Genomic DNA, 66301 nt, shown 5'->3' with positions numbered 1-66301 from the left:
TGGGGCGTACGTATAATCAACGCCTCCTCTTCTCTCAGGCGTACGTATAATCAACGCTTGGTTTGCAGGCGTACGTATAGTGTTGGACTTCCATTAACACACGTATCTAGCACGTGTGGCATTAAAGCCCGGCCAATCTCTAACCACCACGTATAGCCCACGTGTTCACTTTCCCTTTACCCTAATCTTCTCCGTCTTCTTCTTTTCTTTTCTACCTCCTCTTTGTTTCTTTGTTTCTACCGCCCACAAACACAGCTTCTTAACAAAAACATCACAGTGACGAGCAGTAAAAGAAAAGAAAAAACCAAGATACTTGATGAACCCTGGTTACAAAAGAGGTATGTTTTTTTTTTCTTAATCTCTTTTGTTTTATCCATATTGTTGTATAATTTATTTAGGGTTTTATTTGTTAAAATAGTTATCTAAAATTGGTTTTAACGAACAAATATGAATATGAAATTGGTTAAATTTAATTGGGTATGTGTGTTTTATGTTTTTATAGAGATTAATATGTATGTGAAAAAAACCATATTTGATGATTATGTAAATTTGGTTAATTTTTTTTTTAAAATAGTTAGAGCTTAAAAAATTTTGAGATTAATATTTGTAGGTATGTGTGTTTTATGTTTTTATAGAGATTAATATGTATGTGAAAAAATTGGGTATGTGTGTTTTATGTTTTTATAGAGATTATATTTATTAGAGCTTCCACAGTGGTTGTAAAAATTATTTGTGGTATTGTAAAAATTTGATTTGTGGGTATTGTAAATTTTTATTTGATTTATAATCTATTCACTAAAATTTATTAGAGCTTCCACAGTGGTATTGTAAAAATTTGATTTATTATTTTTGGGTATTGTAAAAATCCGTGGTTATGTAGATTATGTGGGAAATAGTTCTCACCCTTCAACTGTTTCAATCAACCTATTTCAATTGAGAGCTTCCTTTTATTGTTTTTCTTCATGTTGTCTGTTGGTAATTAATTTTAGTGAATATGGTTATCAATAATTGTAGTTATGTAAAATTGGATTAATTTTAAATTATTTTAAATTATTGTAGTTATGTAAATTATTGGATTAATTATTGGTTTTCTGCATGTTGTATGTGAATATGGTTACCAATAATTGAATTTCTATTGTTTTTATTGAATTTGAGGTGATTAATTTTAGTTATGTAAATTGTAGTTATGTGAATTTTGGGAGTTACATATGTAGAAGAGCTAATTGCGTGAGTATGGAATTGATTTTTTAGTGATTTTATGGAATCTTGAAGTGATTAAATTGGGTTGTGGAATCTTGTAATGATTTTGGAAATGCATCGGTGACGATTTAATTTGTGTTTCTGGAATTATAGAATTTGGAATTGATATGGTTTGTGTTAAGGATTTATAGTATTTGGAATATAAATGGTGATGGACTAATAAAAATATTCGTTAATGAGGGTTGGTCTTTTAATAATGTAACTGCATCTATATTGTGTGTGCACAGATGTTGAACAAATTCACAGCGCGTTTCAATGGTCGCATGAAGACAAGAAACAAAAATCTGTAGCCGAAAGAGGATTATAACTTAATCGCTACTGGTACAATTAAGGAGGTTGATATTCCCCGGTTAGGGAGGTTTCCTATACTGCAAGATGATAAACCGCACGCTACTACGGACATCACATTTACAGGGGAGCACAAATTGAAGTATCAACATCGTGGATCTTTGGCATCGGTAATTCATCACTATCAAACTATTTCACAACACTGTCCTAGAGCTAAATATATTATTGAAAAAGCGGGATGGCAAAATTTACTGGACATACAATGTAGTGAAACCAACCATTCAATGGTTGATTATATTGCTGAGCGGTTTTGGGATACAACAAACACTTTTCACTTCCCATTTGGTGAGATGGGATTCACCCCCTAGATTGGCTCATGTTGACTGGACTGAGTATCGGTGATGGGCCTGATGTTCCTTATGATTCGGGGAAGTACCAATTTGAACATGTTCGTGAGCATATCTTTCCGGATATCCAAGATGTCACGCTCTGTCCAAAAGCACCGTCGTGGGTTTCAAATTCAATTACAATTAAATATTTAAGGTCATATTTCATCGAAGACAAGTTGGTTGCGGCTGAAAATGATAGCACCCTTGCTCATAGAGTAGCAATTGCCTTTTTCATGTATGTTTTGGGACATTTTTTCTTTTCTAATGCAAAGACTTATATTGATGCTGGATGGTTAGCTGCTTTTGAAAATCTTGATGTAGTATCCACGTATGACTGGGGTGGTGCTGCGTTTTCGAAATTGTATGCGGCACTCCGTTTATCTGGGAGGAGACAGAAGGCACTATGTGGTCCATTCCAAGTATTAGAGGTATTCTTTCAATCTAGTTATTTTTCCTCTCATTGTTTATTTTGTTGCTAAGTTATTAAATTGGCTAATTATTTTGATGGAGTAGTTTTGGGGGTATGAATACCTGGGCATATGTCGACCAGAAATCCCAGAGGCGAGTACAGAACAAAAATGGCCCGTATCTTCTAAATGGAATGTACCGAAGAATACAAATGATATTTTCCGTTGTAGGGATTTACTAAGTAAGCTTACTGCTGAACAAGTGACATGGCGCCCATGGGAATCATACAGAGAAGTTCTTGCATCTGATATGGGATGCACGGCTACGCGGCTATCAGACTCGAGATATATATTTTCTTACATGGGCATTGTGAGTTAATTTGTAAATTTTATTATATAACATACTTTTTTTCTATAAACATACTATATAACATACTTTTTTCCTATATAACATACTTACTAAATTCTTATTCCCTTTCTAACTGTACAACAACATGTATCTTGGTGAAAGGTGTTGGCGGCAAAACCATTGTACTTTCGCTGTTCCTATAAGACTACACACAGTTATAGGGGATATTGGCAATATTCAAGCCGAACGCCTAAAAAAAGAAGGTTTGGTCGATGCAACAGAGATAGTGCAAGTTGTTAAAGATTATGATATATATTTACAATACTGGACAATGGTAACCAACTCCAAAGATTACGTGACTCATCCTATTTGGGAAGCCCAAACATATGGGTATGTCGGTGACTTGTATACGGTCCCAATTGAACAACCTGTTGAACATGTACATATCCCTCCTCCACATCTATTATCCCACGTAAGTGTACTTTCGACTTTTTATTGTACGTTCGATTTTTGTTGGTATATTTGTACTTATATATTTTATGTTTTCTTCACAGCATGAAGCTTACACATTATTTCAAGAAAATGTTGATTTTAATCAACAATTTCGCGAATTTACATTAAAACAAACGAAGGAGAGGATGGACGTTATCATGTCGAAAGAAGAAGAAATACAAAGGCTAAATAATGCGAACGTTGATTTGCAGCAACAACTATCTCTTTTCCGTATGCCGCACACTGTCCAACCTCAGCTTGGATACGGTTCCTTTTCCCAAACCCTGCCATCACAAGTTTGGAGTGGTATGAATCAGGGATCAGCTTCAACAATGTCCTCAGTCAATACCAATCCGAGAACGCACATGCCTTTTGTGGCACCAAGATCGTCCACTTCGGATAATGATAATATGAAGGGTTAATTTGTTATGACTATTTAGATGAACTGTCTTTGGAGTTATCTTTTCTTATCTTATATAGTATAGTCATATCGTATATAGTATAGTCTAATCATATATAGTATTGTCATATCAGGTCACTGACAAACACTTTATCTTTTTTGGAAAACACATTTGCGTGAACCCAAAAAAATATCTATTTTTTTGGTTTTTTTAATGCTCTTGAAAATGGGTTATAAATTAAAGACTGGTTTCACTCAATATATGAATAACAATACATCTCTTCTGTTTCATATAGCAATGGAACAATATGAGAAAACCGCTCATTATTGCTCTTCTGTTTCTTCTTCATCTTCTTCTTCTAATAATAGTTTTTATTCCTCGGATGATGATGCAATAGCAATTATGCAAAATAACATGGCCGTTAGTTTGGGAGTCCTTGTTACAAATTCAAAATGGCCTCAAACTCGTATCAGAATACCAAGAGATCGTGAGTCAGGGGCTGAACTTCTATGGAACGACTATTTCTCTCCGTACCCAAACCAACCACCCAATGTTTTTCGCAGAAGATTTAGAATGCGTCGACAATTGTTTAACCGGATAGTGGAAGGTGTTACCAATGAAAACAGATATTTTGTTCAAAAGCCCGATGCTTGTGGAGTTTTAGGATTAAACCCTCATCAAAAAGTAACAGCAGCAGTACGAATGTTATCTTACGGATGTGCGGCAGATGCAATAGACGAGTACTTACGCATAGGAGAAACAACTGTGTTGGAAGCTACTCGTAGGTTCTGTAAGACGATTGTGAATTTGTATGGGAAAGAATATTTGCGTGAACCAACGGCTGGTGATATTGAACTGTTGCTCAAGCAAAACAAATACCGGGGATTTCCTGGGATGCTGGGTAGTCTAGATTGCATGCATTGGAAATGGGATAAATGTCCGTCGGCAGAATCTGGGGCTTACACCGCGTATAAAGGGAGCGAAAGTATCGTGTTGGAGGCAGTGGTGTCGTATGACCTATGGTTTTGGCATGCTTTTTTTGGTATGCCCGGTTCTAACAACGATATTAATGTTATGAATCGTTCATATGTTTTTCGAAGTCTTGTAACAGGAAAAGCACCGCCGGTGAGCTATGAGGTGAACGGACATTCATATGATATGCCGTATTATCTAGGTGATGGAATATACCCAGAGATTCCTACTATTATTACGGCCATTAAACATCCGGTGGGTAGGAAAAAGGAAATATTTTCATCGATGCAAGAGGGTGCAAGAAAAGATGTTGAACGGGGATTTGGTGTACTTCAACAACAATTTGGAATCATCAAACAACCTGCAAGAATGTGGAATCCAGATGTGCTTGCCTATATCATGAAAACTTGTATTATCTTACATAATATGATAGTCGAGGATGAGCGTCTACCCGGTGACTGGCCACATGTTTATGAACAACGTAGCAACGCAACACCGGTTAATATATTAAGAGGCAATAGTGACGAGTTTTCCCAAATTAGAGCTCAGCAACGCCGATGTGCAATGCGTAACAAAGATGCACATATTCGCTTGCGTGATGACTTGATCGAATATATATGGGAAGAATATGGGAATTAAAAATTGTCGTTTGTCATTTCCTTTCTATTATCTCTTTGTATGTAAACATCCTCAAGTTTTAATTAAGGTCGTATGTTTCAAAAAAGTAGAAATTTAATTCAAATCAACGGAAGTAAATTTAAAATCCAAAAATTACATAATAATAATGCTAATTGTTCAGATACTAAGAAATTTAAAACATAATAATACTAATAATACTACTAATCACTAAATAGGAGAAATAATTAAGGTTTGAACTATTCCGCCTTTGTGTTAAGATTGGTTTCTTTTATTCCGAACTATGTCCGCCCTGCGAAGTCGGAAATACTCTTGTTGTACAGGTTCCATTTTTTCAAGATCCATCATAATGATGCGAAATTCTTCGTCTTCAGCTTGCTTGGCTATTTTTGCAGCATGTTCAGCTTGTTTTGCTGCAAACTCTGCTGCTCTTTGTTCCATCTTGAATCTTGATTGTGCTTGGTAATGAGTATTGAAATTTTGTTGTTCTTTAATAATTATTCCCATCAATTCCTCTTGGTGACTGGTTTTATCTCTCCCTGTTTTCTTCAATCTTTTTGCTGCTTTTTTCCCCATCTTACGAAGATATGTGTTCTCTATGTCTCCCCCATCTGTGTCGTTACCGGTCTCTCCTTGAGTTGTTGTTTGCGGTCCTTCATCATCTTACTCGTTATTCTCATAAGTGTCCAAATCATGCGTCGTATCGAATACAAAAGTCGATCGTCGATTATATTTTATATTTTCTAACACAACTTGGTAGCACTCTTCGTGCTTAAATTTTTTCCCATCGTTGCATTCCTTGAACCTCTTGTTAACTTCTTCAAGCTGTTAATGTTTTTAAAAACACTTAAGTACATGGGCGCTTATTAAATATTAGAAAACAATGGTTGGAAAAATCAAGAATGCTTACCTTCTTTTCAGGACCCCATCCAGTATGATATTCACCTTCAACTTCTGCCTCTTTTGCCGAAAATAACGCCACATCTTTACTTATTCCCTGATATCGTTTTTGCCAAGAACTCCAAGACCGCTCTGGATTATTAGGTAAATGAAGTTCAATATCATCCTTGATACGAGTCCACAACGTCGCCTCTGATTGATCAGCTCCAACACTAGAATCTTGAGATATAGATAAATGAATTTTACACATTGTTACATCTTCGATTGTCGTAAAATTTGGACCTCGTGCTACTCTTGGTACCATTGTAAGCGAATCCGTGAAAATTTTCCAACTGATTTGAAAGCAGAAACAATATTTCTTCTTATTGGTGTGGATAGTTTGAAGTATTGGTCGTGGGAAAATGTCACAGGATCTCATGTGTATATATAGGTGTTTCTTCCGAAAAAACCGAAATGTCTTCCAAACTTTCCAACGTTCCAAATTATCCAACGTTCCATTTTCTTCAACGTTCCATTTTCTTCAACGGTCGAATTACCAACGGTATAAAAAAATTTCAAAATCAATTTTGTCTAAGTATTTTATTTTTTTTTTAAACTCAAGCTTGGGGCGTTAACTATATAAACGCCTGGCGTGGGGCGTTAACTATATCAACGCCGGGATGGGGCGTTAAGTATATCACCGCCTGGCATGGGGCGTTAATTATATCACCGCCTGTCTGGGGCGTTAACTATATAAACGCCTGGCGTGAGGCGTTAACTATATCAACGCCTGAATGGGGCGTACACTTTATCAACGCCTGGCGTGGGGCGTTAAGAATATCAACGCCGGGCTGGGGCGTTTGTATAATCTACGTCTGAATGGGGCGTTCATTTTATTAACGCCTGACGTGGGGCGTAAACTTTATCAACGTCCCAACGGGCGAACATTTTATCAACGCCTGAACCGGGCGTAACTTATATACACGCCTCTTTATGGGACGGTGACTTTACGTACGTTTCACAACAGGAGTAGATTATATATACTCCCGATGCCAAACGGTGATTATACCTCCGCTCCACTATATATAGTTTTGGTCTTGGTCCCAGACCAAATATGGTCTGGAATTTGGTTTTGGTCCAGATTTTAGTCTTTACTCCGTCCCGTTGCTTCTCGTCCCTGGATCATAATTATAGGTTTACTCGTCCATTGCAGTTGCTCTAAGGGTAGTCAAGTAAAATAGTATGGTCTCCTTAATATTTTGAGAAAGTCAAAGCGAACTGTCTTCGTGAAACGGAGGGAGTATACAAATGAGTGAACCTAGTGTGAGTCGAACACACATCTTCTGATGTATAGTCAGTTGTGCTACCATTGCACCACAGATTCATGCATAACACAAGGTAACATGCATAAAAAGCTACCTGGTTTGGCAAAAACAAACACATATACCAGCTGAGCATCCATCAGTAAGCTCAACTTAACAACCGTATGCAAACCCAGCTCTATTGGCCAAGCTTCAGCTGCAACATCAAACTGTTCTGCACTTCACTTCAACTCCCATTCCAGTCCACTCTTTTGCTGCAATTCTATAGCTTTGTAACCAACCCATTGAATCACCAACAAAACTAGCTCTCAGCACCCTTCATCATTTACTACAGCTTCACAGACAGTAACAATCAGACCCTGTAATCATTCATACCACCAATACCCATCACCAGCATGAATAAATCACAACAAAACCATCTTAATTCTTACCCTGATTTCTTCATATTCATACTCAGTTTCTTCCATTCCTCATTGACATATTCAGTTGTCTTCAAAAGTGAAGGCAACTAGCCCAAGCTGTCTCCAAATGAAGTAGTAATAAGTGTTGCGACATCACTGGCTAGAACCTGTAAAAAAAAATAAGGTACCTGAACTGAATTGCAACTACTCAATGTCTTGGATATCTCTTTGCTGCAAAAAATCATATCAAAATCACATTCAATGGACAGATAAATGGTAACACTGACCAAACATGTCGATAAATTGCTAACTATTTTCTTAAAAAAATGGAGCCAACTAGCTAAAGTTGCTTTCGAATCTGGAATCAACTAGCTCAAGTTGCTTCCAAATCAGGAAGCAACTAGCTCAAGTTGCTTCCAAATCCGGAACCAACTATCTCAAGTTGCCTCCAAAATGGGAAAGCAACTTTCCCAAGTTGTTCCCAAAATCTAGAGACCAAATGCAGTCATCGCATCTGGCATATTGCAGACAATTTTTTTCAAGCTATATGAATTCACGTGAAGTTATTTGGTTGTTAGATGCACCACATACCTGATTTATAATAGTTTGTGACGTTAGCTTCAAAATTCATGGCAAAAGAATCATTAATCCTCCAAAAAGCATATAAGCTGCAGATGAAACATCATGTCACCACTCAGGAGTATCCTTAGCTCCCATAATGGTTTGCATACCTACCGTACCTAAACAAGATTGCAATATGAGCATCAGAAAAATATTCACAGTAACACTAGGAACTAAATATGTTATAAAAAAACTTGAATAAACTAAAAGAATGTTCCATGATATAGGGACCCTAGAAATTTGTTGGCCACATTACTGAATCAAAATGTAAAAAATCCGACAGAACTCTCATAAGCAAGAGCTGGTTAAGTAATATATAAATGGAAAAAAGGACAACAGGGTTTGGGCTTATTAGTCAAAATCTTCACTTAAGAAGATGAAAAAAGGACGACAGGGTTTCCCATTATCCTACCACCATGAGTCATAATAGTCTTATGCAGTGTAGACTAAGTTCTGTTATCCTAATTTATCTATCTAAACCATGCTATGAACCTTCATTGAATAAGAACTATTCTGGATTAAACCCTTAGCTCAGCCACTAGAAGTAATCACACCTAAAACATCGTCTACACGTATCAATCACAAAATGCTAGTCATTCTAATCACTATTAATCTAGTTCAATAATTACAAAATGAGAATTTTTGTATTACTGGAATCTTAAGCATAAGATTTAATGATTAATGAAATGTACACTTCAAACACCCTCATAAATAAGCACCACAAAAATACCTCCAAACACCGTCAATAACAAACATCGCAGCAAAGTTGTAGCAGCAATCCAACCCATCATTTTAACTGAAGCTACAACACTAATATGACATACAAATACACAACCTAGAATTCGTGTCTGTAAATCCCATACACACCGTTCAGTATAGATGGTGCTGGTAACCAACATACATAGAAAGCAATAAAAATAGCACCTATTAGCAATTGATGGTTAATATTCACACGGTGACGCAAATCTCTTCAGAAAGCAATTTTTTAAACAACAAAAATATTAACCTGAAGCACAGAGAAGAAAGAATGCCGTAAACACCTGAATCAAATAACCAAAACTTGATTTTTGTTCAAGCTCCACCTGAATCAAATCGAGAAAAGGTAAATTAAGATTTGTAACAGCAGTTTCATGAATAAATTAGTTGTTAAATTTCAATCAATCAAACATGCAACAACTCAAAATCTATAATTACCAGAAACCCGAATCGAAAACCTAAAACTCTATCTGGACCTCTTGAATCTTCAATTGATGTAGAAATTACAGTTAAAACAACAAGAAGAAGAACTCCCGATGATGCTTATGAAGTTTGATTTCGGGATTTGATTGAAATTGAAAACCCCTCGATCTCGATCGCACAAATCTTCATCTATTAAATCTCTGTTAAAATAGAAAAGACGGAGAAGAAAAAGAAGAAAGAAATTAAAATGGAATACGGTGTTGGTTGTGGTGGCGGCGAAGAAACGGTGCTAATGGTGGTGGTGGGTGGTGGTGATGGGTGAAACTGGAGAGAGAATTTTCGAATCTGAAATGAGAATGAGAACTGAAATAATGCTTTTTTTCCTTCAAACTTACGGAATATTATATGGGCAGTTATTGAATTACCAGAAAAATTTGTTTCCTCTTAAAAGGCGAGGATATTTAGATAATATATAAGGGTATTTGTGCAGGATTCATGAACAGTAGGGGTAATTATAACATTCCCACTAAAATGAATGGTTACGTCCTTATGTTTGGGCCAAATAAATTCAGCCCAGTCAGTTGCTAACACGTCTCCTGTTTGAAAGTTCTGAACTGTTTAACGTCTCCTGTTTGTTGACCTTTGTTCTGAAAAGAACGATTTTTTGGGATCATGATTTTTTTTGGGGACCATGATCCTATTAGGCCACCTATCCTATAGTTATAAGGGGTGTCCTAAAATATTGAAATGACTAACCTACCCTTAACCTAAATTAATTTAAAATTAATCCAATAACCACCTATATATAACCACCACCACCTCCTCCCACCACCACCTCCCACCATCGCCGATTACCACCACCACCACCTCCGATTATCACCACCACCAACCACCGATTACCACCACCACCAGTGCCCACCACCGCCGATTACCACCACCACCGCCGCCCACCACCGCCGATTACCACCACCACCACCTCCGATTACCACCATCACCAACCACCACCACCACTATATATATATATATAACTTAATTTAAAACATTAACAAAGATATTCTCACAAACCCATTACTTGTCATTCTTTTTTGGTTGAATAAATGAGAAGTAATCATTAAAATGAATTGAAAATGGAATTTGCAGAGAGGTTTAATGGAGGGTTTTTTTTCAGAGAAAAGTACGGTTATCAAGAATTAATTTTTTCTTAACCGAACTCAGAGTTCGGTTGATTCGCAAAAAAATACTTTTAACCGAACTCCTTGTATTAGAACAACACAAGTCCATAAGTTCGGTTCCTTCGCAAAATAATGATATCACCGAACTTTAATTTACGAAAATAATGAGAAGTCCACAAGTTCGGTTCGTTCGCAAAAATGTTAAGTTTTCTTTATAACCGAACTCTACCTTTGAAACTTCGTAACCGAACTCTACCTAATTCGCCAAGAAACAAATTTCGTAATAACCGAACGTTTTCTTAATTGCATATATGCACATATAAGCCCAATTCGGTTGATTCGCAAAATATGTTGAAGTTTGCGAACCAACCGAACTTCTAACACTGGGTTACTTTTAACCTGCAGTTCGGTTGGGAACTTAGTTGCGTTGAAGTTTGCGAACTAACCGAACACACAAGATGTACCCAAATAAATTGTTAAGTTCAAAGTTCAGTTACCTACCATTTTATCCTAGGTAACCGAACATTACATTGTACGACCAAAACCTCCAGTAACGAGCGAGTTCGGTAACCTGCGTGTTTGGAAAACGTAACCGACTACACTTTCAGGTGTGTTCGGTTACATGTTCTTGACATATGGTAACCGAACTGGCCCAAATCTACATAAAAATTTTCATTTTTTTTGAAAGTTTGGAGCAATTCAACCAACATTATCTAAGTTTGAAGCCTACCTGGGTACCCAAATACCCTTCCTCCGGTTGTGGTTGGTAAAATCCATCATTTTTCATGTTTTCCTTCTTCATCTTCTCTAACTTTACTCTCTCAATAATTCTACTTCTTTAAAAAAAAACTATCTGATTTTTTAATCTCACTAATTATCTTTAACTTAATCATCTCACTAATCATTATACTAACTATTATTAACACTAACTAATCATCACCCAAAATTAATCAGGAGCGTAATTTAGGTATTAATATAAATATCTAGATAAGGGGTGACCTAGATTTACTTCTGATGTCTTTACCCAAAATAAAACCATGGTCCCCCAAAAAAACCATGGTCCCCAAAAAATCGTTCTTTGAAAACGGACAAAAAAAAATCCATGCCCCAAATCGTTTGCTGCCCAATTGCCCATGTTCTTTGAGACAAAAAAATTGCCCAATTGTTGACCTCATGTCCTCAGTGTTGGCTAAGGCTAAACCTCTTTTAGAGCAAAGGTTATGGATAGTGTAACCCGATCAAATGAAGGAGAGGACTACGGTTTTGATCAGATTAGTCCCTACTGTGGGAGTCTTTCACCCCACTTGTACCCCAAGACTTTCAAACACTCGTTCAAGTGAAAGAGTGGTTGGCAGTGTAACACTATACGGGGACAGTCCCCTGTCAAGAAAAATAAAGTTATGCAAAAAAAAAATGCACCAAACGGGACACTGTCCCCCGTTTGGATGAATTTTTTTATTTCTTTTGGAAGGGAAACAGTCCCCCGTCTAGTCTAAATTCCCCCAAAAAAAATTATTACACGGGAGATATTGCCTTTTCTTTATTTGCCAATAATGGGTTCTCTCGTTCGTTTGATTGAGTCCTCGTTCATTTGAGCGAGTTAGTCTACAATTGGAGACTGTCCATAGCACTTGCTCTTATAATAGGTTGATGTAACATGTTAAACGCTTGCCAAGATTGTAAAAAGATGGATCGAGGTTACTATCAATCCAGTGTTCAAATGAAGGAGACTTCATTCCCATATGGTAGTATAGTAGGAGGATGGATCATGGTTACTATCCATCTAGGTTTCGAAAGGATGACGTTCCATTCCCAGATGATATCCATGCTTTATTAAAATAATATTTAAAATACTGGACAATTAAGGATTTACGCAATGCGGCGACGGATTTAAGATACTCAAAAAAAAAGCCTTGAGCTCGAGGATCTCGAGAAAGACCCCATCTCGATGAAGAAGCTCTTAGTTGCTCTGCTCAAGCGCGCTGAGGCTTCCTTGGAAGTTACCATTGATTGGAACAAGACGACCATTAATATTCATAAGATCTTGGTACGAAATGTTCCAAACTATAGGGACATGGCGCGTTACCGCAAGGAATTCACTGCTGGGCACTGATGCAAAATAGAGGAGTTTGAGGATTTTGTGTTTTCTGCTGATCCAAGCGAGTGCCTGGAGTATCCTAAAGGATTGGAAGATCCTGAAGGATTGGAGGATTTTGAAGGCTTATTTTCGCGGCTGGCTTCAGAATTATTAAAATAAACGCCCTCTTACGTTGGGAACATGAAAAATTTGATGATGGTTACAAATTGACTCGAGTGTTCGACGGATATATCAGAGCGTTGGAAGACAAGCTGGAGCAGGTGAATATGGCGGCATTATATAAAGACACGGAGCTGGGTTACGGGAATACTCCTGGTCCTGAAGGATCCCTGTATCACAACCATGTATTGGGACACTTCTAAAAGGCGTTCGTCTTACTAAAATTTATTTTAATTGAAAAGTAAGGGTCACCTATCTTTGAAGTTTAATGAAAAACATGTAATATGTTAATAAACAAGAAATACGCTTGTGTGGTTGAAAAGTTGGACCAACTACAATCTGTTCGTTAGTTTTTTTACTATCATATATTTTATTTATGCTCAATCATAAACATGACCAGTTCCTGCATGCTCTTATTATACGATGTTTTGTATGCAGTATAACCAAAAATCTAAGTGAACTTTGTTAAGAAAAACAACAATAAATCGATAAATTAATTACGAGACTGATCTCAAACACAATAGTTCATCATCAACTATTGCTCGGGAAAATGAAGACATTTTAATTAATGTTATAAACATATTAAGAACTGTCAAATATAATTACGAAATACTTATAATATAATGTATAGTTTGATGAACCACCTAATGTCGTTGAGAGTCGATTAATGTCACAAGACATTAACATTTTGAGTTAATAATTATTTCATTATTGGCATTAATAGAAAAATGATTAATGCCAGGGTTGCTAAGTTCAACCAAATTCCATTTAGGAAAGCATTTCTGATTAGACTCATAATAAGGAAATACTTAGGACTAGTCGGATTTTCACTCTTTTAGCGAGGAACTTACAGAGTACGAAAATACAACCAAATTCCAATTAGGAAAACATTTCTGATTAGACTCTTAGTTTGAAAACACTTAAGACTAGTTAGTTTTTTCCTTCTTTAGTGAGGAACTTACAGAGTACGAATAAGAATCTATTTAAATTAGGAAACTACATAGTTAGCCAAAATTAGATGAGTCGAGGTTTGAGGTTATGACAATTCCAATGAAGATTTATAAATATTATTTCTCGCCCAGGCCCAGATACGTGGATGAGCAAACGTATTTCCCAATTATGGGAAAACTCAAAATCAGCTACAATGGGCTAGTTTATCAACGATTACCTTCAACGCATATTTATTTTTCTCTATATAAGTTACCCATCTCCCACAAAATCACAATTTTCTTTATGCATATCAATCTGCTCTTGATTTCAGAAAATTTCATTTGTTTTCAACCATGAATCCCAATTTTGATTCTCTTGAAGATGATATGGAAATGGACGAAACTTTGTACGAAAAAGAGAAATATACGTACTTGAAGATTTTGCGTCAATTGGATGAAGTTTCAGATAAGATTAAAAGGCAGCGAGATGCTATGATGCAATTATATTCAGGGATGATTCCTAAGTCTTTAGAGACAAAACAAGCTTTCACTAAATTATGGACGTGACGAGAGCGACATTTTCCCACAACAAGATGATGCATGATTATTTTAATGATGGGTGTGTATATTATGATGAAGATAGTCAACGTCAATTCTGCATGGTCCGTAACTTGCTTCGAAGAATTATTGCTGAGCTTTTTCAGGTACAATCTCTATTTGATTATCAGTATGATGCACGACATGTACGAGGCTTTCGAACAAAAGATCATTGCATCTTTCTAAATATTATGTCATGAGGTACTAGCGGATTCCTCATATAAGTACATCTGCATGGGGAAAAAACCGCATTTAGGTATCTCAAAATATTTTGAAACACGGTATTCAACCATTTTGTTCCAACTTTCCCACGAACACGTACTCAGTTGGATGTTGGTAGAATAGTTGGTCAAAACACAACTAGGGGTTTTCCAGGAATGCTAGGTAGTCTTGATTCCATGCATTAGGTGTGGCGGGCATCTCATGTTGAATTAATAGTTCAATATATATAAGGGTCATTACTCAAAACCAACTGTTATATTGGAAACTTCGGATGCTTATGGTTATTGAAGTTGTCATTTTTTTTTTTGGACTTTAGGGTTTACAAAAATGACATCAATGTGTTGCATAAATCAATATTATTTGAAGATCTTCAGGATGGGATCACCCACAATGTAACCTCACCATCAACAATCATAACTACACTCAAGGGTGTTATCTAGCAGACGGGATCTATTCACAATGATCTACTTTAGTTCAAGCCCACAGTTAGACCGGCTTGGGACCGACTTAAAAGGATAATAATTATTTTAACACGCAACAAATGACTCTGAGGAAGGATGTTGAACACGCATTTGAAATTTTAAAAAGGGAGTCAACATCGTTTGTGGGCCACGTCGTTTTTTCGATCTTCAAGAAATAAACAAAATTATGCTAACTTGCATAATTTTGCATAACATGGTCATTGATGAAACCCAACGTGATTCCACCTGGACTAGTTATCCAGAAGAAAATTTGAACCCTACTCTTGAATTGTTTCATGGTCGTCCTACAAAAGAATATATGCTTGCAACGTATTCAAAATCGTGGACTCTATTGAGGATTCACCGTTTTACCCCGTGATATATGATTCAGTAGGTATATAGAGACCCTAAGGTGTTAGAATCGACAATATTGTAGTTTTCTTTTTTAAAATTTTATCAAAATTTAAGTTTCTTTATGCAAAACCGGTTCTATCTTTGCATCAAACTATTACTAATTTGCGATATCCGGTATAATGCCACGAACTAAGAATGTGTTCATTGAATGTGTATTCACTGAGCTGACGAAGGAAAAAATTGTATTGAACACAATTGTGGCCTATGACGATATGTGAAAAAATTTAAAGTGATTTATTTGCTTTTTTTTTTGTTGGATTCACCTTATCCTTTTGTGGCTTAGATAATTAAAGATTTGTTTGATTTGCACACATGTAAGCATGTTCTAACAGTACCGCGAAAGAGAATTTGAAGTTGAGGTTGTTTAAATATACGCTCTAATGGGGAATCATGTGTTTTCCTTGACCTGTCATCCTTTGATATGGAAGTTGTTTAACAATAAACACCCGTAGAATTGGTGTTTCAATGTAATTACTAGATTCTTGAATGAGGTTTTCTTTTCTTTTCTTTGAAGTAAAAAAGTTGAAGTATATGCTCCAATGGGGAATCAATCATGTGTTCAATGTATTTTCTTCTCAAATCCTACTTGTTATTCATTCAAGGTATACCATCTCTCAAATTAGGCTGGAAAACTTAAACCATTATTGAATTAGAAGCTATTTGCATATCTAAATTATAGGTTTTCTTTGGGTACCATCTCTCGTTATTGCTTGACTTTCCCGTAAATTCCCATTTAATAAACTTAAGTTGAATTCCTCTGAGATTCTGACCCAACATATTTTTCAGTTTCAACTTGTTGCCATCATCAATTAAAAAAACAAACAAAACAAATTATATGTATGCTTATTTTCTTTTAATACAAAGTCACCTTGTCCCTTAAGAAAAGGAAGTTCTACATTTTCTTCGCACATAAGCTCGGGGGATCAATAGACTAACTCATGGAGAAAATATCCCATACATCCACATATGCAACATGCATACATCTACAATTAACGGCTAGTTCCTCCACAAATGATTTCAAAAACCACCTCAAATGAAAAACCTCCCAAATTTTTTCTCTTAACAGCTAGATTTTTCTCATCTATATAACCTCCCAAATTGTTCATTCTCTAAATCTCTCAATCTACCTCTCTCTCAGTCTCTCTCCACTCAAATCATCACCACAATCTTTCAACGGCAGGAGGTCAAAAAATGTAGGATCTGGAAATCAAAACACTTCTCTCTCAATGTCGCAAAAGAATAAGTAACAAAAACTTCTTTTTTCATGTATTTGATTATAGTGTATATGTTGGGTTTTCAGATCCATTAGTGAGCCTCAAATCTAATTATGGTTTTGAGACAAAACTCATAAAAAAGTTTGATTTTTTATTTTCTTCTCTTTCGTATTTTTGTAGAGATAATTTTTGAGTTTATTTTGTCTCGAAATCGAATGGTTGATTTTGAGACTAAACTCCATGGTGATTTTTTATTTGTTCTCTTTGGCTTTACTGAGTATTAATTTCTTACCTATAATCAAATTGATTTGTAGTTTCTTTTCAATTTCTTTGAGGCAAAAGAAAAGTATCTTTCATGCGCAATGTTTGGTTCATAACAATTGGTTTCTCGGTGGGATTTGCTGAATACTGGTTCTTGATATTTTTATGCAGGTATCCGATTAAAAAAATGGTATTCTCTTTTATGTATTTTCTCTTTTACCATATTTGAGATTACAAGATAGATTTTAAAGATGAACACACATATTAGCAACACATCACAATCATAAATAAGGGAGCGGATCCCCTAACTTAAGTTCTTGACTTAAAATTTAACTTAATCTTGTGGCCATTGATCTGATTATATCCAACCGTTCAATGATAAGCCTTAACTTAATTCGAATATATTTATATTACCTATTATCATGCATATTTTTTTGTATTCGTATACAAAAAGGATTCGAGATAATAGGTGTTTACCCATATTACAAATTGTAAATTCTTCTTTACACATTAAACTTCTTTTAATTAACATTTCCATAAAAGCTAAAGTGATTTACAATTTAGGATTTGCAGTAGAGATCAACCCCTTCTTCTTGCGTTCTTGCGTCAAAGATCTTATCGTTTTCGAAAGAACTGGAGCTACATCTCTTTTCAATTTCCATTCAAGTTCATTTTATATCACACAATAAAGGAATCCAATTTGTATGTATGCTCTCGTGAACCATGTGGGTATTATATTGAATTCCATGGATCAGAACAAATAAAAAAAGTAAAACCTGTGTGGTATCTCTTGAAATCCCAAATTTATTCATATTCATGCGGATCGCGCCACTATTAAGTTGCCAAAGAAAAATGTTATTTTAAAAAAAAAAGAAAAGTTAGTTTACACGTGTGAAATTTATAGCATGATTTATTCTCTTGCATTTGATTATTTGCATATAAAATTTCAGCCAAGTATATGAATACATTTACTATTCGCAAATTTAACTGTCAAAATGTGTCTCACATGTGAAAAATACAATATGTCATACGAACTTTTGTTTTTGTTGATGAATATATTTTTATATGTACTTTTTCTAGTGCAATATGATTTATTTTCTTTTCTTATAAATATTTTTTTTCGCATACAATGTTATTATGAATTTGGACATTTTTTAACCATTGTTGAGAATAAGTTTCTTAATTTCAAATAATTCGTTAAAAAACAAATATCCGATCAAAAGTTTGAATCCTCCACAACATATCTGCTAGGAAGTTACCTTCCCTAACAAGCCAGCGAAATGAAACATTGCCAAGGCCAAATGTTCGATGATTCTATTCCCAAGGCTTCTTAAAAGCTTGATTTCATCAGTACCTATAGTTGATTCATGATCCATTTGTTTAGAAGTACTTGATCCTTCTTTCCTCATTTTATGCATCATTTCAATTGCTTCTTTATTATCCGAAACAACTTCAATATGCTTGATCTCAAATAGCTTTTTAACTTCATCAGCTAATTTGACTTTCAAATGTAGGTTTCTAACTTCATCGGCTAATATAACTCTCATCTGCGCAGCTAATATCTCATAAACACGGACTCCTCCTTCATGCCCACGCTTTAGAGGGCCGTAAGTATATGCTAATACTTTTCCCACGTCATTCTTAAGATTTACTCCATATGTTGCACTAGTTACTTTTCCAAATTCATTTTTAGTGTATTATGCATCACACAAAACTTGATGGTTTCCAAGTACAGGTGGTTGCCAACCCTCTAAATCTGTAGCTAGAGGACCATTAACGTCATTCGCAACAAACAAAGAAGGTTCCAGTACCCATACATTATCGCTCTTTATTGTCTGATAACTACCAGGCACCTGCTCTGGTTTACATTTAAAATTACAATGAGGAAGATTATCCCAATAACAGTCAGGCACCTGTTCTAGTTTACATTCAAGATTAGGATCAAGTAGACTCGCCATTTGAAATGCTAATTATTTTCTCTAAAATTAAGACACGAAGATCTTAAAATATATATTTCTTTATATTAGGAGGGTAAAAGTGGAATGTTGTTTGGTAGAAAGTCATACTTTAAAAATTGTATGTGCGGACATTTTTTTTTTAAAACGAAATTATTTTCTAAAGCTACTGGGTGTCACGGGGCTATAGGCTAAATCTCTCTTATGATAGGTTAATATAACAGGTTAAACGTTTGCCAAATTCAATCAAACACCAATTAGGAAAGTATCTCTGAGGTATCACCCAGACTTCACACGCGCTGACCAGTATGCAAATATGCCGCTTCAACAACAACTATCGAATTTCTCTTATTATGGAGGAATGCACTTTTCCATGCGAATTTACACTTGCAATGTTGAAGAATCTCTATCTGTCCCATTTCAGAAAAATGATACTAGCTAAATTCTTAACAAATGTCATATGCACACATCCTCCCTCCCTCACGGAATTTTTTGTAAGAATTGTCAAATGCCTAATTTCTTGTTCATATAAGCACATGACAGAAGTTAAAGGGTCTGAAGAAATCCAAACTCGAGGTTTGATATATTTTCATTTCTACTGATCAATCTTTCGATCAAAAAAATATATCTTCATTTCTACTGATCAATCTTTCGAAGAAGGAAAAAACTAGACCCTAAAAGTGGTTTACATTTGACCGTCCTCCCAGTTTATCCCATCCTCCTCTGATTCTTCTACAGGAACATTCAAATAGTGTAGCTTGTAATGTTCAGTAGAAGTTCTGGGGCATCTTCCCATTCAACGTCATAGTCGTCCTCCTCACGTTTAAATTTCGTGCCAACCTGACGATCAGAAGGCATATCTGAGAAACCATTTTCAAAACTAGTTGCAATTTTCGATTCATATTTGCAGCTTCATATTGTTATTGCTGCATTTTCATTAACGCTTCATAATGAGCTTTATAATACTCAACTCGTATATCATTTTCCTCCTCCTTTTCGCCAATTTTCGGCTTTATATCCTCACTTAAGTCAGCAAATGTTGGCTTCCGTCCACCTCTTCCCCAGTAGTGATTTCTTCCCGTTGATCCATTGTGAGATTCATGCCCTGCCTGACCCCCTATTTTGTGAGAGTGTCCCCTAATCGTGGCTTCTATTTTTATATTCATAAGTTCATTCTTGATTTATTTATTTATTTTAATTATCTTTCTTGTTTTGTGTTTCAAGCATGCAGCTAAATTATACAACTTAGATTTTTTTGAAACGGAAGAAGTATTTACTAGTCGGGATGGATGATGAAACTACATTGCATAGCCATTTGATTGATTGATAATTTTATTCACTCCATATGCCTAAACGGTAAAAAGCGGAGACAAAATAAAATGACCATAGTAAAGTTGATTTTCTTCAACTAGATTGCAAAACTTGAATATTTCACAAATTTTGATAGAAGTTTTTGCTATTAATTATCAAATTTCATGAAAATATTTATCAAAAAAATAAAGGGAGTTACTGACCAAATTCCAGTTAGAAAGTAAAACGGTGACAAAAAATACATATACGGGCATCAACTTAACAAAGTCAAAACTAACTTTATTTGGTTTGTCAACAAAGACACCATAAAAAAAGTGATACGGTCCTGTTTATGGGCAAAAACCGTTTCCGCTGATTTTGATAATTTCGGTGAGTGTGTGAGAAACAAATATAAATCCTAAACAAATGTACTGCACGGGAGTACGTTATATTCGAGAGATCAATCTATACAAATCTGGCCTAAACCAAGAAATGGCCATTCCGGATTTGCTTCGGTTAGAAAGAGGAGGAGAAGGGCTGGTTTAGGGAGGGAAGCAAGAGAGTGTTGAGACCAGAGAAGTTATGGAAGAGTAGTACTTGACTTGTACCAGAAGATGAAAGCTTTGAGAAAGCTAGCAAGAGTTACTTTTCTGAGTGTTGTATTTCTCCCTGACCAAAAACTTGTGTTTTGGTGGAAATAGGTAAGACCTATTTATACAAGTATAAGTGAAACGTACTCTGGCCTCGTAAGAAAAGAAACTGATGAGTTAAATGGGAAGAGATGGTAACACCTGGTCTTGATGGAATTTGATGGAATTGATGTTCCGTAATGAAGGAGCGTTTCACCATTACTTCCTGCATTTATTCTTATGACACTATCTTGAAACGGGAATTTGTGTATGCCGCACGCTGTAGACCGCCAAACCAATATCCTAATAAGCATCCCCCAGTTTGTGACATACATTTTTGATGCCTCGAGTGTTTTCGTGGAAAACATGTAGCATGTCGCTGGTGTTTGATAAGTTGAGATTGAGAGACGTGTCGGCTCAGTGGCAACCTTCGACGGTCGAGATTTTGCATCTTAAGAAGGATTGTGGCTTTTGATGTAGGCGCGGCATGCCAAAGTGCAAAGGTTGCACGGCATGTGCCAATGACATGTGTGGAATGCCTTGGCCGTAGGTTGCACATCGGGTGCAAGTGGCAATGCCAAAGTGCAAGTGTTGCACGGTATGTGCCAATGGCATGTGTGTAATGCCTTGGATGTAGGTTGCACATCGTGTGCAAGTGGCAATGCCAAAGTGCAAGTGTTGCACGGTATGTGCCAATGGCATGTGTGGAATGCCTTGGCCGTAGGTTGCAAATTGGGTGCAAGTAGCAATGCCAAAGTGCAAGTGTTGCACGGCATGTGCCAATGGCGCGTGTGGCGGCTTTGGCCTTGGGTTTACACGGCTTGGCATGCCAGGTTGCAAGGGTTGCATGGCATGTGCCAATGGCGCGTGTGGCGGCTTTGGCCTTGGTTTGCACGGCTTGGCATGCCAGGTTGCAAGAGTTGCTTGGCATGTGCAAATGGCGCGTGTGGCGGCTTTGGCCTTCGTTTGCACGGCTTGGCATGCCAGGTTGCAAGGGTTGCACGGCATGTGCCAATGGCGCGTGTGGCGGCTTTGGCCCTAGGTTGCACGGCTTGGCATGCCAGGTTGCAAGGGTTGGACGGCATGTGCCAATTGCGCGTGTGGCGTCTTTGGCCCTAGGTTGCACGGCTTGGCATGCCAGGTTGCAAGGGTTGCACGGCATGTGCCAATGGCGCGTGTGGCGGCTTTGGACCTAGGTTGCATGGCTTAGCATGCCAGGTTGCAAGGGTTGCACGGCATGTGCCAATGGCGCGTGTGGAGGCTTTGGCCCTAGGTTGCACGGCTTGGCATGCCAGGTTGCAAGGGTTGCACGGCATGTTCCAATAGCGCGTGTGGCGGCTTTGGCCCTAGGTTGCACGGCTTGGCATGCCAGGTTGCAAGGGTTGCACGTCATGTGCCAATGGCGCGTGTGGCGTCTTTGGCCCTAGGTTGCACGGCTTGGCATGCCAGGTTGTAAGGGTTGCACGGCATGTGCCAATAGCGCGTGTGGCGGCTTTGGCCCTAGGTTGCACGGCTTGGCATGCCAGGTTGCAAGGGTTGCATGGCATGTGCCAATGGCGCGCGCTTTTGGCATGGTTGCCATTTTGTGCAATGGTGGTGCGTTTTGGATTTTTGGCATGGTTAACGTGATGATTGCGTGTTGCTTTGCGGTTTGGCGTGGTTGCCATATTTAGCGCAATGTTTGCGCGTTATTTGTTGTTTTGGCATGGTTGCCATATTTTGCACAATGATTGCATGGTACATGCAATTGCTATGTTTTGTGTGATTAGTGCACGGTGCGTGCATTTGGCATGTTTGTCATGCTTTTGCGCAATGATTGCACGGTACGTGCAATTGCTATGTTTTGCGCGATGTTTGGACGGTACGTGCATTTGGCATGTTGCGTGGCATGTGTGAGTAGCATGATTGCCATGCTTTTGCACAGTGATTGTACGGTACGTGCAATTGCTATGTTCTGCCCGATGATTGCACGGTGCGTGCATTTGGCATGTTTGCCATGCTTTTTGCATAATGGTTGCGCGGTATGTGTGAATTTTCGAAACCCTAATTTAGTATTTGAAAAAGGGTACCCTGGTGATTTTTGCATAAGCGCGTTAAATGTTCGAATAAATGTGCTAGTGTCACTGGTGACGTCATGCTATACGTGAGGTTTTACGGTTTTACCCTTTGTTCAAAACCCACCATCAACATGTCCATAACTATTTATTCGTTAAAAATAGTCTCTTCCCAAAAGTTATTTTTATTTAAAAAAAAAAATCTTTTGATAAAAGGATTTCATTTCGTTAATAGCAAATCATGATTATAAGGTGATTAAATACATAAAAAACCATTATAGAACTGTAAAAGCATACCCTAACATGTACATGGCCGAATATTCCTACAAGAGAAAAAGAATAAATCCCAAAAAAATGGCAAATTACAAGTACGAAAGATCCGATTAAATCAGAAAAGGAATTCTAAACATAGTGTAATCATTTGATATTGATTCTTCTTAGAAAAGAGATACTCCAAATCAGGAATTTTCTGCCTAAATCTTGATTGGAGCCCGGCGACCGGAGATCGACGCCTAAATCTTGACCGGAACAATCCCCTGAAGTTGCACTCAAAAAAGATGGTATCGTTGTAATCAGGTGGGCAACGACTCAAGCGTATAACACATCGAGGGAATGTAATAAATTAATACCCTCCAAATGCATTAGGATTAAGCACATATCAAGTGAATGGAATCCAAGCGTAAAATAATTAACAATTTGATAACATATGGATCCCCTTTTCCTTCACCATTGTGGGTGATTTTGTTTTCACTTTGATAGTGACGCTCTCTACATCAAGACTCTATACAACATACTGGTAATCTTGTTTGGTTGTTTTTCATTCCTAATTTTCATTCCTATTCTTAGTTGCTTTCTTGGTTTCTGCTACTCATGGCAAGCATCCCTTCATTGGATCCTCCTGATTTGGATGCAATTCTCATTCGTATGTCTACTCTAATGGATGAAAATGTTGAATTAATAGCATTATCATTTGAATCCACAACGCCAGAAAGTACTCCTTTGATTTTTTATACAAGGTCCTTCGAAAGTTTTGGAATCCAACGGGAGAATTTTATCTCTCAGATATTGGTGCTCATACTTATCTTTGAGGTTGAGGCTGTCTAAATATATGCTCTACTGGGGAATCATGTTTTTTCCTTAACCTGTCATCCTTTGATATGGAAGTTTTTTTAACAATAAACACCCGTAGAATTGGTGTTTCAATGTAATTCCTAGATTCTTGAATGAGGTTTTCTTTTCTTTGAAGTAAAAAAGTTGAAGTATATGCTCCAATGGGGAATCAATCATGTGTTCATACTTGTTATTCATTCAGGGTATACCATCACTCAAATTAGGTTGGAAAACTTAAACCATTACTGAGCTAGAAGCTATTTTCATACCTAAACTGTAGGTTTTTTTTGGGTACCATCTCTCGTTATTGCTTGCCTTTCCCATGAATTCCCTATTAATAGACTTAAGCTGAATTCCTCTGAGGTTTTGACCGAACATATTTTTTTGTTTCAGCTTGTTGCCATCATCAATTAAAAAACAAACAAAACAAATTATATGTATGCTTATTTTCTTTTAATACAAAGTCACCTTATCCCTTAAGAAAAGGAAGATTTACATTTTCTTCACACATAAGCTCAAGGGATCAATAGACTAACTCATGGAGCAAATATCCCATACATCCACATATGCAACATGCATACATCTATACTTAACGGCTAGTTTCTCCACAAATGATTTCAAAAACCACCTCAAATGAAAAACCTCCCAATTTTTTTCTCTTAACAGCTAGATTTTTCTCATCTATAAAACCTACCAAATTGTTCATTTTCTAAATCTCTCAATATACCTCTCTATCAGTCTCTCTCCATTTAAATCATCACCACAACCTTTCAATGGAAGGAGGTAAAAAAATATAGGATCTGGAAATCAAAACACTTCTATCTCAATCTCGCAAAAGAATAAGTAACAAAAACTTCTTTTTTCATGTATTTGATTATAGTGTATATGTTGGGTTTTCAGATCCATTTGTGAGTGTATTATGCCTCAAATATAATTGATGATTTTGCGACAAAACTCATAAAAAAATTGATTTTTTATTTCCTTCTCTTTCTTATTTTTGTAGAGATAATTTTGAGTTTATTTTGTCTCGAAATCGAATGGTTGATTTTGAGACTAAACTCCATGGTGATTGTTTATTTGTTCTCTTTGGCTTTACTGAGTATTAATTTCTTGCCTATAATCAAACTGATTTGTAGTTTTTTTTCAATTTATTTGAGGCAAAAGAAAAGTATTTTTCATGAGCAATGTTTGGTTCATAAAATTGGTTTCTCTTGGGGTTTGCTGAATAGTGGTTCTTGATACTTTTATGCAGGTATCCGATTAAAAAATGGTATTGTCTTTTATGTATTTTCTCTTTTACTAGATTTGAGCTTACAATATATATTTTAAAGACGGACACACATATTAGCAACACATCACAATCATAAATAAGGGGGCGGATCCCGTAACTTAAGTTTTTGACTTAAATTTTAACTTAATCTTGTGGTAGTTGATCTGATTATATCCAACCGTTCAATGATAATCTCTAAATATATTAGATTTTTGGAAACTATTCGGCTCAAACCGAGCCGATAAATGATTGGTTACCATATATACATATCTGACTTTAAGGTTAATTATGGATCATGAAATGAAATCTTAATACAAATCCATGGTCGATCCGAAGAGATAAACAAAGTTAAGATTTTTAAGAATAAAATTCAAGAAGCCTGCTAGTTGTTTTGATGAAAGAGAATAGTTGTGTTGATAATAAGCATCCACGACATATTATGAATTATTAGCCTTACGGGTAAAGGGGTTTAGGATCATTTTCACTTTGCTTGATCTCTTCTAACAGAACCAGAATGACGCCTAATGACCTAAATCACTTCTACCTTTGTGATATATGCATGTCATAGAACTATAAAAAAAAGTAACTATCATCTTTGAGAAATTTTGTTTTCATTGTCCAAAATAACTGATACAATACTTAAATAAGAAGATTTCAATTTGAGAAAGCAAATTGTTATCATTTTCAAATCATTGGCTTTAAAATCTGGGTTAAGCCAATTATTCGATATGGCACTTAATCTATGTGACTTCTGCATCGGCAATTTGGACAACATGCCACGAACCGAATTATGTAGCATATTGAGGTTGATGATTAGCATCCCTATCCATCAAACATCATGGTCATCATCCATGAAATCCACATTTCAAAAGGATCAAAGGAAGACAAAATAACTGGAAATATTTGTTTAATGTTTCGATGTTTACTAACAGTGGAAACTTGATAGAAATTCATGTATCAGAATATTCTGTCATATATTTACGTGAAAGATAAAGATCTTGAGATAGATCGCATGATAAAAAAGTATGTATCGGCTTGGGTTGACCGAGATATATTGGCAATTTTAGAAAGTTAGGGATCTAATTTATGCGGTCAGGCTTCAAAATCAACCACTAATCCAGTTGTTCTTTATATCCTGTATGATAACACGTTGAAGTTTAATTAGTCCTTAAGCATTACAAGATAAAAGACATACATTGAAAAAAGAGATGTAAAACCATACATATTTTCTAAGTGATAATCAGTTCTCAAATGGACGGGGTTTCTTGTTCTCTCTATGTTTCGTGTCCATATACTTTTGTTCTTATACGTACAAGTTGGGAAAATTCAACTAGTTCAACATTAATGATAATGGTAAGTAAAAACGTGTTTTGTCATATATTTAAAGTTTGATTTGGAATTGGATACTTAATAAATAAACTCTAAGTCCAACAATAAAAGAGTAGGAAAGGAGACGTACATCCGGTAAGCTGCCAAACCTGCAACCGTGTTGCTTTTCAAAGTAATCGCGGTGCTTCTCCCACAGCTCTACCAATATCAATCCTCCTTTGATTTCATAGTTTCTATCCCAATCCATTATTTTTACTGCAAGTGCAAACAAAATGTATTCAACTTTTCACTGTAAGATATTTATGAATACTAACAATATAATCTTTTGTAAATAACACGAATTGTAACCAATACTTACTTGTATGTTCAAGACATGTTATTACTAATTGAAATGTTTTTTAGGTAAAAATACCTAGCGTATTTTATTTTAAATCATCATTATCGTTATTTAAAAATAAAAAAGATATTATTTTGTTACTAATAAAAAAAAAACTTTAACGAAAAAAAATAAAATAATACTGACGGATATATGTTCCGCCCGAACCTTTATCATATAGAGTGGCATAAAAAAGAGCTCTTGCTACCCAGCCTCGCGCTTCTTCCAGTGATAGGTATATATCTGATGACATCAAACTTAGTATACATGATGCATGCTCTCCTCCACTGCCTGATGTGTAGAAGTTCTGATATTTAATAGGTACCACATCAGGTAGCGTAATTTAAGAAGCGAGATCTCATCCATTGGGCTAAAATATGAAATACACAAATTATTAGTTAAATATTTAACTTTGAAAAAAGAAACTGAAAAAAAAAGATAATCGTGGCCCAATTCCCATTGCGATAGTACTTATTCCCTTGATTCAAACCCTCCTATAATCATAACCCAATCTCCAGCTAAACAAGATTCCTTAAAGGCAGATATGACCCTTAAAGGGTCGTCAACATGTATAAAGCTCTTTGAGATCAATAATATTTTTCTGAAATCTTTAGAATCTCCGGCTGTCATTGCAGAAAAATCATTAATACCAATTGTCTTCCGATAATCCAAGTAAACCACCTTTCCACCACAAGTCGCTTTGCAATCCGAGCCCATAATAAGAAAATCTGGTTGTTTTACATAAGCAAGCGTGGTCCCTTAAACTTTACCCATGATACCTAAATAAATGGAAACACATTGTCACATGAAAAATAGCATTACATAATCATAAACAGTAAAATAACACAAAAAAATGTTTAACAACATAAGAGACATGCCATCAGATTGTCAATACTCGTATCACACAATGTATACTAATTATCGTGCGCTTGTATGTATTGTGTATATTTCATCAAGCATCCAGCAAAGCCCCAAAAAACCACATATGTGCGTTATTCTTACCAAAGCAAAGCTCTCCACATGTTTACCAAAAACAAAACCCTACGTTATATGCTTTTCAACAATGCCCACGACAATCTATGGCCTTACCTTTGTAACCTGATAGGAATTACTAAAACAACATTATATAGGGGATGAATTTGAGAAATCATCTTTAGTTATTTGTTAATCTAAGATCAACTTGGGCTTAAAGGTTAAGTTTAGAATTATACCTAACCTAATAACTACCTAACCTAATCATATATATCTAATCTAAATAAATCATTAACAAAAGTCAAAAACAAAAACCTGTAAGAGATGAGAGGCAACACAAATTTTTAGTTTCTAAAAAAGATTATTCTCTTCTTCTTCCGTCTTTCCGCGACGTTCCTCGTTCGATTGAAAAACCCATCACTTTTAATTCTTTTCTGATTGAAAAAACTGAGTAGAAATCATCAAAAATAAGGTTTAAATGGAAATTACAGTAGCTTGTTCGGTTAGGAGTAGTTTAAAAAAATCTAATTTGCTAACAGAACATTCTGAAACCAAAAACACGAAGAACACTTCGGCTATAACGAAAAAATAAATTTTTAACCGAACTCTTTAAGTTAAACTTAAGTTAGGGGATCCGCTCCCCATAAATAATAACAACAACAGGTGCATGAATAATGAACATGCAAATCAATAAAACAAGTCATTATTACACATTTTTCTTTTTTCTTCTTTTTTAAAATAAAATTGCAAAGCTGAAAATTTTAAAAATAAAAAGAGATTTTACCTAGATATCGATGCATTTAATATCTGGCAATGCTGCAATAATACCTTGAGTATCATTGGAAAAGAAATCAAAAAATAAAAATAAATCATAAAATGCGATTTTATTTGATAGATATTTTGTAAACACATCCTACATTAAAACTGGTGAAATTGATAAGATGACCTAAAAATATCAAAATTTCTCTACACTTTATTGCTCTATACTTAAAAACCAAAACACTCTGACTTTTTGTTAGATTTTAAATGTCGTTATATTTTAAGTATTTTAATAATGAGTTAAATGTAATTCGAAGGAGATTTAATTAAGTGGTATTATTTAAATTAAGCAATAAGTTCAAAGATAATACACTTAAATTTGCATAAGGATTACATTAAAGCTAACTATTACGTTTAAATCAAAACTACAGGAGTACATTTAAATTAAAACTGACTGCTACATTTAATTAAAACTAGCTAATATTTTGGTTTTTCAAAATTAAATAAAACTTAACTACTATATTGAAGCAAAACCATTTAATCAAGACGGTATTTCTCTTTTTCTTCTTCAAAGGCATCGTCAACATCATATTGGGCAGGTCGTGGGGTTTGTTGTTCATTCAATTTTTGTTTTATCTTTTTTTTCTCTCTTTCCCATGACATACTTGTTGAGGATTCGTTATTGAATTGTTCGAGCAAACATTTTGTTCTTATTAAAGTTCATGTAAAATTGTTCTCCTAAAAGACGACTTTTTCAAAGTTTTCTTATCGCCAAGTTCCGTTTTGCTGATCTAGATAGTTCTTCCTGAAGGTGGTTCTCCCATGTACTTGTCATAATTAAACACATTTGTTATAACATATGTTGTTTTTCAGGATTCGTCTTTTGCTGCTTTTACATCTTTTTGCACCCTCTTCCTTTTTTTTTCGTACTGTTATGAGAATATGGAGATTAGAATTATGATGTTCCTGACTACTCGAAGATCAATTATTAGGCGGGGTTGAAGTTGTTTTTGGTAAGGAAACTGGTGTACCATTACAAAATTCTTGGGAAATAGGACCATATGGGGATCTAGTTGGCACTTGTTCCAACATGTATGGGTTAAAATTGTTAAGCACTCACGGAATGTTGAAACAATTTTTGCACTGGAATCCACTTTTGTGGGTCCTTTGCCACTTTTCTCGATATCTAAGTTCTTACAATTTTGGAAAAGTAATCTAATTAAAGTAGAATAAAACTAAAAAAAATTACCGCGAAATACAAATTTGTTTTTCCCATATCCAATTCATCATCATCACTTATATCCAATTCACCAACTTCTTTGCTGATAGAATGAAAACGATAAGACAAACTGTCACTATCACGAAGATGGATGTTACCATTTTCTTCTTTAAATTTGTCAAAAAAAAACTGATAAAATGTTACCCTAACCCCCGCTTGCTGGCAACCATTCATAACAATTTTGTAAAATGTATATAATTTATACAAATAGATTCATCTTCATCCATTGTAAACTACCCAGCAGAAACTCTATTAGATTTTTTTTTTGGTGCGAACCACTTGCTAATTTACCTAGTGGTAATTGAATTATTGTCCCTATTTTTGATGGCCTATACAAATATCCTTATCACATAATAATTATGTCCCTCTTTATCTATAAGCCCATCAGGGGCCCATCAACAATTTAGGGACTTCCAAATATACCCCATTTTTTTAACTTTTATATCTTATTGACTCCTGCTTCTTCTTATCTTCTTTATTTCTCATCCGGAGAAAAACGAGCTCACCACCATCTTAATCTCCGTCGCCACCACCATCTTCAACCCCGTCGCCATCGTAACGAACGCAACCAACACCAACACCACAATCGTCTCAATCGTCATCATCATTTAATTGAAATCGTCATGGAAATTTTGAATTCGTTACTGTGAAATTGGAATTAAGATTTTTTAAAATTAGATGGGATTTTTCTTGAATCCATCTCCCAACTCCGTTACACAGTAACCAATTCAAAATGGAACAAGATGGAGATGATATTACCTGCTCGTTTCTCGTGCCATCCGCAACGCCAGCATCAACTGGAACAAGATTATGCGTCGTCGTCTCCAGCTGTGATTTTTGGATTGTTGTTCTCCACTCGTCTAGTACGTCCTCCATTTCATAGGCTGCGATTTTGAGTTTATTTAAGCATTTGGTCACTTTTCTTTTGCCCATTAATTTCTTTCGCTCTGCATTATCGAGCAGAACCAGCAGTGTTACGAGTGATGATTTGCTGCACAACGGGTAGGGTGGGTAGGATATGGTCTATTTCGCCACCCTACCCGCTGACCGGCGGGTAAGAAATTTTTTACCCGCCACTAAACGGATAAGGTCCTACCCGACCCATTAATTGGCGGGTCGGGTAGGATAGGGTGGCGGGTATAACCGTTTTTTTTCTTCTTTTTTAGTTTTCTATATTCTGGATTTTCTGGTTACTAGTTACTACCTTGACTGTGTATACAAAAAATGCTTCCCAAAAAACAAAAATGAAATCTTGCAACAACACAGCAAATAAGAGCCATCATATCTAAATATGTACCCAATGGTACTGCCAATCTAACTAGGGAAAAATGAACAAACAAAAGCATCATGCCTTCACAATGGTTACACTTCCCCCATTTAATACCATCTTCATCAAAACTCGTCGTAAAATGCCCCCATACCCAAGATGTCCTCTTCCGCTTCTTACTTTCTCTGACCTCAAGTTGAGAAGATGGTGGAGGTGGCGGAGATGCAACAGTACTGGCCCTTCGTTGCACAAATTGAGATGCAGCTTGAGAGGGAATATGAGGTCTCGTTGACATCTCTTATGTAATATCAACCATGGTTGCTCACACTAAGCCTGCACAAACTAAAACCAACAACATAAAATTTCATAACTTTAATATGCAGTACAAGAAATTGCAAAAAAAAAAAAACCCAGGAATATAAATGCTAATTACAGAGCAAGGTGTAATTAAGGCGCATAAAACTAGTACTGTGAGGATTGATTTCCCAGTTAGTATGTGGTCTTAATCCCATTAGCAGCACACCAAGTTTGTTACTCTTGACGTTTAATCTCTGATAACAGCCTTGAAAAAAGTTAAATTTACAAACTGCTTCTGCACTGTGAGACCTATATCCTAAATGAACTAGTGTCGTTGCATTTACCTCCTTCACATGCACAATATCACCAAAAGGATTGTGTACAGAAAATTACTTACTCCAGCTTATATCATAATACATTTACAGCTCTATGAATGATCCTATCTTGTAGATTTGAAGTTTCCTAATTTCTACAAAATTAGCACATTCCAGAAAATCAACCTTTAAGTCTCCGTGGTAAATTAATTTACACACATACTGATGTGCTTTTGCTGGTTCCGGACACCCATTCTGGCACCGTGTCGAGAACCTATATATCTAAATTCAACGCTTAGACCTTGTGTTCCCATCATAACGCTTAGACTCCATGCATCTAATCATGGTACAGGGGACTTCATGGATAAATTAGAACTTTTTCAAAGAGCTCCCCTCCGGTGACTGACTCCAAAACGATAAAAATCTTTTTCTTGCTTCCCATCACCTAAACCAAGAGAATATATCATTTACAAAGATGACAAAAAATAAAAATTAAAGTAAAATAGAGACAACCTTGCAGCATAGTTTTGGTCATGAAGAAGAAGTATAAACGGTTGAGTCAAGATTCGGTATGTCCCAAGTTTTGCCCTAAGGCACAATTGGGTCGAATCAGGATCCAAGCATGTTGAACATTTATAAAAATTGCTAATTTAAAGTGCAAAAAGAAGATACCTCGTACAACTGAACGACGTATCGGTACTTACACCAGAATACATTTACAGCTCTATGAATGATCCTATCTTGTAGAGAGACTCACCCTGGGTTCAAAAGAGAACCCCCAACGTTTGTTTGCAGGACCCGCTGAACTGACAGCAGAACCGTAATCCTAATTAAAAAGCATTCAGGAATATAAATTCTAATTACAAAGCAAGGTATAAATTCTAATGTCGCACATCAGTTCACCAAGGTCGACAATGGTTAGTATAAGAACAACCACATGGAAGAGTAAATGAATCCTTCTAAGCTTCCCACCGCTGTCAAAATAACTGATATTTTGGATCTATTATAGCCACATAAACCATTACATTGATGAACAAAATCCTTAATCAACAGAATGTGCTTTTCCAAGCCTTTCTAGATGTATGCACATTTTCATCCATCGACCACTAAACCAAAACAGCCTTATCCAAAACAAAAGTTCGGACAATACTAGGCAGAAACATATAACACTTGCATTTTATCCATTAAAGGTTTTACAGCCAAGATTTGAAAACCAGCGAGAGACACTGAACACAATTAGCTTAAGTAATTTTAACTATACAATAACTCAACTCAACATCACAGATTTTGAGAATGAAATTGAATAAAATCAAAAACTTGAACTGAAACCTAACATACTCATGGCTACTGCTTATCAAATCTCAAGATGGGCATGCACAAAATCACATAAATCAGTCATACCCTAATGAAAAAACAGTACTAGAAGAACAACGGAGGCAACACTAGGTCATTTCAAGAAAACAAAGAAACCCATAACTCATGTAAAAATAAGGAACCCTAATTTAATTTCCCTAAAACAAATTAAGAAAACATGCAATCATGGTCATTACGACCTACCCAAGTTATAAATTGAAAAAATGAAATCAATCTACAACACCTTGATCAAATAACTAACCAATTGAATTAAGGGCAGAAGAAATTTTTAAAAACAAAACCACTAAGGGAGATCCTTACCTCTCGCACCCAAAATTGACAAACCCCAAAGATAAAGTTTAGCTGTAAGCCTGAAACTCTTGTGTTTGGAGGTAAAAAATATGCTAGATGGAAATGTTTACTTTAGATTTCTACTGATACATACGTTTTGATTTCGGTTAGGACGATGAATGAATTGTGACAGTGAGTTTCGATCTTCGATATGAGAGTGAGGTTCCTCTTCGATTTCTAACTTTGATTTCTAATTATTGAGAAACAAACTGGATTTTCAATCTAGGGTTCTGGGAGTTTCTGTGTATAGAGGAGAAGTATGAAGAGATGAAACGAAAATGAATTTAGTTTTTAGGTTGAGTTGATTAATAAAAAACCAACGCAAAGATGATCAATAATAGAAAGATCAACGACTACTAACGGTTGTTAGATAAATAGGCGGGTAGGCGGGTAGGGTAGGATAATTTCGAGCTTTACCCGTCACCCTACCCATCTAACAGCGGTTAAGAAAATCTTTACCCGTTACCCTACCCGCCAAATAGTGGGTAGGATAGGATACAGTTAAAACACTGGCGGGTAGGGTAAGACTGACGGCTATGGGTAGGGTATGTGCACCCCTATTCTCGACATCATCTTCGACACCCACTACCAACCTCACCTCTTGTTCAAGCTCTTGTTCATTAACAGAAACCAATGCATCAGCCATACTTCACTTCACCGTTAAATACAAAATAAAGCAAAACCAATCTTTTTTTTTCCGTGTCCTGAATGCTTAGAGATCAACTCGAGTATATTGATGAATGATTGATTATTGTCATAATCTAATTGATTGTTGCTTTAATTTTATGGTTCTTGTTACATTGGTGTTTGACAAATTAATATTAATATTTCGGTTTGTGTAAATTTGTGTACTTTACAGTGTACAAATTTAGTGACTAATAGTTCCTGGTAGTGGTCATTGTATTTGATAAATTCAGTGGTTGCTGCTATGATTATTAATGGTGGTTGATGGTTTTGTTGGTGGATCTGAAACTGCAGCTGATGAAATGGTAGCATTTTTCCATCAGCATGGATAAACATCCATTGTTGATCCAACTGCAATGGATAAAAATCCACTGTTGGTCCAACTGAAATGGATAAACATCCATTGTTGATCCAATTTAAATGGATAAACTACTGTTGTTGATACAAAATTATCTGAACCCGATGGTGGCGGCGGTGACGGTGGCGGTGGTTGCTGCTATGGATTATTAATGGTGGTTGATGGCTTTGTTGGTGGATCTGAAACTGCAGCTAATGAAATGGTAGCATTTTTTCCATCAGCATGGATAAACATACATTGTTGATCCAACTACAATGGATAAACTTCTACTATTGATCCAAATGTAATGGATAAACTTCTACTATTGATCCAACTGAAATGGATAAACATCCATTGTTGATCCAATTGAAATGGATCAACTACTTTTGTTGAACAAAAGTATCTAAACCAGTGGCGGCGGCGGTGGACTAGTGGTGGTGGCGGCGGTGACGACGGCGGCGGACTAGTGGTGGTGGCGTCGACAGACTAGTGGTGGTGGCAGCGACGAACTAGTGGTGGTATAATGGCGGTGGTAAAGGAGTGGTGGTGGTGGTGGCAGTTGGTAGGTGGTGGTTGTTGAACGGTGGTGGCGGAATGGTAGTTGAATGTTGGTGGTGGTGGTGTTAGTAGTGGTGGTGAAGTGGTAGAGGAAGAAAATTGTTCCATTTTGAAATAAATAAAAATATTATATGAGTGAGGGTATTAAGGTAATGTAATATTAAATGGATAAGGTTATAAAAATGTAGAGACATATTTATTGTTGAATAAAGATATATTTATTGGGTGTCAAAAGTAGAGACATTTAATTAATATACCCATTTACCTATAACTCAAAATTTTACACAAGTTTCGGTAGAATACTGAGAAACTCTGGAGAAAGCGTGATTTGAATTGGATGAAATATGAAGTATTTATATGGAGTTGAAATACAACCATTGGATTAGCAACTAAAATATAGTTGTTGGACAACCTAGCTAAAACCGCACGACAGATATTACGTACCTCGAGTCTTTAGTTCAGCCGCGACGTTATTTATGTCGTTTATGGTTGTACTTGAGACACAATATTAAAAGAGAGGCGCGTCTTTGCTTCTACTACAATAGGCTAATACTTTGCCCATAATTTGCGCTTCCGTTTTTCATGTTTATTGGGTCCATAATGGATCAAAATTGGCAAATCGCATATGTCTTTGCTTCTACTACAATAGGCTAATAGTTGCCCATAATTTACGCTTCCATTTTTCATGTTTATTGGGTTCATAGTGCGATCAAAATTGGCAAATCGCATTAAGGCCGTCCAATCTAGTGTATCACCCAACCAATCAAACACCCGTTTTCCATCAAATATATCCTCAGCCGTAGATGGTTACATAACGGCTGATATTAAATCTTGAAAAAAAAAAGGTCAACTTCTCTATTTATGTTCTCTCTGCGTCAATTGTAGTAATAAAAATCTCTCTCTCCTATCTTCTAGGGTTTCAGAAACTGAAACTGAAACTGAAGAGGAAGAAGAAGCTGATTATTATAATTTCGAGGTTTCATCGTCAAAATTAATACCAAGATTTCGTAAGTATTTTTTCTCAATTCTCAATTCGTTTTCTTGAGAATTCATTCAAGAAACTTCCCATAGATTTGCTAATTTGGGATTATAAATTGTAATTTGCAGAAACCTGAAGCGATCGTTATCAATGGCGATACGGGAGTTTCAGCTGTACAATAGCATGACTAAGCAGAAGGAGATTTTCGTACCCAAAGAACCAGGGAAAGTTGGGATGTATGTCTGTGGTGTTACAGCTTATGATCTCAGTCATATCGGTCATGCTAGGGCTTATATTGCCTTTGATGTTCTTTATAGGTATAATTCTCATCTTCTTTCTCTTTGCCTTCCCCTTTAGTTTATAAATTAGGTTAGGGTTTCGACTTTGTGTCCGGCAAAGTGCTAAACTCTATATTATAAAAGGCTTGAATAGCTTAAACGATCAATTTGTTGCAATGTTGTGTGGGAATGTTTAGGAGATACACCTCATTATAATATTAAAGGGAACAAATGGTGGAATGTTTGTTTAGAGGGTTTTTGCACCACGTAGTGAAAATGAAAAAGAATTTCCAGGGGAGGAGACTCAAATGCTTCAGAATTGATTGTTTTCTAGTTGTTTTTATTGGTTTACAAAAGCATGCTATAAATCTAAAATGCTTTTGACATTCTTTCCTAATTATGGACTAATTGTGATTGACATAATATTGTTCGATCTTGACAAATGAATTGAGTGATTTAGTTAATACCGCGAACTTTAGTAAGGTGATTAATTGCTACAGCATACATAGTGCAGTTAAATATTTATTTTTGTTTATCCTTGAGTTAAAGTCCCCTTAGAAGAGCATCCAGGGTGCCTTATGGGGTTGAAACTAATTACAGTCTTCCTGTCTGTCGTTCTTCCTTTTTTGGTAGTTAATTCAATGCAATTAATCATGTCATTTTACATTGAAAGATTATTAGTGCATGCCTGACCATTTTTTTAAGTTTGCTGCCATTTGAGCAGATACATAAAACATTTGGGCTATGAAGTTACGTATGTACGCAACTTCACTGATGTCGATGACAAGGTGAGCATGTTTTATTAGGTATCTTATTTTCTTCTTCTTCACTTTTACATAATTAGAAAAAAAATATATCTTTGTTTGGAATGCAGTGTGTTTTTTTTCCCTTTTGGAATGCAGTGTGTTATATACGTGTTTACACTCCGTAATATAAATCTAATGTCCAACTAATGTCTGCGTCTTTGCAGATAATTAATCGAGCTAAGGAAGTAGGGGAGGAACCATTGGATCTCAGTAAACGCTTCTGTGATGAGTATCTTAGGGACATGAATGATCTACAAGTCCTTGTTCCTACAGAACAACCCCGTGTTTCTGAAAACATGGTCGAAATTAAAAATATGATAGCTGAGGTGATCTAATCCCCCTTATGCTTTGTTGTATATCTTTCAGATTTGTTGGGTAGTTAATGACTTCAAGATTATTGGAGCTTATAGGTCGTGGCCTCACTTTCTTGTAGAATGGCTCACCAGAACGTGTAAACATTATAATTGCTTCCTTTTTTTATGGTTTTGGCTGCTCATTTGGAAGCTATTTGTCATCTGCTTATCTTGTTAATAACTTGAGAAACAGTGAAATTTCTTGTGCTGTTTCTTTCATTCTTTATTTGTGTTGTATTTTTTATAGGATAACTGATCAAGCATGTACCTGAAATTCTATTTGGTTTTTGTTGGCAGATTATAAAAAATGATTGTGCTTATGCTGCTGATGGAGATGTCTACTTTTCGGTTGACAAATTTCCAGCTTATGGCCGGCTATCTGGGCGAAAATTAGAAGACAATCGAGCTGGTGGAGGTGGACGAGCTCAAGACAGTTTAACTTCAAGAAAACGAAATCAAAATGACTTTGCACTATGGAAGGTGAGAGAACGTGCCCGTAGCATGCTTATGGTTGTTTTCTTCTTGGTGGCTTATTGTGCTTATGGTTGTTCACTTTTGGGTGGCTTATTGTCTTTGTGCCTGCAGGCTGCAAAGCCGGGAGAAATTAGCTGGGAAAGTCCTTGGGGACCTGGCAGACCTGGGTGGCACATAGAGTGCAGTGCCATGAGTGACCGTTATCTGACTTCCTCCTTTGATATTCATGGTGGAGGAATGGATCTGATATTCCCACATCACGAAAATGAACTTGCTCAGAGTTGCGCTGCCCGCCCCAACACTTGTGAAATTAAATATTGGATGCATAATGGTTTTGTCAATACGAACAACGAGAAAATGTCCAAGTCCCTTGGCAACTTTTTTACTATCCGTGAGGCAAGCGATTACTCATTATTTTTCCAGTTTAACACTATTTATTCTTCTGTTTTCTAACCATCTCATTTTCCTTTTAGGTCACCAAATTGTATCATCCATTAGCATTGAGGTACTTCATGATGAGTACGCACTATCGGTCACCTGTCAATTACTCATTGGATCAACTAGATATTGCGTCTGATAGGGTTTTCTACTCATATCAGGTAAATAACCAATTGTTACTGGTACTTCGATAGTTTTAGCCAAAAGAAACTTTTACTAATGACTTTCATGATTATTTGATGGAATAGATCTGCTAGGTGCTGCTTTAGTGCTTCTTGCGTGCGTAATCTTCTTGCTGTCTATGTACAGGTGTAATATCATATTCTTAACTTGAACTGTTGGTCATGTCTTTTAGACTTTGCTGGACTGTGAAGAGGCCTTAATTCCATTTCGAGAGAAAAATCCCGAGGGATCAGTACCAAAGGGCAAAAATATTCGCATAACTCCGGAGGCTCAGGAGTGCATCAATAAATTAAAGAACGATTTCTATGCTAAAATGTCAGATGATCTCCACACTCAAGACTTCTTGAATGGTGCTCTTCAGGAAATTTTGAAGCTTATGAACAGTTCACTGACCAAGCTCAAGAAGGTATTTCCTTGTCCCTGATCTATACAGCCTTCTAGTACTTGTCATCAATGGCTATGTACAAATATATATATCCCACTTGCATGTTAAAGGTGTCTCTGGAGCTAAACATTTTAGGAGTTCTTTTTTAGTGCTTTGAGGTCACTTACCTGTTCCAAAGGCAAACCATCAGATCTGATATGCCATATGTCCAGTCTAAGAATTTCTTTGTCCTTTAAATACATTCCCTCTTCGTGTATTTTCCCTAGGAATTCGTTTTCTGAAACTTCTGGAGTGATATTTTCACCTCAAGATTTTCTGATGAATATCTGAAGTCTACACAGGTAACAAAATTACACAGGAGGGATCTTCATGTGGTCCTCTTGCCTGTGTCATTAGTGATTCAGAACTGTCAGTGACAGCTTAGAACAGGGTTGACATTTTCGCTTGTTATTATTTGACTGCTGAGTGTTCCAAATCTGAGATCTTTCCCAAAAGTGAGAGTTTGAATTGTGTTTTAATCATTTTTTACAGTATGCAAATCATGTTTTGATATTAAATCTGAAACTGTTAACCAAAGTTTTAAAACACAAATGCATATCATTGGGTACTTATTATTCCTTGTTCGAAAACACGATGTATCATATCTCAGTTTCAAAAAATGATCTAGATTGTGCTTATGTTAACTGTACATTGTACTTCTCCTTGTGTAATGAGATGCTTGTTCCGTAGTTTAGAAGTAAGAAACACCAGCATCTTGGGTTCTATAGTTGCCCACCTTAGTTTCGCATTGGTGTTCCATGCATGTAGTCCTACTTTTTGCCCGAGTCTTATAGTGTGCATTTCCAGGCAAAGCAACAACAGCAATCGTTGTTCCTGTCCCTTGCTGAAATGGAGAAAGAAGCGAAGATGGTTCTAGATACTCTTGGACTAATGTCATCTTTATCATATTCAGAGGTATGTCATCTTTCGTCTTAAGTCACTGATAGTCTGTTTGCCTCCCTTCAAGGGACATTTCAGTGTAAGTTTAAAACAATCAAAATAAAATTCCTTTACTCCGAACAGGTTCTGGAGAAATTGAAAGCCAAGGCTTTGACAAGAGCAAATTTGACTGAGGAAGATGTGTTGCAACAAATAGAAGACCGAACCCAGGCAAGGAAAGACAAGGATTTTGCTAAAAGTGACAAAATCAGGCGTGACTTCGAATTTAAGGGCATTGCTCTTATGGATGTGGGCAATGAAACTATATGGAGACCTTGTGTCCCAAGGGAAACTGAACAAACTGTCGCATCTACTGAAGTAAAACAAAACTCAGAAACTGTTGCAGTAGCTTCCACTGAAGTAAAACAAAACTCAGAGATTGAAACTGTTGCAGTAGCTTCTACTGAAGTTGACAAAATTAGCATCTGAACCAGAACATCATACAGAATTTCACAAACAAGAAGTTTGTTTTTGTTGTTTACTTCTCCTGATTTGTACACCAATTTTATCGTTAGGTACTAGAAACAAGTTTGTAGCAGATTGAACATTAACTCAATCTTGGGTAATTAACCCTGTAGTTACAGTGATTTTACAAGTTGATTTATATCTAAAACTAATCTGCTTGGGAATAAAAAGTTCCCAGCTTCTGGTTAGTTATAAAAAGGAAATATACTGTTGGATGTTCTAGTGTAAGTTTTTCATGTCTTGTTTATTGATTTCTGCTCAGCAACTGTTAGAAACTTAGAATGATGATGATAAAAAAGATTTATACATGCACTTGGGTATTTTTACACCAAGGAATAGATAATTTTTTTACCTTCATGTATACCAAGAGGATCACCATAATCTGTAAAAGAAAGTTTTTGTATGACCATCGATCTAAAACTTGGTGGGTTAGATTCATTGACCAGTTTCAACCCGTAAGTGGTTCCACTTCTGCAGGTCCAGTTCATCAGTTTCTCGTCAAGGCTTTGTCCCTAAGCCAGCTTAGAAGTTGGATGTAAATTTGCCCTGAAAATTTCGTTTATGCAGTTCAAGAGGCACTTCACTTCACCGTGTTGTAATAGTAATACAGTAAGAGAATACAGTAATAAGAACAACAAAATCTGCCTTTCATTTCCTTTCTCAGCAAAAGATATCTATTCTTACAAATACAACATCAAAATTGCTACCTATTTCCTATGGTGCTAGTTACATATTTCTCAGGCACGGCTTTGGCATCACCAATAACTAAGTTGGTAGTTGATGCCTGATGGATATTTCATTAGGTTTCGGACAAGGGTAGGTCAGTCTAATGCAACTGTCTCGGATAGCATACAGTCATCATTGGCATCATGATGATTCCTCCTCACTAGTACTATCCTTACCACCAGGTCTAGCTGAAATTACTCGGTCTATGATTTGGTCTGGGACTTTAATACCGGCTGTTTCCATGTCTGCTACAATAGCTATGGCTGCATCGAGTTCCCCAAGATCAAGACACAGAGAGATGATTTCATCATACAGTGGACTGCAGAAAAACAGATAAAGGTATTAGTATCATAATTTTGTTCAGATAGGAATACGGATTCAGTATTGTTCTTCATTAGTGATATGAACTAGAATCTAGGATTTAAGGAGGAAGACCTAGTCAAACGATATTCATTAGTAAGTACTAGCTTGATCTCAGTGGAAAAAAAGTTGTTCTACAAATTTGGAAATCCAAAATGAATAAACAAATTCATCTACTATTATGAGAGGGAAATCTGAAGATTATGATTTTAAAGATAATTTGCAAGACCTAGCAGACATCTAACATCATCTGGTGGATTGCGGAAACAGATAACTCACAAGGAGTGGTTATTCCCAAACCATGGCTTAGGCTCCTTGAAGCTTGTCTAAAGCACAAAGCATATTCATCTAAAGTTCAAGGAAAGTAAGCATCTTCTATATATACTTCCCATGAGAAATTCTTATTAGGCCTATCTCACCAGTTGACATTTATATTACTTGTAGACTGATACAGTACTAAGACTGCTGATTATATCTGTTTTAGAAACTTAGCATGCAGTTTCCCAGCTACCACTCTACTTTCATGTACTTCATCAAGCAAAAAACTTAAAACTTACATCCCAAAGACGTATCCAAGGCTGTGAGTAGTCTGCAAAATTTTTAGAAAAGCTGATGGGAGTGGCGCTCTAATAGCTGCTCGTAGTATCACAGCGCAATCCCCAATTGTTGGTGTTCCACCCAATTCAATCACCTGAAACATTATATAAAGATTACACCTCAGCTCAGAATATCACATGGTGAACTTAACATTAGTTCCGCAAAAATATAAAGGTTATTATGATGTGATTCTCTATTTTCCTAATTAAGTATGCAAGACTATTCTACGAACTCCGCAGACTTCCAATAGACAGTCACAAAACTAAGTACCACTGGGCTTGAAAATATTACAATCACAAAGCAAGATTACAGTATGAAAACAAACATATATTTTAGAATAACAAGCAACTCTTTCCGAAGATTCAGAGTACACAAGGCATTATACCTTCACCATCACTTTAAGTGCCAAATCAACTTCCCATTCTTGCGACCACTTCTGTGGAGTTCTTTTCTTTATCTCTCTTTCCCAGGTCCATCCCCAAACATCAGCAATTGTATACATGTCTGATTCATCAAAAATTCTTCTTTCTCTCATCAATTTGAAAGCCTCATTTATATCCTCTGGAAACCAGTCGTCATCATCTGAATCCTGCACGCCCACAAGAAACAGTTTACCAAGTTAATATAGTATGAGGCTTCCGATATGTTTGAGACTGAATAAATTAAAGCCCATAATATGCTCTAAGATGCAAAAAACTAAGAAATAATCGAGAGAATTACCAATTCGTCTATTTAATGACAGAACCATAAAAAGAAAAGGATGGTAGCTTAGATGTGAACCATTACCAAAAACAAAAACATACACTAGCTTGCGAAGAAACAGATACTTTCAGTTAAACAAAGAATTGTAAGATCAAAATTTCACTTGCTGACCTCCATCGAAAGTCGAGACCGTCTCCTCCTTGATTTTTTTGAGGTAGTAGGTGCTTCCTCAGAATCCTTCAACAACTGGACTCCAATCATTTGTAAAGGCTTAACAGTTTCTACTTCCTTTACCTTAGCTCTATCCCCTACTTGAACTTCTGTCTGTTCAACTTCTTCCTCCTCTTCGTCGGCCTCATCTTCAGCTTCTTTTGCAACATCCTCCGCGGCATCTACATCGTCCAAGATATCTTGAAGTTCTGAATCTACTTCTACGTCAATAGCATTGTCATTCTCATGGTTTAAGCCTTCTCCAAGAAAACGACGTTTCCAAAACTCTGTATTTCCATCCTCCAGCTTAATTCGTGAGATTAATTCATCCAGCCTTTCATCAACCTGCAGAACAATTAAACACTAGTAAGATCACAGTGCATGAATAATTACCATGTATTATTTCTTCTCAGGAAGCTCGTGAAAAGATTAAACCTCTTCCTCTTCTTCCTCTACAGGAGGAATCCAAAGAGGCCGACCACGTGAACGATTTATTCTCCTTGCTTTTTGGACTCGCTGGTAGAGCACATTTCTAGTTCCATCAGTTGGTAAACCCTGTGCTTCCAACTCCTCCTTTAACTCGGCCACTACCATTTTACTAGCTGCCTTAGGCTTTAAGGCGTTCTGGTCGGGACCTTTTATAATCTTCTTTAACCGCTCCACTACTCTAACGTAATCAGCTTCTGATGCATTCCCTAAGACTGAAGGTCCTTCATTCCAAAGGTTCCTTAAAAGCTTGCGATGGTGAACTTTCCAATCATCAAGACAACGTTGCTTGAAAGAAGTTTCAATTGGGTTTGAGTAAATAAAGCCATCCACATCAGGGTCTAGAGGAGTTTTGCCTCTGCGTGGGACCCACCTCTTTCGCTCACCTGTGAGCCCTCCTTCTGCTACATACCTGGTCAACCAACAAAGATTGTCTTAGCTTAACAAGCAATACTTACACCCAATTATGTATAACATAGATGCATTTGTTAATTCACAGAATGCAAGATGAACCACCCAAGAAGAAACTTATATAAGCCTACATACATTCATCATAAAATATTTGTCTCAACTACAGCTACAACACCAGCTTCACAAAGTTGTTTATTTTTTGAAGATGCACTTAAATTCAATCAGGTTTTTGATTGGTGGAGTTCCATTTTGTTATTTATATGGACTGCCAGTGGTTTGAAGTTCATTACTTGGTAGTACTTCAAGAAAAATTAGAAAATTATCAGGAATACTAGCCAAAGGTGTCCTGAAATTTTACTATACGCGTGAGCTAGAAGTTCATCTCAACTAGTTTCGGTGTCTGGGCTAAGAGTGACCAAACAATAGTGGATATAGAGAAAATCGTACATCAATGGAAACAAGTGCAGACATGCTTAACCAAATGCGGAGAATGAGGAAACTGAAATGACTTGAAAAAGAGGAGATGAATCTCAATTAGGTAATCCCAGTTTAGGGCCAGAAGGACATAAATAGAGAAACCATCACCCCATAACGTTATGTATTTAATGGTGAATGACAATGCAAAAGCACACCTGGCAATATAATCAATCTCATATCCAAGCTCAGCTTCTTCTTGTAAGGGTTCAATCCAAGAGCTAACTAGCGTTCGATATTTTCTACTCAAGATCATTGCTCTTGGAGGAATGACTTGATTATCTTTCGCCATTGTTTCCAACGCTTCAAGTAACTCTACAACTCTTCCTGATCCCAATCACATAAAAACAACTCAGAAAAATATTAAAGCAGGTGTGAAAGCACATGAATATGCTTAGAATCCTATTTTAAGTATTTACAGGGTCAAATATTGATGTAAAAGTAGTTACTCTTAAAGTCTTCAAATCCAAATAATAGATTGTCAAAAGTCTTCGAATGGCAAAGAGAGATAAATGCAATCACAGGAAGCACGACAAAAGATACACATAGATATATGTAAACTGAAGTTGCATTTGTTTCATTCATAGTGGATTAATTTAGTGCATAAATAGATAAATATTAGACGCCAACGAGAATATTCCAGAAAACAAAAATCTTGATGCAAGAATCTTAACGTGCCATGGAGGTTAGCATGCTACGCAAATCCTAAGTCAATTAGCTACTTATTGGTTTCACGGCAGTAAAGGTATCCAGCAGTTTTCATCTTTACTGGTTTCCTAGTAATCCACCTGTGGTCATTTTGATTATTATTCGTGGGCCCAATGAAGTCATTGAAAGATATACAGGGTTACACTCTCTAGGTCAGGTGAAGCTTGGCAGTTAAAGCCCAAATTTTTGTTTCAGCTGTAATTTTTGCACTAACATAAGAGCAACAAAAGTAAGCTCCGCGGCAGGGTGGACCATCGTCGAGCATTAGTGAGATGATCTTAAATAGTAATCATAAGAAATATATGCTTGTATTAGGTCCTGTACACTATTAGTGCTCTAAAATCCATCAGAGTGGAAAAGTTAGACTTATGGAGCCTTTTCGATATATATGTCATTATAGGTCTTAAACTACAAAAATCAAATTATAAATTGGTACTTTAATACACTTGATGGAAGACAAGTGTTATGGCAAAGCTGAATTGTAAACAGGGTAGCCACTATTTGGTGAAGATGCCCATCAATGCAGACACTAATCAAAGATGATGGTGACATTCCAGTAAATCTAAAGTAGATCAATAGATACCCGAATTATGAACATCGGATTGTTTATTAAATCAGGTACTTGTTCAATTACAATGTTATCGATAGGTTCATGTTATTGTTATCTAGCGAAATAAACATGTCTGTTAGAGTACTCATACAATATTTATCATAGATCTGTTCTCTATACTCTTCCAATGCTCATACAGGTTATCAATCATAAAGTGTTTCCATGTTCTTTGACGCACAATCTGTTTAATTCCTACAGTAAAACTCAGCAATGGGGAAGTGCTCCATAGAACTGATAAGCAGAGGCCTTTGATATATAAATCATACTGAGGTCAACAAACTTCACTGCTCTTCTTGGTGACAATGTGAATTCTTAAATGTTTGGGGTCCATATTAAGTGGTACTGGAACAATTCAGTGTTGCAAGTTAACAACGAAAACAATGTGTCAAGACATACCTTCTCGACATAAAGCCCGAAGATACAAGGAAAGTGGGTCCCCGTAATTCCCATCATTATGTAAGAGTTTGGTTCCCCCTTCAAAGTGCTTGAGGGCCCGAAAATGCCTGATTGCTTCCCGGACGACACAATACTTGGTAAAGCACTCCACCAGCAACCTGGGAAGAAGGTACTTTTGTTAATTTAACATGCATATACCTCCAAGAGCTGAACCAGCCAGCTCCTATGAAACAAGTAATTTTATTAGCTAAAAGAAACTTGGCTACTGTCAGTTTGACATACTCTGTCAGGTGTAGAAGTTTTAATAGGCTCTTAGAGCATTTTTCACCATGGAAAAACTTATAGAATGCTCTTGATTCTTTTAAAAAAAACAAGGGGAAAGTAGTGATAATTACATAGCTAATGGGTTTTTCAGACCCCATTAGCGGCACAGTATTTTAAGTTGATACCGGTTTGGCATTTTTTTTTCCATATATAATCAGAAAGACAATTGAAACTCCCGGAGTAAGAACATAACTAAACATGTGATATGAGGTTCGATATACAGATAAATGTGTAACCAAAAAGAAAAGAAAAGGAAATAGGAGAACTAGTTTTAGATATTGTATACTCACGCATATGTTTTCACATTTGGTTGCAAACGTTTGTGATTTTCGACCATCATGCCAAGCAATTCAGCTACATCCTGTACCCTGCACTTGAAATACAGGAAACACTTAATGGGTAAATAGTACGTAACAAACGTTACAGGACCTCATAAGTATTTCTTAGTGTCACAAATGAAAGTTCGGATATGAATATTCCAAGCATTGACGGGATGTAACTTTCTGGTGAAACAAAACTTAATATGTAATGCAAAACGAAGCAGGTTGATATACAGTTAATGTTTGTACTAAATGGCATCTTAAAAACGAATGGAGATTTAATTTCGTCGATTTTGTAGCAGTTTACTTTTAGCTAACACGTTAACTCAGAATTATCGGAGTGCCCAACCCGATTCCAATTTCACCCCATCTTTATCTTTTATTCAACTATTTTTGTTTCATACGCTTCCTCTCTACTGTACTACGTAGTCTGGCCAAATCATTTCAGCGAGTTCTAAATCTATAGCCCTCGTAAGTGTTAAGTCTGACCCTTCGCTAATTTTTGACTAAAGCTACTTTACTGTAAGTTTGTAACATTAGTGGATCAGCTCAGTTGATTGCTCCAATGCACAAATGACAGGGATTTTCTAAAAGCTTAGCTTGTTCTTCAGAACAACAATGGTCATCAAAAGATTTACTTAAGTAGCAGGATCTAGTTTCCTCCATGGACCTAAAGTGTGTACCCAAAATTTTTAACTCGATGTACCAACTGAAACTATTATTACCTTGTCCACTTACATTCAGCACAGGTGAAATGACAACAAAAATGATAAGAAAATCCTTGAGCCAATAAGGTTACCATGTGAATCTGTTAGTCCTCATTCTTCATAACATGGTAAAGGATTCATGACAAGAGACTCCAAAAAAATTCTGATGTGGAGAATTTAACGACCAGATGCAATAAATACACACCAAAGAATAATGAAATGAAAAGTTGTGATATTACTACAGACAATATGCCAGCACAGTCAATCGGGAAGTTCCAAAAGAATGTTACCTGTCATAAGATTCGGCTCTAGTATATGCTTGGATCACCCAATTATATGACTCGGTATCAGGTTTCATGGATTCTGGCAAAAATAAGGCGGTAATCAGCACCATGGTTATGAGTACAACGAAAAGCATAAAAATAACATCTTCATCCCAATTAAAAGGAAGCAACCAGTTCTTATCACACAAAAGAAAACACCTACTTGTTACTGGCTATTTGTTCATGTCACCTACTATATAGTCAGGTTGGATCCTCATGCAGAGCCTACGTTTATTGTGCATGTTCACATATACAAGGGACACATATGGTACATGGAGATGATCCAAGGGCCAATCTTCAGTGATGACACTCCCTAAGCATGTAATTCGTCTTCGTCAAAGAGCTCAATCTAACACTTCTAATCGAATGAAGCATTGGTCAAAAATCAACAGTAAATTAATTGTTAAACCATTCATCCGAATTTTGATGGTCACAAAAGCTTTAGAAGGTTATTTTTTCTATCGGAAAAATAATACAAACACTGCCTCCACACCTAAAGCCGTTACTTTTCAGAGAACGATTAACATTGCATGAGTATCCTGCATCCTACATAGTATAGAGACGACAAATACTTTTTTTTATCACTTACGCACATGAATTCATGCTTAACTTTCTTTCATAAAATACTTCATTAATTACGTAGTCAGAGTAAAACAACATCAGCTAGTAAGGCCATGAGAAGTTATTTAGTCTAATTTCACTTAACTGGTAGATGTTTATTAATCCTCTGCTAGACACACAAAACCTTGTTAAGCACATTCTTACTCCACTTTCTAACTGGACCTGGACATTCTTACCAAAGGGTGCCATTTATTTATGCATTTATGATTAACTTACAAATCTGACTCCACATATGCATTCTGTCACATGTTAAAAATTAACCATCTTTAACTTTCCTTCAACTTAAACGTCTACCAGCATACAGGTTGACAACATAGAACTAAATATAAGAAATGTATAGTTGGATACAAAAATGAGGTTTAATTGAGAAGAAAAATACAAACCTTCTCCGTATTCCATGTTCTCAAATGTTGAAAAAGCTATCTCTGGTATTCCACATGTAGCCTACATACATTATGCACAGACGGTCATAGTATCACATTCAGTTCAAAGCATATGATAACTAATTGCCAACTTCCAAAAGAAACTTTACTGGTGTTTAAGGGACATGATTGCACTATAGTAACCAGGAAAATTCAACTAGATATCACAGGAATGTTTCAAACAACAATTTATTCAGTTTGTTGGTATTGATGCTTGTAAAACCAAAAGACAACGGTGTAGCATAAGAGTATCATTATGTAAGATGCTTGGTTTACTCTCAATAGTCATGTGGGATTATTTATTCTATTCTCGACACTGCCGCTCATGTGCAACATTATCTTCAGATTAACACGTGGCACCTAATCGGTCAAATGAAGTGGAGTCTGGGTAGCCTTTGGTCTATTCTCGTATGGGGCGACTTCGACGCCATGATAAGTTTGTGAACATCCAGGATCTACTGGCTTTTCCAGGCTCTCAATATACATGTGGGGTAACTATGCTCTCAAGATTTCTAAGTAACAAGTCTCATTCTACGAATTGAATGTGTGGAAACTTTTTGTAACAAAAAAACAGCTCAATGGTTTACAAACTTCTATCCAGAAGAAGCCTCCAATCCGACAGAACTTAATAATGTTGTTTAATACTTTAATTTGATCATAAAGGGACATCACTTTCTATGTTAAACTTCTCAAGGTGACATCTATAAAGCACCAAGAAACAAATTTCTGTTCACAACTTCTAATACTAGGGAGAGTTCTGCTTGGAGTCCTTTGAAATTTTCAAAATTGAGACCTTAGGCCTTATACTTAAAGTTGAGAACTGAAATCTGGTGCAAAGTGGATGGAAGAACTACAAAATATCCGAGTGTGTCAAATGTCTGTCTGAGATGTTGTGCAGCAAGAAAGAAGCCCATCCTAATCTGTTTTTTCGTCAGTAGTGTTCATGTCATGTGTACATATAGTTGATATTTGGGAACTGTCACTCTGTCAGAGGACGAAAACCATGCAACTAAAACAAGTTCTAAAATCACCAAACATAATTCAAAAAATCATTTGTCTACAGTAAAAAAAAGAAAAGTAAAAGAGGTTCTGTTGTCGAAAGGAACAACGATCATAATACGTTCACATACAGTTGATATTTGGGAACTGTCACTCTGTCAGAGGACGAAAACCATGCAACTAAAACAAGTTCTAAAATCACCAAACATAATTCAAAAAATCATTTGTCTACCAGTAAAAAAAAAAAGTAAAAGAGGTTCTGTTGTCGAAAGGAACAACGATCATAATACGTTCAGATTTGATTTCGAGATTAGCCAAAGAGAAGAACTGACATATTACAATAGTATGTGAATGCTTACCTGTACGCTAAGAAGACAATTAAAGTGAGATGTATTTGCCACTCGACCAGCTGCTTCCATCTCGTATGCTATCGTTAATGCATTAGAATGATCTCCGACCTTACAATCTTCGGAAATTAAAAGATCATACAGTTCATCAGTGGCTCTTAAGCCACCTTTTGCACCCTTCAGGAACACATTGTTGGCATCATCCAAATGTTTGTTTCTGACGAGCTCCTCTGCTGTCCATAATTAAATTAGTATCAGCTCTGAAACCTAATTTTAGTGAGAATTGTAAGTAAACAATATCAGGTCTTACCAACAAGAATTAGCCAAGATTGCCGAATGTCATAGTTTAACTTTTCCATAGCTGCAAGAATTTCTAAGCCTTTGATGGCTTGACCTTTGCCGCCAAACAGACGAATCAATGCCAAAAATGTTTCAGGAAGAGGTTGAAGCCCTGCACTTAACTCCCTCCTTAGTGACAGCATCTACGTTGTTTATATGAATCTAATATCAGTACATTCAGATCATCACCTAAAACCACGCAACGACAATCTGAAAGAACAGTATTACTTTTTCCTAGATGTAGCAAGCCTGGAATTTAAAAGCAGCCTTGCATGTAAGCACCAACTATTGTATTTCCCCCTAACATGACATGCTATCATGAGGAAACACATAACTGCTAAAGCCTGTATGTGCTTTTTCTGTTGTTCTGGTAATGCGTATACTTCTACACAGAATACATTGACTACCAAAGAAAAGGATAGCTAATAGGTTTAACATTGTATTCAATTTGATGGAACTAAAGACGAACAAACAAAAGAAAATAATGAAAAACAAGATTTGACAAAATCCTAAAGGTTCCACATTGACCAGTATGGGATCCATCATATCTGTATGGACGCTACTGGTTTGAATTCTCTTTCAGGGGTGAAATCTAGCAATGCACTTTCTCATTTTTTATCAGAGCCTAGACCCTTATCATTGCCGCCCTTAATAGTCATCCATGCTAGCACTTTCTCTTTTATAGAGGAAGAGTCAAGTCTAATACGGTCGACAAATCAAAACCTAATTGTCACATTACTAATTCAAATCCCCTCCCAAAGCCATCTACATCCAATACCTAATTGTGTACGGAGTATTCAACTGGTCGAGTGGGGGGAACCATCCAGAATGTCATTAGGAGGCCATCACCTCCTGCATTCATAGTTACTTAAACTGCCTCTACACTATATGAAGCCATTTTTCAAATAGGCGGACTACTCGCAATGTCATTAGGCTATCATTCTACTCGCAGCAGCAGATATCACTAAATTGGATATTCTACAAAAACTATACTAGTGTCTCTAGTTAAACATTACACTACGGAATGCAAATTGGTGTTCAGTTATCTCAACCTGTGGTGACAATTTTCATTACCTTACTCTTAAAAAAACTGAAAAATCAAATGAAATGGGGATTTTATAAAAATTACCGCGCCTTCATCGTCACCATTAAGTGAATGGGAAACAATCAATCCATGAAAAGATCTAGGACCTGGTTTCAAACCAGCAGCAATCATATCATACATAACATTAGAAACACCGGAAACATCACGATTTCTTGCACGGTCCATTAATTCCTCCATGAATGTAAATCTCAATCCTCTTTCAGCAGCTGATAATGAATTCGAAGAAGATGAATCATCTTTTTTAGGTTGTTTTTTTCTTCTGGTTGTTATTTTTTTAGTCTCAGCTGTTAAAATTGCTGAAACACTGACACCATTTTTTAGCTTAGAAGAAGATGAAGTAGATAAGAAGAGAGTAGATGATTTTGTTTGTTCCTTTGAAGTGAAGAATGTTGTTGGTGTGTAGGTTAAGAAGAGTTTCGCCATTTTTTATTTCTAAGGGTTTTAACACTTCTTCTCCATACCAAATACTGCTCTAGTGAAAGAAGTGAGATTTAAAGAGAAATTGGATTTTAGTTTTTGGATAAGAGAGATTTCAGGGTTTAAGGAGAGAGACTATTACTTAGTTTTACTACACTAAGCTTACACTCTTGCGTTTGCTGCTCAGAACCTTTTTTTGGTGTAGTCTAGTTTGATGTCTACTCTTATACTCCCTCCGTCCCACTATTAGTTGACCTATTTACTTTTAGATTTTGTCCCATAATAGATGACCTATATCACTAAACAAAGAGATATTTCTAAAATTATCCTTTTAATTGATTATAAGAATTATAAGAAATATGCATAATTTGATAGGCATGTTTATATTCGTTAAGTAGGTGTTTTAAAATGCTTTTCAATGATATGAAGTTTGCGAATATCCGTGGTGTAGTTTTAGAGATAAGTCATTTTCAAAATTTCACTAGTTATTATCCATAAGGGTATAATTGTAAAAAATACTTAAAAGTACTTTTTTCCCTTCTTTGTCTTAAGAATTGTGCAAACTTGAACTAAGTCATCTTATAGTGGGACGGAAGGAGTATTACAGAGAAAATTGGATGAAAATTGTCGTAACGAAGAATACTTGCGAATTAGCTTAAATTTATGGGTAGCTGAATAAAATTTTACTGGCACACTGCTTTATCATTTTGAATGTATAAAGGTTATAATTCAAATTATTCAATCACAACTTCATTAACCTTGGTATGTATGCTTGAAATAATTTGAACGAGCATTCAGTGGATTCTATCCATGAAAATATTCTCACTGATCCCTGATTATTAGTCGCCTACATGTAAATTCCGAGAAGAAACAAGCAAACAACTTCTGCTTACAAATTCCCCTACCATAGCAATTCATGATATGGTGCGATACTTTAAGGATGTACAAGAACAATTATCCTTAGCATAGCATAACAAAATCATGATGTTGTTTGAGAAAGCAAGTGATGCTTAAATTGTTGGTTTCAAAGGCGCGTGAAGAGGATGCCTTGTCCAAAGTGACGGTGGGATGTCCCGGGCAGTCCTAAGTCATGATTATACCGAAGTCGTGCATTTCAATCAAGGTGTTTCGACAATGTAAGCAAAGAACAACAAGGTGTTGGTTCTTTGGCATACAAATGATGCGAATCCAAGAAGGTGAAGTTTGCAATATGATATGGAGGCCAAATCTAGTGAAAGTTCTGATGTTGGCAAAGTGCAGCAAAGACTATAGGTTTTGGCGCATACCAAGAGTGGTATGAAATCATAGAGTGCATACCTTAAGGCATGTCATGATTTGGCGTAGGCGCATATGATTGAAGAATGAGGCCAAGTCTTATATAAGTCATGTTATGTTGCGTGGTGCAACTAAGGTCGGAAAGTGAAGGCATAAGACTATTCATTGATCATTGTGATCATTTGGGAAGAATCATCACTTGCGTATACTTAGGCGCCAATGATTCAAGTGAAATTCAAGCCTAATTCTGGGAATTGGCAAAAGGAATTTCCAAGTTGCATTTGGGTGTTGATATGCGATTGTAGTGGGAGTTGGAGCATAGGACAACTTGATAACAACAATACTAGTCTGTAGGATCAATGACAAGTCGGTAAGCTAAGTGATGGCATATGGTACTAGGCAGAAAAGTTTTTGGCAAGGAAAAAGGGCAAACAAGTTTGCTGATTTCTGAGATAGGCTCAAAAGTATACAAGGACAAAGAACAAGTATATAGCGAGTATACATGGTTGCGTTCAACGAGGACATTGAACGGATTAGGTGGGGGAGGTCTATCACGTGCCATGAAAGTGGCGCACAAAGATTGCGCGTTACAGTGTTGCAGGCCAAGTCAATGTCTGACAATGATTGTGCGAATACTGCATAGACTGTCAAGTGCTAAGAATGGCATAACTCTACAGGGCCAGTGAAGCGCAAAGGTAGTGCTACACTGTAAAGACATTTGGCTAAGTAATGAAGCTTATTGGCCGACATAATGAAGCTTCATTGAGGGAAAGGCAAGGTAAATCCAAAGTGGCAAGATGCAACATGCAACATGCGATGTTGGCATTAAGGCATATCCATGGAATAGAGTTGGCCCAAACTCAAGGATGATGCAAGAAGGTATAATATGCCAAGAGTTGGTTTATGCATTAGTTCAAGGCTGGCCAAAGCTTGAATAATGCAAACAAGCTAGTAATGCAAGAGCGGTATTACTATTATCGAGCAATTGGCTAAGTAAAGCAAGAATAACGCATATGAGCATATGACACGTATTAGCATCAGTTGGAGGGCATGAATTTGGATTAACTAAGGCATTTTAGCAAGTTCAGATCATGGCCATATGCAGTGGTGCATAAAGTTGGCGTAAAAGTGGCACATTATAGCTCAAGTGTTGGTTATTGGCTTTGCGAGCATGCCAATACAAGGTGGAACGGTTATAAATTAAATTTATAACCATATTAGAGCGTCTACCACCGTATGGGACAGGTGTGGCGTGATTTGGCACAAGTTTGTAAAGACTAGTCAGTTATGCACACTTTAGGCGGTTATAGAACTACCTTATGGGACACATGGCTGTTCCATGTGTGTGCAAGTGTTGTGCACGGTTTTTGGCCCTTATAACCATTGTATAAATAGTGTAGAGACATTAGAAAATCAGTAGGCTTACATAGAGAGAGTTTTGTAGACATGTAGTCTCATAATTGAGAGAATAAGGCATCACCAAGAGGGTGATAGCATGTTTGGTCCATGTGATGGAATGTTTGACGTAATCTTCCTTTAATGCAATAAAATGAGTTTGTTGCGGTATGTATTTGTGTTGATTGTGTTGCTGATGTTGTGATATTGTCAATTGGAATTGATGCATGCGAAACCTCTTATGCTTATGGGGGTATGAAGAGTTAGAGAGAAAGAAGAAAAGACTTTCGTTGTGTATTGCCTTATGAGTGAAGGCAGATGCATACTTTGATGCAAGTATGTAAGGATGAGTACTTGTGGATGAAATTGATTCACTGAACCACAGAGTATTGCCGGTCATGTCCCATAAAAATTTTAGGGGATTTAATAGGCATGTGACAAGTACCATGTTCAAGTTAACATTCGTAGTTATTATTAGTAGTGACACTACTTGACAATATACATCAAACGTCGGTCAATTGCTCCTAAGATCAGTGATAAATTCTCCAAGAAGTTGCAACTCCACTCCTGGGAGACCTGAAAAAGAAAGTAAAGAAGCACACTTCAGTTTCCTAGAATTTTTTGCTAGACGAATATGTAAGAATATACTTTCTGCCATGAAATACGTAAGGTAACAAGGTAATGCAGTAAAGTTATCACCTTTACTCTGCCGCTACATCTATATATTGTTATTCAGTTGAATTTTAAGTTCTCCCATTAAAATGTTGACCCTCCTTTTTTTTTTTTTTTTTTTTCATATTCAACAATCCACAGAGTACTGGTACTGCTCTAACCATCTCTAAAACAACAAAACGTATTTGATTTTTTTTTTATTTGATTCATTTTTTTAGTACAAACTGAAAAGGCGGGGGTCTAACAACTGATGGTTTTTCAAAATGGTTGTAGTAATAGTGGTAAAACTGGGTCTTTTCAGACTTGTGAAGAAAAAAAATTTTAGATTTAAATTAAACTAGACAATTAAATAAAGTTGTTCAAAGTTATAGAGAAAAACACCAAGACTCTGGATTCTACCATTGTCCCATTAAATGATAAATTCTATTCAATATTCATGCAATTTTTTCCTTTTCAAGTGATTCTAATATTTGTCTATAATAAATTTTTGAAGTAATAATTGTAATCACAGAGTATGAAACATCAAAAGTTTTAAAAAACCCAGCATGCTTCATCAAAATAATTCACAACTACTTAATAAAAATCAATTTATCTATTTCAATTCCATGCAAATAATCATATAAAAAATATTGCAAATAAATAATAAAAATAGAATTATACCAATTAATCTGGGACAATGTTTTCCTCCGTTGCCTCGCTAATAGGTTTAGATCCTCATCCAAAAAACACACTCACAAGATAAATTCATGGCTAAAATAGGTGTTTTTATTGATGTATATAAGATGAAACAGGAATTAGCAACGCTGTAGAAGTGTTACAGCGTCACTATTACAAAGGGGTAAGTGCTATTGAAGACTGCTGTAAACGATAAGCCTTTATTGCTGTAAAAGAACGAAAATAGTATTGTTATTTAAGACTGCTGAAGAACGACTGACTATGTGAGTCTGTTCTTGAAGCTCTTCAATGGCAGCAGCAGCAGCAACACTGTCTTCTCTGTAATCGCTTCTCCTCGGCTCTCCTGGACTCTAAACTCTCTCCTAAGGTTTTCTGACCCTTCTATGATGAAAACAAAGCTATTTATAGCTATCCAACTCCCTAGAAACTCGATCAAATCCGAGAATAATCTCATTATTCTTCTCGGGCAGTTTGGAGAAAAATCACTTTCCTGTTGATTCACGTGGTTCTGTTGGCTATTCTCTCGTATCCAAACTATTCTCTGACTTGGAATGAACTGAATTGGTATATATCCACGCAAGAATATCCCATAAATCTCTCTGACCAATCCCAAACCCTAAACAAAGAAACCGTATCCTGTTGGGACTTTGATCAATTATTCCGACTTATCCAGCCCAATTGGATGGGTCTAGACGATTGCATTAGGCCTGTTATGTCTTCTAGAGTCCGTAGGTACCAAATACACCCGTTTAATCTCCTCAAAACTCGCTAAGAATTCAACTCCAAAACTGTTGTCGCTGCAGCCAATTCTTCCCGCCAATTTATGTTTTTAATTTTGAAGATGACCTCCCCCTATCCAGTTCCGGTGTCCCTTTAGTACATGCTCTGAAATGGGGTGCCTTTAGCAATTCTTCTGGGATGTTTTCTGCACTTTTTCAGGGTTCCTCCGGGGTATTTCCGGTACACTATCAACGGCAATCCAAGGGCCAAATTTTTAGCCAATTTTGCCGGAAAGCCTTATTTATCCAAAAACACCTACAAAAGCATAAAAGACCATAATAAGTACAAAATCGAGCACTAATAATATATACAAATGAGATATATTAGACACATAAATGTGTCTATCAAATACCCCCAAACTTATTATTTGCTAGTTCCGAGCAAATCAAAACTACAAAATAAAATCCTAACTCACTGTCGCAGGCATCGTCGATTGCATTTAGCGTATGCAATAAGCCTTTAAACCCCTAGGTGGACCTAGTGGCCGAGTTATAGTCTCGGGAGGGCTTACCAGAGATATACCCACAAAATCTTTACTCCAGACCCTAGCTATCTACGCAGAACCTCGGAAAGCACTAAAGAACCTCCTTGGTTGGCATACTTATTGATTATTGGAGGAAGTACCCTGATGCGAAATTCCGATTGTTGTACACGAGTTTGCACTCAAGCATACTAAAATTCATATAAAGTGACAGAGCTCTACTCAGATAGTTTCTGGACATCATAAACCGGAGTCAACCAATCACATGGATAGATTAAGAAGGTGGATGTACATGGATGATGTTGACTAAGGTGAACCTATCCTAATGGACTGAGATATTGGTCTTGACTAATATCAATACACTGGCATATACAAGGGAACCAGTGGTCGATAATCATAACTCTAGGTCAACTCAGCTGGCATATACAAGGGTACCAGTGGTAGACTTTATTGTATTTATTCCGGTTGGTCTGGTGGTCTAGCCTCAATTTTTCAATCAATTATTATTATTATTATTTATTTATTTATTTATTTTTTTTTTTTTTTGAATCTCAGTCACTCTATTTCACCTTAGTAATGGTAAAAAAAAAAAAAAAAGTGATCAGGATTCTTTCGATGTTTCCATCACGAGGATATAGCGAAACTACCATGTTTTTTTTTTCTAACACCTGAGCTCTGTGCTTTTATGAATAGACTCTATAGATGTTTCCATCTAGTCAGATTGGTTCCTCAACTCCTAAAACCAAAATGCTTCCATCCACTTAGATTGGATAGTGCCCTCCTTAATAACGATAAATTTCTAGGCTCTGGAGTTTATTTTTTACAACTCAAAACTAACAAAAAGTTTCTTCCCCACCCCCAAACTTATATCTAACATTGTCCTCAATGTTTCTAATGAAAGAGCAATACCAAAAGAATAATAACACGAGGCAAAGGTAAAGAGTGAAGTTGGAAAGATAGTACCTGGGTAAAGCGTAACAATCCTTCTACAGAGACTAAGGAAGAAAGTAATAAAGAACATACAAACCGCCTCGATGGTCAATCAAGAGTAAACAGGGTCCTCCAGAGGGACCTACACAACATCACCTGTAGGCAAGGGCTCCAAAAAGGGTTTCAATCTCTGACCGTTAACCTTCGAAGAACTACTACCATCCGGTGACTCAATTTCCACAGCTCCATGAGGAAAAACAGTGCGAACAATAAAAGGACCCGTCCACCGAGAACGCAACTTCCCAGGGAAAAGATGTAAGCGGGTATCATACAGAAGAACTTTTTGACCTGGAGAAAATGTCTTTCTTAGGATATTCCTATCATGCACAAGTTTCATTTTGTTCTTATACTCCTTCGCACTATCATACGCATCTCTACGAATCTCTTCCAACTCATTGAGCTGGAGTTTCCTATGGGCTCCTGCCTTGTCAAGTGAAAAATTTAACTGCTTAATAGCCCAATAGGCTCTATGCTCTAACTCAACAGGCAGGTGACATGCCTTTCCAAATACTAAACGATAAGGTGACATTCCAATGGGTGTTTTAAACGCAGTACGGTAAGCCCATAAGGCATCAGTAAGCCTCGACGACCAGTCTTTCCTATTAGGATTAACTGTTTTCTCTAAAATATGTTTAATTTCCCTATTGGAAACCTCTACCTGACCACTAGTTTGTGGATGATACGGGGTAGCTACCTTATGTGTAATACCATATTTCTTCATCAAGAGCCTAAAAGGTCCATTACAAAAGTGTGACCCTCCATCACTAATTATAGCTCGCGGTGTACCAAAACGTGTAAGTATGTTTTCTTTCAAGAACTCTATCACAACCCTATGGTCATTGTTTTTACACGCAACCGCCTCAATCCACTTAGAGACATAGTCTACGGCGACAAGGATGTATAGGTTACCAAAAGAATTAGGAAACGGACCCATAAAGTCAATACCCCACACATCAAAGACCTCAACAATTAAAATAGGGTTCAAGGGCATCATGTTCCTACGGGAAATGGTTCCTAATTTCTGGCACGTTCACAAGTAACGCAGTAACTGTGGGAGTCTTTAAACAACGAAGGCCAATAGAATCCACACTGCAATATCTTAGCAGCAGTTTTCTTAGCACTAAAGTGACCCCCACAAGCATGATCATGACAAAAGGAAATAATACTGGACTGGTCACTCTCAGGTATACATCTCCTAATAATCTGGTCTGGACAATACTTAAACAAATAAGGATCATCCCAAAAGAAGTGCTTAACCTCAGCTAAAAATCTAGAACGATCTTGTTTACCCCAATGTTGGGGCATTCGACCAGTAACAAGATAGTTCACTATATTCGCATACCAAGGTGATTGGGTGACAAAGAACAATTGTTCATCAGGAAAGCTATCTCTTATAGGAAGGGAATCATCTAGGGAACTAACAACTAGCCTAGACAAGTGATCTGCTACAACATTTTTGGCACCCTTTTTGTCTCTAATGTCTGGAGAAAACTCTTGCAACAACAGAATCCACCTAATCAATCTAGGTTTAGTATCCTTCTTAGACAAAAGATATTTTAAAGCAGCATGATCAGTATATGATGATCTTAGAACCTAAGAGATAGGGTCTAAACTTGTCTAAGGCAAACACAATGGCTAAAGTTCCTTCTCGGTAGTGGTATAGTTCAACTGGGCATCATTCAGAGTTTTGCTAGCATAGTAAATCACATGAAGTAACTTATTTTCTCGCTGACCTACACAACACCAATAGCATAATCTGAAGCATCACACATGATCTCAAAGGGTAGGTTCCAGTTGGGTGCCTGGACTATGGGGGCGGTAGTGAGTAATGACTTAAGCTTCTCAAAAGCCTCTAAACAAGCATCATCAAAGACAAACTTAACATCTTTTGCAAGCAAATTGCAAAGAGGTCTAGACATCAAGCTAAAATCCTTAATGAAACGACGATAAAAACCAGCATGCCCTAAGAATGACCTAATATCTCTTATTTTTGGGACCGGTAAAGTTTTAATAAGGTCAACTTTGGCTCTATCCACCTCTATACCCTTTGAAGATACAATATGCCCTAGAACAATTCCTGAACGAACCATAAAGTGACATTTCTCCCAATTAAGCACTAAATTTTTCCTTACACCTAGTCAAAACTAATGACAAATGATGCAAGCACTCATCGAAAGACGAACCAAACACTGAAAAATCATCCATAAAGACCTCTAAGAACCGTTCTACCATGTCAGAAAATATGCTCATCATGCAACGCTGAAAAGTCGCAGGGGCATTACATAGCCCGAAAGGCATGCGTCTATACGCAAAGGTACCAAAGGGACAGGTAAAAGTGGTTTTCTCCTGGTCTTCTGGGGCAATAACGATCTGATTATATCCAGAGTAGCCATCTAAAAGCAATAGTGACTATGTCCAGCTAATCTCTCTAGCATCTGGTCGATGAAGGGAAGGGGAAAGTGGTCCTTCCTAGTGACCTTGTTCAATTTCCTATAGTCAATACAAACACGCCAACCCGTGGTCACTCGGGTCGGGATTAACTCATTGTTATCATTCTGGACTACAGTAATACCAGATTTCTTGGGAACAACCTGAACGGGGCTGACCCACTTACTGTCTGAAATAGGGTAGATAATGCCTGCATCTAATAGCTTAAGAACCTCAGTTCGAACTACTTCTTTCATATTGGGGTTTAGTCGACGTTGCATCTCCCTAGAAGGTTTGGTGTCTTCCTCTAAATAGATCTGATGCATACAAACAGTAGGACTTATACCCTTAATGTCTGCTATGGTCCACCCTAAAGCTTCCTTGTTGTTTTGAAGGACGGTTACTAGCCTACTTTCCTGATCTCTATCCAAGTCGGAAGAAACAATCACAGGTAAAGTCTCAGACGGGCCTAAAAACACATACTTCAGGGTATCTGGCAATGGTTTTAGGTCCAACTTAGGAGGCTCTTCTAAAGAAGGAACTAGGGTAGACTTAGAAACTGGTAGTGGTTCGAACTTAGGTTTCCATCCATTACTAGTATCTAACAAAGGGGTTGAATCTAACAAAGCATTCACCTCATTAATCACCTTATCATCATCAAAATCAATCCCAAAGTGAGCTAGGCATTTCTCTAATGGATATTCTAACAAAGTGTTTGGTAATGACTCCTCGACTAATGTTCCTATCATGTTCACCTCTTCTATATTCGAGTCATCTAGTTCAGAGGGTAGCTTACTAATATTAAAAATGTTCAGCTCAATAGTCATATTACCAAAAGAAAAATTCATAATACCATTTCGACAGTTAATGATCGCATTGGATGTATCTAAAAACGGGCGACCTAAAATCACTGGTATTTGGTTCTCTGGGTCAGGGACAGGTTGGGTATCTAGGATAACAATATCCACTGGATAAATAAACTTGTCAACCTCTATGAGAACATCCTCGATCACACCACGAGGAATTTTAACGGACCTATCAGCTAACTGAAGTGTCATCTGGGTAGGTTTCATCTCACCAAGTCCTAGCTTAAGGTACACATGATATGGAAATAAGTTTACACTGGCTCCTAAGTCAAGCAATGTTTTTTCGACTCGGTACTTACCTATTGTACAAGCAATGTTAGGGGACCCTGGGTCTTAATACTTAGGAGTAGTGGTATTCTGAATAATAGAACTCACATGACTAGCTGTGAAGGCTTTCTTCTGGACACTGAGCTTACGCTTTCGCGTACACAAGTCCTTAAGGAACTTGGCATAAGAGGGAATCTGCCTAATTGCATATAATAATGGAAGGTTGATATTAACCTGCTTAAAAACCTCCAATATATCATTAAAGTTGGACTCCCTCTTAGTAGGAACTAACAGCTGTGGGAATGGGGCTCTGGGAACAAAGCCGGGCTCAACAGGACCCTCATTGGTCTCTTTAGAGACTCTATCAGTCTCTTCATTCTCTGGATCAGATGGGTGAACTACAGCATGTTCACTATCAGGCATGACAACCTTGTTGTCAACTTTCTTCCCACTCCTAAGGGTTGTGACAGCATTCACATGATTGTATGATTTCTCTCCTTTGGGGTTAGGATCAGTATGACTAGGGAATCTTCCATTTTCTCTCTCACTTATAAACTTAGCTATTTGTCCTACTTGAAGTTCTAATTTGGCAAGACTCTGGGAATTATTCTTCAACTCTTGCCTAGTTTCTTGTTGAAAGCTAAGGTGGTTTTTTGATAGCATGTCATGGTTATTTGCTAACATAGTGAGAGTTTCTTCTAAGGTAGAGATCTTTTTCTCAGAAGTGTTCTGAAACTGGGTTTGACCTGAAGAGTTCTTAAAAGCAAAACCTGGGGGAGGCTGAGAATTGCTAGACTGGCCTTGACTCTGGCCCTTAGACCAAGAGAAATTAGGATGGTTTCTCCAACCAGGGTTGTAGGTGTCTGAGTATGGGTCAAACTTCTGACGGTTCTCAAACCTAGCGTTGTTATAGACAGCATGGGATGTTCTTCACTAACATGACCTTCCAAAAATGAATTATTGGGCTCTATTCCACAACTAGAGACTTGAGAGGATCTATTAGGTTCACAAGGGACCTATTTTTAGACTGACCCATTTCCAAAGCTTCTAACCTTCTGGACAAAGCAGCAAACTTAGCATCTGACGCAAAACTCGTATATACCATATTGGTGCTACTTCTATTGACCAAGAGTCTTTTAGGGGGTTCAACACAAGATTCCCACTGTTGGGATTTTTCAGCGATAGCTCCTAAGAAGGTAAAAGCATCATCAACATTTTTACTAGTGAACTCACCAGCGCACATAGACTCAACCATGGCTTTGGTCGAATAGTCTAAACCATCATAAATAATCTGTACGAGTTTCATATTATCAAATCCATGGTGAGGACACTGAGATAGGAGATCATTGAATCGCTCTAAAAACCAATAAAGAGACTCTCCCTCTTGTTGCACACTAGCACTAATTTTCTGCCTAACAGCTGCATTTTTATGCTTAGGTAGAATTTCATATAGAAAACAGCAATAAGTTCCTTCCATGTTTCAATGGATTCAGATGGTAGGTTGTTCAGCCAGGTCTTGGCTTTGTCTCTTAAAGAAAAGGGAAACATCTTAAGTTTCAAGACTTCATCGGTAAGGTCCTTTATCCTAATTGTTCCACAAATTTCCTCAAAGTCCCTAATATGAAAATAAGGGTTCTCATCATCCTTTCCTAAGAATATAGGGATCATCTGGAGAATACTAGGTTTTATCTCGAAATTAGCCGTAGTGGCTGGCAATTTGAATGCACGAAGCTCGGTTGGTCCTAGTTGGGAACATGTAATCTTTCAAAGTTGCCATCGCTGGCACAACATAAGTACTAGGGGTACTTTCCTCACAAAGAGACAAATTCTCAAAACTGAAGTTTCCAAAAACACGGCTCTCAAAAGAAGAATCTTCGAGCTCCCTGCTTAAATCAGAATAACTACTAGGTTTTTCACTAATCAATCGACCTAGAGTATCTCTTTTCCAAGCCCTAACAAAATCGGGCATACACTAAAAATATAAAAAAGAAATAAAAATCCTAACAGGAAGGTTCTAGCAATCACACAGCAGGCTGACTCGACTCTACCACAACAAACCTAAAGATTTCTAGCAAACAACAAGCATGATAGCTCCACTTAGATTGTTTCTAGACTAGCTTCTATCTCTCGAAGGGGAATTCGTTACAGTTTAAGCAAACCCCTCTGGAATCAATCCGAGTTAAAGTAAGTTGAATCAAGGCGAGGGAAGCTCGGTGAAGTTTTGATACCCAAGGCCTCACCGGTATAAGGCGGCGCAGTCACGCATTCAACTCACAAAAACCATCAAGAACTTCGAAGTATGCTTAAAAGGTGACCAATATCTTTCGAAATTTTTTCCTAACAAGCTCGATACCCTATAAGTCTCTTTCTAATCAGATTTTAAATCTTGGGTTCGCGTTAGGTTTTGTTTTCCTAAGGCGGGCAAGAAGGGAGCGGTGATGAAATCCACACCCTTATCTTGTCTAGGCCAGGCCTTGCCTTTTACTATGAATATATAAGAAAAACAGTGTGGTTCGTCCTCAAACAATTATCACCTTAAGGAATACAGTAACCCGCTTGCAGGAGATTCGCGAGTGTTTCGATTGGACTTACCTCCCGTACCAGACGGGGGATTAACCGTTGCAGTCGACTCGGGCAACGACTCCTATGTCATGTACGAACCCGAGGGGCCGAGACGATATCGTAATTGTCGTCCTTCCCTGCAAACAGTTTGTATTTAAGGATACCCTTCCGTAGGGTTTAAAATTAAAATAAATTGTCCAAAGTCCAGAGTCCAAAGTAAAGTGCAAAACTATTACAAAAATTTCCTAATACAATTCTAAAAAAAAAAATTAAAAAATATAATAATAAAACTAAATCGTAAAAAAATTATTTGTCTTCTTTTTCTTCTCTTTTAGCTTTAAGCTTTGTTCCAAGTCCTTAGTATCCAACTTCAAACCTGCAAATCAAAGACACACCCAAAGAAAAGTAAAAAGGAACAAATAAAAATAATAATAAAACATAAAAAATAAATCTAAAAAGATGCTACCTAAACACAAATCCGCATCGGCGGCGCCAAAAATTTGATGGTTTTTCAAAATGGTTGTAGTAATAGTGGTAAAACTGGGTCTTTTCAGACTTGTGAAGAAAACAATTTTTAGATTTAAATTAGACTAGACAATTAAATAAAGTTGTTCAAAGTTATAGAGAAAAACACCAAGACTCTGGATTCCACCATTGTCTCATTAAATGATAAATTCTATTCAATATTCATGCAATTTTTTCCTTTTCAAGTGATTCTAATATTTGTCTATAATAAATTTTTGAAGTAATAATTGTAATCACAGAGTATGAAACATCAAAATTCTTAAAAAACCCAGCATGCTTCATCAAAATAATTCACAACTACTCAATAAAAATCAATTTATCTATTTCAATTCCATGCAAATAATCATATAAAAAATATTGCAAATAAATAATAAAAATAGAATTATACCAATTAATCTGGGACAATGGCTTCCTCCGTTGCCTCGGCTAATAGGTTTAGCTCCTCATCCAAAAAACACACTCACAAGATAAATTCATGGCTAAAATAGGTGTTTTTCTTGATGTATATAAGATGAAACATGAATTAGCAACGCTGTAGAAGTGTTACAGCGCCATTGTTACAAAGGGGTAAGTGCTATTGAAGACTGCTGTAAACGATAAGCCTTTACTGCTGTAAAAGAACGAAACTGGTATTGTTATTTAAGACTGCTGAAGAACGACTGACTATGTGAGTCTGTTCTTGAAGCTCTTCAATGGCAGCAGCAGCAGCACTGTCTTTTCTGTAATCGCTTCTCCTCGGCTCTCCTAGAATCTAAACTCTCTCCTAAGGTTTTCTGACCCTTCTATGATGAAAACAAAGCTATTTATATCTATCCAACTCCCTAGAAACTCGATCAAATCCGAGAATAATCTCATTATTCTTCTCGGGCAGTTTGGAGAAAAATCACTTTCCTGTTGATTCACGTGGTTCTGTTGGCTATTCTCTCGTATCCAAAATATTCTCTGACTTGGAATGAACTGAATTGGTATATATCCACGCAAGAATATCCCATAAATCTCTCTGACCAATCCCAAACCCTAAACAAAGAAACCGTATCTTGTTGGGACTTTGATCAATTATTCCGACTTATCCAGCCCAATTGGATGGGTCTAGACGATTGCATTAGGCCTGTTATTTCTTCTAGAGTCCGTAGGTA

The 66301-nt window shown here is 36.7% G+C and overlaps 2 protein-coding genes and 1 long non-coding RNA gene across 7 annotated transcripts; 1 reads left to right on the top strand and 2 right to left on the bottom strand.

Annotated features, from left to right (window-relative positions):
- Nucleotides 1–7298: 7298 nt before the first annotated feature.
- On the bottom strand, nt 7299–10013 carry LOC113296716. 4 transcript variants are annotated; one of them, XR_003333108.1, is made up of 6 exons: nt 9612–10013; nt 9424–9499; nt 9148–9302; nt 8388–8536; nt 7827–8027; nt 7299–7729 (listed from the first exon to the last, which is right to left on the bottom strand). It is a non-coding gene; the product is annotated as an uncharacterized LOC113296716 (long non-coding RNA). The 4 variants fall into 4 exon arrangements; XR_003333106.1 differs by lacking the exon at nt 9148–9302; XR_003333109.1 differs by lacking the exon at nt 9148–9302 and having other exon boundaries at nt 7299–7723.
- Nucleotides 10014–36155: 26142 nt separating this feature from the next.
- LOC113296715 (cysteine--tRNA ligase 2, cytoplasmic-like) lies at nt 36156–40887 on the top strand. Its single transcript, XM_026545034.1, has 10 exons — nt 36156–36314; nt 36415–36603; nt 37289–37352; nt 37535–37696; nt 38021–38203; nt 38309–38593; nt 38671–38796; nt 38991–39224; nt 40050–40157; nt 40266–40887. Exons 2-10 carry the CDS (start codon nt 36437–36439, stop codon nt 40608–40610), a joined length of 1674 nt encoding a protein of 557 aa, XP_026400819.1. The 5' UTR covers nt 36156–36314; nt 36415–36436; the 3' UTR covers nt 40611–40887.
- A 387-nt stretch (nt 40888–41274) lies between these two features.
- Nucleotides 41275–52353, bottom strand: LOC113296713. Of its 2 annotated transcripts, none has more exons than XM_026545032.1 (13): nt 51858–52353; nt 50700–50871; nt 50402–50622; nt 49005–49065; nt 47968–48040; nt 46941–47018; nt 46327–46484; nt 44771–44939; nt 43677–44139; nt 43203–43586; nt 42715–42918; nt 42290–42423; nt 41275–41691 (listed from the first exon to the last, which is right to left on the bottom strand). In XM_026545032.1, the coding sequence occupies exons 1-13, from the start codon at nt 52254–52256 to the stop codon at nt 41514–41516; spliced, it is 2694 nt and encodes an 897-aa protein (XP_026400817.1). In that variant the 5' UTR covers nt 52257–52353; the 3' UTR covers nt 41275–41513. The 2 variants fall into 2 exon arrangements, with proteins under 2 accessions (XP_026400817.1, XP_026400818.1); XM_026545033.1 differs by having other exon boundaries at nt 50402–50619; nt 51858–52352.
- Between the last annotated feature and the right edge of the window lie 13948 nt (nt 52354–66301).

This window comes from Papaver somniferum, chromosome 7 (genome assembly GCF_003573695.1).
Source record: "Papaver somniferum cultivar HN1 chromosome 7, ASM357369v1, whole genome shotgun sequence".
Lineage (NCBI taxonomy): Eukaryota > Viridiplantae > Streptophyta > Magnoliopsida > Ranunculales > Papaveraceae > Papaver > Papaver somniferum.
Note: the sequence above shows the minus strand (reverse complement) of the source record. Positions and strands in the feature narration are given on the sequence as shown.

What these genes read in the sequence shown, in the direction of transcription:
- LOC113296715 (XM_026545034.1), top strand. Translation starts at nt 36,437, where the DNA reads ATGGCGATACGGGAGTTTCAGCTGTACAATAGCATGACTAAGCAGAAG. An exon ending in GCCTTTGATGTTCTTTATAG is followed by an intron (nt 36,604 to 37,288) that starts GTATAATTCTCA and finishes CCATTTGAGCAG; the next exon opens with ATACATAAAACATTTGGGCT. An exon ending in TCACTGATGTCGATGACAAG is followed by an intron (nt 37,353 to 37,534) that starts GTGAGCATGTTT and finishes GCGTCTTTGCAG; the next exon opens with ATAATTAATCGAGCTAAGGA.
- LOC113296713 (XM_026545032.1), bottom strand. Translation starts at nt 52,256, where the DNA reads ATGGCGAAACTCTTCTTAACCTACACACCAACAACATTCTTCACTTCA. An exon ending in GAACATGGAATACGGAGAAG is followed by an intron (nt 48,041 to 49,004) that starts GTTTGTATTTTT and finishes TATTTTTGCCAG; the next exon opens with AATCCATGAAACCTGATACC. An exon ending in AGAGCCGAATCTTATGACAG is followed by an intron (nt 47,019 to 47,967) that starts GTAACATTCTTT and finishes TTTCAAGTGCAG; the next exon opens with GGTACAGGATGTAGCTGAAT.